We start from the raw sequence: 72,089 nt of genomic DNA on the forward strand, positions 1-72,089 counted from the left end.
TTTTGGGTTTGCTGGACTGATAGACTTTTAATAATTTTGTTTTTGTTTTTATTTTTATTTTTTATATATTTTTTTGTTTATTTATTTAATTTGGGCCGGGCAAAATTAGGGTATTACAATAATGTCGAGGTTAATTTGGGTATTGCACACTATTAATTATTATTATGATGGGTACAAGAGAGTTAGAGAATGAAATCTAATGAATTTTTTTTAGTAAGCATCCAATTGAATCAAGTTCACTTGATAAAAAAATTCAAGTTATTTAAGTTGATGAGACATATTTTATTATCTTAATTCGACTTGAATATTTTTCTAATCAAATAGAGTAAAATGAAATTCGAGTTGAATCGAATGAATTTATTTGAGTTAAATCAAAAAAATTAAACAAGTCAATTTGAAATTTTGTTGGCAATGTGGCTAAATTCCTAGCTAGCACATAAATTTGTTGACAAGTCAAGTTTACTCATTTTCAAAATTAACAGAGATTGAATGGGTGTCTAAACCATTTTATTGTTCAAGTTATTCGAATTGTTCGAGCTGCAAAATTCAAGTTGACTTGAACTCAAAAAATTGAATTACTTATTTAAGTTGATTCAAAAACCTAATAGCCCGATTCGATTAATTCAAAATTTGAGCTTTTTTAGTTAAATTGAGCTTTGTTTACCACTATTTCTCCCTCTATGTAAAAAAAAATACAAAAGAAAATTTAGGTGATGATGTGGCATAACTTTAGAGTGACAAAATTATAAAAAGAAATTATCAAATCTTAAAATTAAGGTAAACAAAAAAAATGAAGATCCAATATGAAAAGAAATGGGTAAAATTAAGAAGTAAATATTAGTTGATGATAAATAAATATGTAATTTAGAGCGAAGCGCAAGCATGTTAGTAGTTGAATAAAGACAAATTACAAAGTCATAAAATGTGTTATAATCAAACTAAACCTTAAATTAGATTTAAAACTAATATCTCCTCAACACCCAACATTCTAAAACTTACCACAATGCCTAAATTTTTCTACTTGCTTCTTGTTTAAGAAATGTTCAATGTTTGGATGGTGGCTACATAAAACTTTGGCCCAATCTTTTGGGCCCATCTCATTCTTAGATTTCCTTACCCCAAACAAGCGCAACCGCTAATGAAATTATAAAAACATCATGTGTTCTATTTATTTATTTTTTAATTATTAATTAAAGATAATATGATGTTTTTTTTTTTAAACTTTTTTCACTCTTAACGTATCAAATAATTATTTTTACAAGCATATTATTATTTTTCTTTTAATTAATGATATTTTCAATAATTATTTAGTTTTATAAATAAAATATCATCAAAATAATAATCAAACTCTAATTTATTAAAATAATTAAAAGTATATAAAAATTATGAAAATTATAAAACTTACAAAAAAAATGAAACTCTAATTGAGTGGGAAAAGATGTAAACATTTAAAAACTAATAAAAATAGTCTAACTAAATTATTTTTGAAAGTTTTTAAGTGTTCTGACTTGTGCACTAATTTAGTCCTTATTTATTTTTTAAAACCACAATCAAATGATTCAATACAACGAGGAATCCTCATATTTTATTTTTTATTTTTTCTTTGTGACAGAAAAGAAAAGATACAACTAATTAAGTTATACTAAAGGGATTATCTGTATACACATGCAACCTTTCTTCCCTATTAAAGGTTGTTTTAGCTATTCGAATTCCTTCAGTGTTTTCTTCTCTAGGGATGAATTTAAGTTCCCATTTTTTTTATATCCTTCAAGAGATGGAAATAATTCAACATCATGTATTGAACATCTCCCTACCTGTCAACAAAACCCGATGGTCCAATCTTCGTGGTTGTCTCTCAAAGTCCCTCCTATAGCAGCATGGCCTGAATTTGTTTTGACAGAACCATCAATTCTTAGTTTCATCCAACTGTCTGTCGAAATAGTCTCTGCTCTCATCTTTTGTTTCACATTATAATTTTCTTTGGGCATGGAAGTGTATTGTTTTGCCCAGCTGTACAAAACTCTGAAGATCTCTTCAATGCTCCATGACACTCCCTGAAAAATAATAATATTCCTATTCTTCCAAATGCACCACATGACAAGGTTGAATAAAGTTGACCAAACTACCTCATCGGAGGCGAGTTTTTGGTTATTTTGCAAATTAGACATGAGCCACTCCTACAGAGTCCAGGGAAAAAACCAGGCTTACTTCTCTGTTGGAACAATAAGCGCCCAGACCGCTTTTGCTGCCCTACAGTCTCTAATCGCATGGATGGTATCCTCCGGAATTGCTCTACAGATCATGTAATGATCATCGTTTGTTAAACTGCGCTTAAGCCTCTCCACTTGCGTGAGTAAACAATGCTTAAGAACTAACCAAATAAACATCCGAACCCTCAGCAGCCCTTGATACTTCCACGGTATATTCCAAGTTTCATCTCTCAAATTCCACAAGTTTCCTTTAATCTGCTTATAAGCACTCTTGATAGTGAAAGATCCTGTTGAAGTTCCTATCCAAGTGACTTTATCCAACCCAATGCAAGGGTGTGGGGGAGGAATGCTAATAATAAGGCTTATAATCTCATTTGACAACCTAACCCAGAATAAATCTAAGTTCCACAAGCCCTCCTCAATTACCATATTGTGGAGGAAACAATCTTCATCAAGGTTATTTCGTGACGGAATAAGATTTATCCAAGGTCCAACTTCACGAATTCAATTGTCCTTCCAACACTTTATGGTATTACCATTACCTACAGACGAGAGAGTGTTCTCACAGAGGAAGGGACAAATTTTCGAGAGTGCTCTCCAAAGAAAGGAGCAGTTTAGTTCTTAGAAAAAAGTCAAGATTTTTTTCATGCATAGTTTAATGAAATTCTCATAAAGGTTTTATTATTTATTGGTTTTTTTTTTATTTTTAAAAGTTTTTCATTTTTATTTTAGAATTTTTAGAACATTTTGGAATTTTCTTCGCATTTGAAAAATTAGAATGTTTTGAAAATTTTCACAATTTTTTAGAAATTAGTGTAATTTTTATAATATTAAAAAATTGATATATAGCTTAAATTTAAAATAATTTTATATTTTTAAATAATTTTATTATTGGAAATCATCCATATTTATGGAAAGTCAAAGATATGGGTATCAAATAAAGTCAAAGATATGGGTATCAAATATTGGAAAGTCAAAGATATGGGTATCGAGATACTGGCATAAGAAATCTAAGATATTTGCAATATTTGGTCCCTAATTGTAAAGTGACTTTGCAAGTTGATTCCTAAACCTCAACTATAAATAGGTATAACCATCTCTCATTCTATATCTCATATTTACCATTCTCTACTTAAGGCATTGTTCTCTCTCTCTCTCTCTCTCTTTGTAAATTCGCGCTTGTATTTTGGAATGAAATATATTTGGTAGTGCCCGAGGACGTAGGCAAAATTTGTTGAACCTCGTTAAATTCTTGTGTTCTTTATTATATTATTCTGCATGAATTGTGAGTGTGATTGTAGTGATTTATTGTGCTATTAAATTACGATTGAGGAATATTCTGGCTAGGAAAGACTTGGTACTTAAGCGATCCTTGTGATCCACCTCTCTTTCCTGGGAATTAAACTTAGTGTGATTTTTTAGTATAATAATTTTACTCTTTTACACGCTTTCGCACAACAATTGGCATCAGAGCTAGATTCGTACTTGGGAATACAATCGTTCACGGCACTGTTCACGTACAGTAGTTGGGATTGAGGAGAAAAATGGAAAAGGTATTGTCATCAGCAAAGACTAGTGTGACCAATGCAAAATTTGAAGTAGAGAAATTTTATGGTACCAATAATTTTGGTATGTGGCATGTGAGATCTTGGATGTCTTATGTCAACAAGAGCTGGATATAGCCCTTGAAGAAAAACCTGACAAGATGGATGATAATGAGTGGGCTAAGATCAATAGACAGGCATGTGGAACAATTCGCCTATATTTGGCCAAAGAGCAGAAGTACTCTGTCACGAGGGAGACATCAGCGAAGAAGTTGTGGGATACACTAGAAGAAAAGTTTCTAACAAAAAGTCTTGAAAATAGGATTTATATGAAAAAGAAACTTTATCGATTCACGTACGCACCCGGTATGTCGATGAATGACCATGTGAACTCATTCAATAAAATTTTAGCAGACTTGCTAAATTTGGATGAGAAATTTGAATATAAAGACAAGGCATTACTGTTGTTGAATTCTCTTCCTGATAAATATGATCATCTTACCACTACATTGCTTCATGGGAAGGATACGATCACATATGATGCAGTCTGTAGTGCGTTGTATAGTCTGAGACTCGAAAGAAAGATAAAAAAAGATCATAGAGATACAACTACAGAAGTCTTAACAGTAAAAGGTCGTTCGCACAGCAACAAATCTGGTAGAAAGAGTAAGTCCAAAGGGAGACCTGCCAAAGATGAATGTGCTTTTTGTCATGAGAAAAGGGCATTGGAAAAAGAATTGTCCTAAGTTACGAAAGGCAAGGCTATTTCTGATGCATGGGTAGCGAAGCATGATGAGGAGTCAGACTTTAGCTTGGTTGGCATGGCAATGGCATGTCATACAGATGAGTGGATTTTGGATTCAGGATGTACTTATCATATGTGTCCTAACAAGGACTGGTTTTCTAGTCTTAAAGAACTAGAATACGGAGTTGTTTTTATGGGCAATGACAGCGCTTGTAAGACAATGGGAGTAGGTACAATCCAATTGAAGAATCACGATGGCTCAATTCTAGTCTTGACAGATGTTCGCTACATACCTAGCTTGAAGAAAAATCTCATCTCATTAGGGGTCCTAGAATCTAAAGGGCTCACAATCACTTTGAGAGATGGATTACTAAAGGTAGTAACTAGGGTATTGACGGTGATGAAATGCACAAGAAGGACTAATTTGTACTATTTAAATGGAAGTACAGTTATTGGATCAACATCAACAGCTTCTGCGAAAGATGCAGATTCAGAGGCTACTAGGTTATGGCAATGCGATTGGGACATGCTGGTGAAAAAGCTTTACAGAGTTTGGCGAAGCAAGGCTTGTTGAAAGGTACAAATTCTTGCAAATTGGAATTCTGTGAACATTGTGTTCTGGGCAAGCAGACGAGGATAAAATTTGGTTCAGCAATTCACAATACAAAAGGAATTATAGACTACGTTCACAGTGATGTATGGGGACCTACTAAAGTGGCTTCTTTGGGAGGTATGCACTATTTTGTTACTTTTCTTGATGATTATTCAAGAAAAGTATGGATGTATCAAATGAAAAGGAAAAATGAAGTTTTGGATGCATTTCTGAAATGGAAAAAGATGGTGGAGACTCAGACAGGTAGAAAGGTCAAACGACTTCGATCAGACAATGGTACTAAGTACAAGAATGATCCATTTCTACAAGTATGTTAAGATAAGGGCATTGTGTGACACTTCACTGTTCGAGATACACCACAACAGAATGGGGTGGCAGAACGTATGAATCGGACTATACTGGAGAAAGTTCGATGTATGTTGTCCAATGCTGGATTGGGCAAGAAATTTTGGGCTGAGGCAGTTACATATGCGTGCCATCTAATTAACCGGTTGCCATCAGCTGTAATAAATGGAAAAACTCCTATGGAGAGGTGGGCTAGTAAACCTGCTACTGATTATGATTCTTTACATGTTTTTGGTTCCACTGCATATTATCATGTAAAAGAATCTAAGTTAGACCCAAGAGCAAAGAAAGCATTATTCATAGGTATAACCGGTGAAGTAAAATGATACCGTCTCTCGTGTCCTGATACAAGGAAGATTGTTTTCAGTAGAGATGTGACTTTTGATGAATTAACCATGATGAAGAACAAGGATTCACAAAAGGATAACAAAACCAGTGGCACTTTGCAGCAGGTGGAGCTTGAAAAGGTTAATGATGATCCAGCTAATATTGAAGGAACAAATGATGATGAAGTTTCGACCCAAGAACTTCTACAGCAACATGATTCAATTGCATATAGAAGGCCAAGAAGAGAGATTCGTATGCCTGCTCGCTTTGATGATATGGTGGCCTATGCACTTCCAATTGCAGATGATGATGTTCCTTCTACTTACACAGAAGCAAGAAGTAACCCTGATGGTATAAAGTGGAAGCAAGCTATGAATGAAGAAACGCAGTCTCTTCATAAAAATAGGACTTGGGTGTTGATGACACTACCCAAAGGAAAGAAGGCAATTGGAGGCAAATGGGTATATGCAAAGAATGAAGGATTTCCTGGTAAAAATGAAGTTCGATACAAGGCTAGATTGATAGCAAATGGTTACGCTCAGAAAGAAGGAATAGACTACAATGAAGTGTTTTCTCCAGTTGTGAAGTATTCGTCTATTCGGATTTTGCTAGCCTTGGTTGCGCAATATGATCTTAAACTAGTTTAGCTCGATGTGAAGACCGTATTTTTACACGGTGATTTGGAAGAGGAAATCTATATGACTCGGCCAGATGGATTCAAGGTTGCTGATAAAGAAAATTGGGTTTGCAAATTGACAAAGTCGCTTTATGGATTGAAACAATCTCCGAGGCAGTGGTACAAGCGATTTGATCAGTTCATGAAAGGGCAAAAGTACACAAGAAGTAAATTTGATCATTGCGCGTATTTTCAGAAGCTACAAGAAGGATTTTTCGTATACTTGCTCTTATATGTTGATGATATGTTGATAGCATCTAAGAGTAAAGTTGAAATTGAGAGATTGAAGACTCAACTCAACCTTGAGTTTAAGATGAAAGATCTAGGTGAAGCTAATAAGATTCTTGGCATGGAAATATGTAGGGATAGAGCTCATGGCAGAGTTAGTTTGTCTCAGAAGAAATATTTGAATAAGGTACTACAGAAGTTTGGCATGAACGAGCAGACAAAAGCTGTAAGTACCCTGTTGGCTTCTCATTTTAAGCTTTCTGCACAACTATCTCCTTCGACAAATACAGAACAAGAATACATGTTACAAGTTTCGTATTCTAATGCAGTAGGTAGCTTGATGTATGCAATGGTGTGTACAAGGTCTGACATTTCACAGTGACTAGTATAGTGAGCGGTATATGCATAATCTCGAAAAGGACATTGGCAAGTCGTGAAATGGATTCTACGGTATATTCGAATACCATGGATGTCGGACATTGTTCAAGCAGGATACTACACTTGGTAAAGGTGTTATTGGGCACGTTGATTACGATTATGCGGTGATTTTGACAAACGAAGATCAACCATGGTTATGTGTTTACACTTGCCGGAGAACCAATAAGTTGGAAGTCTACATTGCGATCTCTGATTGCATTGTCAACCACGAAGTTGAATACATGGTCAGTAATAAGGTAGGTAAAGGAAGCTATTTGGTTACAAGGTATGGTTAAAACCTTGGGATTGGTTCAGGAGCATATTAACGTGTATTGTGATAGTCAAAGTGCTATTCATTTAGCAAAGAATCAAGTCTATCATGCACGTACAAAGCATATTGACGTACGTTTCCATTTTGTGCAGGAAATTATTGATAAGGGGAAAATTCACCTTTAGAAGATTAAGACTGCAGATAATCCCGCAGATATGATGACCAAGGTGGTAACAACAATCAAGTTCGAACATTGTTTGAACTTGATCAATATTCTGCATGTTTAATAGTTGAAGAAGGCACTATCAAGTGTTGTTGACAAAGGCAGAGAGAATTGTATGAAGATAAGATTATTCGAATCAAATCTTGAAGGTGGATATTATTGGAAATCATCCATATTTATGGAAAGTCAAATATATGGGTATCAAATAAAGTCAAAGATATGGGTATCAAATATTGGAAAGTCAAAGATATGGGTATCGAGATATTGGCATAAGAAATCTAAGATATTTGCAATATTTGGTCCCTAATTGTAAAGTGACTTTGCAAGTTGATCCCTGAACCTCAACTATAAATAGGCATAACCATCTCTCATTCTATATCTCATATTTGTCATTCTCTACTTAAGGCATTGTTCTCTCTCTCTCTCTCTCTTTGTAAATTCTCACTTGTATTTTGGAATGAAATATATTTGGTAGTGCCCGAGGACGTAAGCAAAATTTGCTGAAACTCGTTAAATTCTTGTGTTCTTTATTATATTATTCTGCATGAATTGTGAGTGTGATTGTAGTGATTTATTGTGCTATTAAATTACGATTGAGGAATATTTTGGCTAGGAAAGACTTGGTACTTAAGCGATCCTTGTGATCCACCTCTCTTTCCTGGGAATTAAACTTAGTTTGATTTTTTAGTACAATAATTTTACTCTTTTACACGTTTCCGCGCAACATTTTTAACTTAGATATTTTAAAAAAAAAACCTCATAAAATAATTGAAAAGTCAATTAAGTCCCCAATAAAAAGTCATCCTCATCTGCCATGTATCTTTTGTTGGAGCTTCAATGGTAACGTACGTTTAAAGGCTTAATTGATTGTTAGTTTTCAATTAAAACACCGCAAATGAGTGTGATCTTATATTAGAAACTTAATTATTTTAATTGTTTTAAGAGAGTTTTTAATATTTAAGTTTTTTTATATAATAATGTTTTGTTTTCATAATTTTACAAATGAAATTACAATATTATTGCATACAACTTTTTTTATCACTTAAAAGTTAAATTTGTATTTGAATTTGGATTTTAAAATTTTAAAATTTATTAACTTAAAGTTATTTATTCTGAAAAATATTTTTCATTTAAATTTTTTATTTGAATAATTAAAATTTAGATTTAAGCTTTAACATTTATAAATCAATATGGATTGAAGATCAAAAGGGGAGAGATGGGGGAATTGTTATACCCCATACCTTAACACCCTACACTATAATAGACATCACTATAATGCCATCAAGGACAACTGTTAGTAGGGGCGAAGTCAAAAACAATTTTAGGGGATCAGAATTAAATTATATATTTTTATGATAGTAAAAAATGTAATTTCACCATTTCAATAGTATATATCTTTATAATTGTAAAAGGATTAATTAAATTTTTACCATTTTTGGAGGGGTCTAAGTGCAATTCTACCACTATCAATTTAAAATTTTATAAATCATAAAGGGGCTTAAATGAAAAAATTTTCATTTTAGGGGAGACTAGACCCCTACCAGCCCCCTTGGCTCTGCCCATGATGTTAGATCCAATTTCATTAATTTTTTCCAACTTGCCAAGCACACCAACTTTATATCGCGATGCATTTAGATCATACTCTAATCTAAGTCTAAATTGAACTCTACTAAAGAAGCACTCATGTAACGAGGAACACACTCCAAACCCTTATTCTTATATAAATATAAAGAGAAATAATGAGAAATACGGAATAAAAGAAATCAACCATAGCCATCACTACATTCCTAAACCTCCATTTTAATAGCTTTCAACTATGTAAATCACCACCAAAGTCTATCCCCAAATTTGTATAACTTAATTGTTTTATAGCAAATATATTATAAGGAGATGTATTAGTGGTTTATTATTATGTGTTGTTTTTTTTTATTATGAAAAAATGGTGACCTCGTCTTTGGTTCTAAGTTAGAAGAAGCAATCAAGGTATTTTATTCGATTTGCATTTGAAACATCCACCTAACTTTAACTGAAAGTTCTTGAATTCTTCCTTTTTTTCACTCTAATTCCAACTTTTGTTCCTAAAAGTCCAAACTATCCTACTCTCTTTCTTTCGACATTTCAAACCAAAACTACACATTTTAAATCTTTGCTGATCCATTTGCAATAGGATATTATATACACATCAATCAAATCCAGATTCATGGCCACTCTTTATGTTTACGAATGTTTTATAAAAAGTTTACATCTTGATTAACTCTTCTATTTTTGGTGAATTACAATAGGATCAAGCTTGAACAACAAACGTGATTAATATGATTCAAATTCAAGTAGCATCTAGAGTAATGAATATTTTTAACCATCAAACTATCATATGGAGTTTAAATTTATATTTATAAGGGAAACAAAATCAAATTTTGATACTAAAATATAATAGAATTAAGAATTGTGTGGATGAGAAAGTCAAGAAATTAGGCAGGTGAAAGGAGCACGCCTTCTCTTTGGCTTTGGTCGATGCTGCCTTTCCGTCTTTGACTTTTGGCAGTCGGCTCTGCTTCATGGAAGCCGCACTCCTGTTCTTTGTCTATATATCCCCACGTGCCTCTGTTCAACCTCAATTATATTTTCTTCAATCACGGACACAAACTTCCCATATCTAATCATAATTTTATTTCCCATTTCTATTTAAAATAATATTATTAAATAAGTTTGAATATGCGTAATTCAAGGATTGGAGGTTATAGATAATAGACAATTTATAGATTAGAGAGGATTTATAGGTAGACCGATCATGGATTAGGTTGTCCACTCCGATTTGAAAAATTAGAAAGTTTAGATAAATTTAAAAACTAGGTTTAAACAAAAAATAATATCCATTTTCTAAATGGGTCAGGCCTTGGATAAAAAAATTTTTAGCTCGGGCCTAAATAAAATAACTATTTTTAATAAAAAAATTTATATCATGCTGTTTTTGGTGCTACTTTTGTTTTTATTTTTGTTGTTTTTTGTTGTTTGGGTGTTGTTTTTTGTGCGTTTTTACTATTGTTACGTTGTTGTTTTTAATTTCATTTCGGTGTCGTTTTTAATATCATTTGAATATTGTAGGACTTATGTTGTATTGGTAATCTTGCTACTATTTCTATTACAACTATCTTAGTATAAATATTTTTTATGTATTTTCAATTTGTTTGTTGTTTTAATATTTGTTTTAAATTTTTAAGTATATTTGATATATTATATATTTTTTAAAATTTGTTGTATATAATAAAATAATTTAAAAAAATTAATACGGGCTAAGGTTTGGCTTCTATAATTCGGGTCGGGCCTGGACAAAGTTTTAAGTCTATTTTTTGGGTCGGACCGAGTCCAGGCCAAAAAATAACCCTAAAATTTGGTTGAGACCTGACTCGGCCCAAAATCAGTTGTAGCTATGAATAGTTTTAAACATTGCATCAAAAATAATAGATATGAATTAGCTCTAGCTATGAGTAGTGCTAAACATTGCATCTTATATAATATAAATAATTTTTTATATATTTTTGTTTCTTTCGTATTAAATAAAACTTTTTATAAAAGATAAAGTCAAATATAAATATTTTTTGATGTTGAATCCAACATACCAAGCAGAATGGAATAAATTGGTAGAAAGCTATACACATGGTGAAATTGATGTGATTGAATGAATGTAAGGATCAAATCTATTTATTAAAAATTGATGAGATAATAATTTTCACTTGTAATTTGTTAAATAAATGTTGTACTCATCCTAACCAATTGAATATAAAAGAATGATTTGTTTTTATTATTTAAACCCCACTAAAATGATCAATTGAGCAGTGTTAGTGTATCTCTTCCTTACAATGAAAATATGCCCGGAATATCTCTTCACTTACATGTTGGGCTTTTCTTCCAACATTTATATAAATTTGTTGGTATAGGTATTATGGAGATTTGATTACATTTTGTCTTTTTAATTCAAAAAATCGATATATCATCATGTGTCATTGTCTAGTTATTCCGTCAATCATACTAATTTTTAACTGAAACAATCGATTTATTTTTTTATTAAACATATAGAGATTAATTTACCTCTTTTTTAAATAGAAGATAAAATAGAGACCTTGATAATATTTTTCCTATTTCTGTATTATATTTATCATCATTTATCTTTTTCTAGTCAAATTCAAGTGTAAACTAGCTTGGTCGACCTATTGGTGCATGTGAAGTGCTTACAAGTGCAACTACTACTTTTATTTCTTAGTTGGCTTTGAAATTAGATTTATATTTATATTTATATTAAATTAAACCCCCCGACCACCGTCCCCCGTGTTTATTGGCAAGGAAAGAAGCATGCAGCAAGAAAAACACATGATATGATGCTGAACGTTCTAGTGAGTTTGATTCATTCCGTGTGGCAATCTTCTTATGGTAGTCTCAGCCCATCAAGCAGTCTAGCACTTTCTGCAATTACATGGTTAGCCAGTCAATTGCAGTATACCATAAAGATATGAACAAACCAAAAACAAAAGAACTGAACAAAATTAAAATTATCCAAAATTATTATTTAAAATTAAAATATATACAAAATGTATATATTAAAATTAAAATTATCCAAAATGTGAGAGATGGAGGCGGAGGGGGTTTGGGTTTTTTAAAATAAAAATAATTATTTTATTTAATTTTAATATAAAATTCAAAATTATTGTTTTTAAAAATTATTTGTGTGTTTTTATATTTTAAAATTTTATATATTATTTTTTCAACAATATTTTTATTTTTATATTTTCTAAAATTCATCATTGTTGTTTTGAAAATATTTATGTATTTTATATATTTCTTTAAATTTTTAGAATTAGGATCAAATTAAGATCATTTGTAAATTTCTTAAGGTTAACTTTTAAAACAATTGACTAAATCAATATAATATGTAAAAATTAAGGGATAAATTTATTACATTAAAGTTTCAAGCGCCATGTCACCTCTCGTTAATGCAATTAATGGAAATGGATAAAAATAATAATCTCAATTAATTAGGTGATCAATGTTAGTTATATAGTTTTAAATTAATTTCTTGTTTGTCAGTTAGTAGTTATCTTTCTGTTATTTTCTGTTGCTTCAGTTTCCTACTTGTATATAACAATACGTTAGCATCCAATATACTCAAGCAGTTTTCTTTTATCATTCTACCTGGTATCAGATGTTATTTCTTTCTTACTTTCCACATAGTCTGCATTCTTGATTCTCTTTTCTCAAAATGGCACTTCATGATCCTATGCTGCCTTCTAGTCCATACTATCTGCATACAAATGAAAACCCAACTTTGGTTCTTGTTTCTCCTGTCTTATCAAGCTCGAACTATCACTCTTGGTCTCGAGCAATGACAATGGCATTTTTATCCAAGAACAAGCTCTAGTTTGTTGACGGCACCATCACGGTTCCACCTCGAACAGATCCTCTTTATTCTGCCTGGGAACGATGTAACACTATGGTGCTTTCTTGGTTGCACCATTCCATCTCGCCCTCGATCATGAACAGTGTTCTTTGGCTCGATTTTGCTTATGATGTTTGGCGCGATCTCCGTGAATGTTTTTCTCAAGGAGATGTTTTCCGCATTTCTGCTCTTCAAGAAGAGATCAATGCTTTCAAGCAAGATGATCGCTCCGTCACTGATTACTTTACTGAGTTAAAAATTCTCTGGGATAAGTTGATGAATTTTCGACCAATTCCAGTTTGTTCTTGTTCACCATCTTGCTTTTGCGGTGTTTTTGTCACTCTCCAGAAATATCATGATAACGACTACGTTATTTGTTTTCTTAAGGGTCTTCATGATCGGTTTGCTGCTGTTCGTTCTCAAATCATGCTCATTGATCCGTTGCCTCCAATCAACAAAGCATTTTCCCTGGTTATTCAATAAGAACGTCACCCTCCTGTTGGCTCATCTCAGTTGTTTGTTAGCAACACATTGCGCCACCATACTTCTTCAAAGAAATCTCAGGCCAAATCATTTACTGATTCACGGTAATGTACCTTCCATGGCAAATCCAGGCATACTGTTGATACTTGTTATGAGAAGCATGGCTATCCACCTGGTTATAAGTCTCGAGGTCGGGCTTCTCGTGCACACACCCTTAATGATTGTGCTTCACAACCTTTGGACTCTTCGCGAGATGTTGACATTTTGCCATCCGATCCTTCATTACTTTGACACAATATCGGTTAACACTACTTGCATTGCTTCCAAGATCTACCTCCCCACCTCATGTTACCAATACTGCTTCTTCCTTACAACCAAACCCTTCCCCATCCTCAGGTAACCTTTTTTCTCTTCAATCCCATCATTGGATCATTGACACAGGTGCCACTGATCATATTACTCATTCTTTATCCCTTTTTGCTTCTTTTCATTCCATTAAACCTATATACATCAACCTTTCAAATGGCACTAAAGTTTGTGCTCGAATTTCTGGTACAGTCATTTTCAATAATAGCTTTTACATTACTAATGTTCTTTATGTTCCTCAATTCACTTTTAATCTTTTATCTGTCACTAAACTCACTACTACATTACCTTGTTCCTTTATTTTTCATAAAACATATTGTTCTATACAGGCTCTTCCTTCTTTGAAGATGATTGGTACAACTAGAGTGCTCCATGGTCTTTATATTTTGGACTCCCCAACTCAAACATTTTCCATTTCTACTCCCATTGCCTTGTCCGCCAACACAACTTCATGTTCCCTTTGGCATCATCGTCTCAGTCATCTTTCCGATTCTTGACTAAAACTACTTTTCCCTTACATTCCTTCTTTGTCTATGTCAAATAATGCAACTTGTAAAGCTTGCCATTTGGCCAAACAGAAGAAAATATCTTTTCTTGTAAGCACTTTCGTTTCCAATAAAATTTTTGAACTTGTTCATGTTGATATTTGGGGCCCAATTGATGTTATTTCTATTACTAGTCATCGTTATTTTTTAACCATTGTTGATGATTTTAGTCATTTTACTTGGATCATTTATTGAAAGCAAAGTCTGAAGTTCGTACTCACATTCAGAATGTTTTCACGCTTGTTGAAACTCAATTTTCATCCAAAATTAAAGTCATTCAATCTGACAATGGTTGTGAGTTTGCTATTCCAACCTTTTATGCTTCTAAAGGCGTAATTCATCAAAGTACATGTGTTGAAACGCCACAACAAAATGGTCTTGTAGAACGCAAGCACCAACATATTCTTAATGTTGCACGGGCTCTCTTATTTCATTCTCATCTACCTAAGTATTTTTGGGGGCATGCTGTTCTTCATGCTGTTTTTCTTATCAACCGTACCCCTACTCCCCTTTTGGCTAACCTTACTCCTTTTGACAAATTATACCAAACTAATCCATTTTTTCAGCACCTCCGAGTCTTTGGTTGTCTTTGCTTTGCAACCACTCTTACTGCTCATCGTCATAAGTTGGATCCTCGAGCACGTGAGTGTGTCTTTCTTGGTTTTCCACCCCATGTCAAAGGCTATATTCTTTTTGACCTATCAACCCATGCTATTTTTATCTCCAGAAATGTCCATTTTCATGAGTCTGTTTTTCATTTTTCTCATCAACCATCTTCTTCCTCTTCCATCCCACAGTTAACCTTTGACCCCACCATTACCTATGATTTGCCACTTCAATCACAAGCTTCACCTCCTGTTCCTTTACAACCCTCTAGGCCACTTCGTCTTAGGAAACCTCTTTCATATTTAGACTGGTATCACTGCTTTTCCAGCAAAGCTGTTGCCAATCATCTTCAATACTCCACACCTTTTACTCTTGCTATCAATGCTTCTCCCATACCTACAACATATTTACAAGCTAGCAAAATTCCTCATTTGCAAGAAGCAATGCAAGCTGAAATTTCTACTCTTGAACAAAATAACACCTGGATCATTATGGACTTACCTCTAGGCAAGATTGCCATCGGTTGCAAATGGGTCTATCGTGTGAAATATCGAGTCGATGGTTCTATTAAGCGTTACAAGGCTCGTTTGGTTGCAAAAGGGTTCACACAAATTGAGGGTGTTGATTATTTTGATACCTTTTCCCCTGTGGCTAAGATTACTACTGTTCGATTATTGCTTGCTATTGCTACTTCCAAAAACTGGTTTTTGCACCAGCTTGATGTTAACAATGCGTTTTTGCATGGAGATTTGACTGAAGAGCTTTACATGCTTTTGCCTCTTGGTTTTGCTTCCTCTACTTCCCATAAGGTTTGTAAGTTGCAAAAATCATTATATGGTCTCAAGCAAGCAAGTCGACAGTGGTTTGCCAAACTCACTGCAGCTCTTACTTCAATTGGTTACGTTTAATCTAGTTCAGATTTTTCCTTGTTTGTTAAAAAGGATGAAATTTCCTTTACTGCCTTATTGGTTTATGTTGATGATGTTATTCTAGTTGGTGATCTTTTGGAATAAATAACACGAGTAAAAGCCTTCTTGCATTCTGCCTTTAGAATCAAAGACTTGGGGGGATCTCAAATATTTTCTTGGCCTTGAAGTTGCTCGTAGTTCTGCTGGTATTCATCTTTGTCAGCAGAAATATGCTCTCGATCTACTGACTGACTTTGGTTTCTCAGACTGCAAGCCTATTAAAACTCCTATGGTTACCAAAATCCCTCGTGATGCTTCTGTCGAATTGCTTCCTGATAACACTGTTTTCAGAAAACTTATTGGACGTCTATTGTATTTGGTATCTACTAGACCTGATCTTGCTTTTGCTGTTCAATAGTTAAGTCAATTCTTGGACCGACCTACAGTCATTCACCTTCAAGCTGCCCATCGCATTCTTCGCTACCTGAAAGGCTGCTTTGACTTTGATCTTTTCTTTTCTGCTTCTTCCTCGCCTACACTGAAGGCATTTAGTGACTCTGATTGGGCTGGTTGTCCTCTCACACGTCACTCTGTGACTGGTTACTGCCTCTTTTATGGAGATTCCCTTGTTAGTTGGAAAGTCAAGAAGCAAAGCACCGTGCCTCGCTCTTCCTCAGAAGCAGAATATAGGGCTCTTGCATCTACTGTTTCTGAAATTCAGTGGCTTCGATTTCTTCTGTCTGATTTGCATCTGTCTATTTCTGGGCCTACTACTTTGTTTTGCGACAACAATTCTGCTCTTCAAATTGCTGCAAACCCTACGTTTCATGAACGTACTAAACATATTGAGATCGACCATCATCTTGTTCGTGAAAAAGTGTTGTCCGGTGTTGTTAAATTGCTTCCTTGTTCTTCCAAGGATCAGCTTGCTGACATTTTCACCAAAGCTTTGGCTGCTGTTCCTTTCCAGCTTATTTTGTCCAAGCTGGGATTGTTTCGCATTCACTCTCCAGCTTGAGGGGGGCTGTTAGTTATATAGTTTTAAATTAATTTCTTGTTTGTCAGTTAGTAGTTATCTTTTTGTTATTTTCTGTTGCTTCATTTTCCTACTTGTATATAACAATACGCTAGCATCCAATATACTCAAGCAGTTTTCTTTTATCATTCTACAATCAATTTTAAAAAAATCATAATTAAGTGACTAAAAAAGAAAATGACCCAGAGTTGAGTGATGTCTAGTAAATTTACCCTACATTCTTAGCATTTAGAGTGTGCTTAGCGTTCACTTTATATATATACTAGAATATCACGGAAATTATATCAAAGTTTTCTCTATATTAATTTGTAATAATTTAACTTTAAAATTTATATAAAAATTTAAAATTGAATAACGTAATAAAATACTCAAAATTTGAGATAATTTATATAACATGAGAAAATAATTGAAGTTGTGGATTAAGTTTGATCACACTTGACATTCTTCCACTAAAAGGAACTAAAGTTATAAGTAATTTAAGATTTGTGTAAAAAATACATGAAAAATCACAATCTATATAAAACAAATTATTAACATCATGTTAAATCTATAATATTATGATCATACAAAAAAAAACAAAACAAAACAATCGAATAACTAAAATTTTCTCTAAATTGAATATTTTTAATATTCAAAACTTAATAATAAAATACAATATTATTCCACTACCAATATGGTAGTATAATAAAAGCATTATCGTGACGAGGTGGCATCGCATCATCGGGACAATAGTCTTCTTCTTGTCATGACATCTGTAGCTCATCGGGACAAGCAGCTCCTCTTCATTGCAACACGACTCTCTGATTGTGTCTTAATTTGATTGAAATGCGAGGCATACTCCACAGGTCCCTATACTCTTTTGAAATTTATAATTTAGTGCCTATACTTTAATTTTGAGACATTGAGTTCCTATACTTTTTTTTAATTTAAAAATATTAGTCCCTCCATCTAATTTTTCTATTAAAGTTAACACTGTCAAAAGTAAAATAACTTTTTTAGCCTTTAGCATTTATATTTTTTTTGTCAATTTTATCATTATCCTTTAAACGTACATAAAAAATTTTAAAAAAATATTTTTTTTCATATTTTAAATAAAAGATAAGAATTAAAATAATTTAAATAAAAGATAAACAACTCTTTAAAATTCAAAAAATAAAATATAAAAATGATTTTAAAGATATATATTTTTTCCAAAATTCAGTGTTATCCAAGCTAGATCGAACTAGCAAGCTGGACTTGGAACTGATTGGGGAATCGATTTAGAGAGAGGTAAAAAGCGATTGACTTGCGAACAAATATGGATTGGTTTAATCGAGCTAAAAATCGGTTGAACCGACAATTAAACCGATTTTTATAATTTATATATTTTTTTATTGTTGATTTTATAATTATATATATATATGTATATATATATATATATAATATATTGCTTTGAATTGGTTATGATCAATCGTTCTGCGAACCAATTGGTCAAACTAGTTTGAAATCGATTTAACTGAATTTTTAGATCAATTCAACCAGTCCATACTGGTTCACGGGTCAATTAATTTTTTACCTCTCACTAGATCAATACCCCAATCGATTCTTAATCTGACTGATTGGTTTGATTTAGATAACATTGAATTTTAATTTTTTTATATTTTTAATTTTTAATTGTTGAATTATAAAGATTTATTTTTTTCATAATTTTTTATTTTTATGTTTTATTTAAAATATGAAAAAAAACTTATTTTTTAAACTTTTATGTACTTTTAAGAGTAAGGACCAAATTGATAAAAAATATAAATGTTGAGGGCTAAAAATTATTTTACCTTTGACATTGTTAACTTTAATAGAAAATTTAAATGGAGGGACCAATAAAAATACAAGGACTTAATGTCTCAAAGTTAAAGAATAGGAACTAAATTTTAAATTTCGAAAGAATATATAGAGTTTTGGCATATTTAAACCTATAATAAACAATAAGTAGGTATTTTTATTTGTTCAATATTTTCTCCAAACTTATATATTAATTAGAGATTATATCTAAGAATAATTATTTTATCCAACATTACTAAAATAAAATAAAAAAACCTCACAAGCAAGTATAATATGTTACCAAGTGGCTTTATTTTACTGAACTTAAAAGAAACATGGCATCGTCCTAAATTTGTTTGTAGATATTTTTTTTACATCATTGGATAGGAATAATCTTATAATACATAAAACTAATAAAATTATTAATTTAACAGAAAATATTATTTTAAATAATAATTCAAAGAAAAATATTTGATACATTATAATCCACAAATAAAGTTGAGAGATAAATGATTTGATATACGATTTGTAAAGTTTTTAGACTCCACAAAAATTTAGAGTGTAACAAATTTTCAATTAATTTTATTTTTAGTTTTTTAATAAACCCTATAAAATACATGTGACATTCTCAATCCATTTGTAAAATTCGTGAGATGATTTTCCAAAATTGAAACACATCACAATTTTAATCTGTTAATGATTTTTTTTGAGTAATTTCATTATAAGTTTTGATCATATCTGTTATCTTTGACATAAGTCATAGAACTACCCGTAGCCCTTCTTTAACTCATAAATAGGAGAATAATATGTTTTAACGCACTCGAACTCACGTCCTATTATATATATCAATCGAGTTAAGACTCAATTAACATTATGTCACACACCAGCCGATTATTTAATTAATTTTAATAGAAAATATTAGTAACACACATGAATAATTGAAACTTTACTAATATTGGATGTGGACCAGACTGGTTAAGACATGGTTTTGACTGCATCATCCGCGTGTCCCAAGCTTCCTTAGACCAAGTTGATCTGCATGGACCCCACTGATCAGGTCTAGAATAGACATTTAAGTCAGTTAACCAAAATCTAGTTAGAAATTTTGAAGACAAAAAATAGTAAAGTTGAGCAAAAATTATTAAATTATTCGTTAAAAAATAATTATTAATTAATTTATTAAAATTATTGTTGTATTGCACCAACTGAAATTCTAATTTCTCTTCTCTCTTATAGTTTAATTATTTTATAAAACAACTTTAAACGTTACAAATTTTTGAACCATAATTCAAAATTTCTTCTATAATTGTTGGGTTAACTTAGATATGAGGTATGTTCTTTTATTTGAGGTATGGAATTATCGTTTGGAGTTTACTAGACGGACTTTTAAAAATCAACAAGATAATAACGTAAATAAAACTTTCATAAAATTTAGTAATCATTTTAAAATTAAGTGACCAAAACATAAACTTATGAATAATTTAATAAACTTTGATATAAATTTTTTAACAAATATACAATTTATTTTTAATAAAATAAGAAATATGAAACCGTCTAATTTACTTTTTGAGAAGAAACCGTCAATTTGGTTTAGGTTAAACTTTGCCGTCTAAAGTAAATTACTTACAACCCTATTATTATACGTATCTAGTGCTAAAGTAGAATCTCTAATTTTGTTGAAGAACAGATGAAGTAAACAAAATTATAAGAAGAAGAAGAAGAATGCATTAATAGTACAAGTAATTTAATTTAAAGAAAAACTAAAAAATATTTTCTCATATTTTATAATCTAATTCATTTTAACAGCAAAAAATGTCTTGAAAACCATTAAATAAAAAAGTAATATGTTTCAACATATTTGAATTTATATATTCTTATATTAATAATAATACTTATGCTAATTGAGCTATCACATTATAAAAGTTAGAATCTAATAATAATGATTAATAAAGTTAAAATCTCATTGGTTGTTTTTATTTAACTAATAATGAAGTGAAATGTAATGAATATTAAGTTATAAAATAATGAAATGGTTGGATGTTCATGAAAAAAGGACTTATATGGTTGGAGTTGGATGTTATTAGTACCCATATAGGAGGGCAAATGTTAAAGTAACAGGTCAGTGACCTAATTGAGCAATAGGGTTCCATAGCCGATGGCACCCTGTTGACCAAATTAGTCCAGTGCTCCCTTTATCAACAACCCTCTCTACGTTTTCTTTTCACTTTTTTTTTTTTTGTCCTCCCTCTCTTCTTTTTCCTCCTTTGAATGGTGTTGTTGCAGACATGGCCGTTGAACTCATGATGAGTTGCAGGAACGGTGACAGCTTCGCAGCCAAAATGGAAGAAAACGCCGTCAAAGAAGCCGCGTCCGGGCTCGAAAGTGTTGAGAAACTCATCAGATTACTTTCTCAAACTCAACAGCAGCAGCAAAGTAACAGTAATAATCAAGAGAAATACCAGGCTTCCTCTATCTCAACAACATCTAATTCCCTGGATTTGGAAATGGACTGCAAAGCTGAGGCTGATGCCGCCGTTTCAAGGTTCAAGAGAGTTATCTCTCTTCTGGATCGAACCAGGACCGGACATGCTCGTTTCAGACGAGCCCCTGTTCAACCCAATCAAGAGCAAGAAACCAAGGTTTATTACGCAACACCGATCCAGCAGATTCCGCCACCAGTGACTACTGCTTATCCTCTTCCTCCTCCTCCTCCTCCTCCTCCTCATCATCATGATTTTATGACGGTGAAAACAGGGGGTTTAGAGAGGATTGATTCGTCGAAAACCATTAATTTTTCGTATTCTTCTGCTGGGAATTCGTTTATGTCATCCTTAACGGGAGATACTGATAGTAAGCAGCCATGTTCATCGTCATCTGCGTTTCAAATTACTAATTTTTCTCAGGTTTCCTCGTCTGGGAAGCCTCCTTTGTCTTCTTCTTCTTCTTTCAAGAGGAAGTGTAGCTCCGACAACTTGGGTTCTGGCAAGTGTACTAGTGGGTCTTCCGGTCGCTGCCATTGCTCTAAGAAAAGGTACTATTACTCAATCCATCGATTTCTTTTTCAACTTTCTTATCATGTTGTGTATTTAAAATTTTTGGACTTTTGACAGAAAACTGAGATCGAAAAGGGTGGTGAGGGTTCCGGCAATAAGCCTGAAGATGGCCGATATTCCACCAGATGATTACTCATGGAGGAAGTACGGTCAAAAACCGATCAAGGGATCCCCACACCCAAGGTATGTGGATTAGAAAAAGGTTTTGCACAAATTTCTGCACATTGTTTTTCTGACTAGAAATTCCAACATGCAACAGGGGTTACTATAAGTGCAGCAGTGTAAGAGGATGTCCAGCTCGCAAACATGTTGAAAGAGCCTTAGATGATCCATCGATGCTAGTAGTTACCTATGAAGGCGAGCACAACCATTCCCTATCTGTTGCTGAGACCACTAATCTCATCCTGGAATCTTCGTAAAAAATCCCCCCAAGTTTCAAATTTCATTTTCTCTTACATTATGTGTAGGATGGAACAATTTTAAATGTGTTCTCAAGTTAAAAGAAAAAAGAGAAGAAAATCAATCTCGAAGGAGATATTTCCTCTGTAAAATATATCTATATGCAGAAGCTTTGTTTAATTAAAAGGGAAGATGGTGGATTTGGTATTAGATTTTTATCTAAAAGAAGGGAAATTGGGTTTAGTTTTATATAATTCGTTTGCTTTCTTTAATCTCGTTTCTAGATGCCGACTGACTACTTTTTTCCTTCTTACACAAGTGAAGCAAATTTTCTACGTATAAATAGTAATAAAAGGCAAAAAAGAAAAGGACTGAGTCAAAGAATTGGATAGATGTGGACCAATCTGTCGTGTTAGGGGGGTTGTTGACTATAACACAAATGAGGACGGCGAATTAACTATGGGTTGGTGTTGGGTAGCGATTTTATACAATTTCTATTACAACTTGTGATGCTTGTTTGCTTCAACTTTTTGTTCTTTTTTATATTATAGCATAATTAGTATAATATTTCTATGTTTAGTTGGTAAAAAGTAAAAATAACCTTAAGTTTTCTCGATGATGTTAAGATTATGAATATAAGTGGTAATGGAAGCTTTCGAAATAACTTTCATTTTTATGACATTTTTGTTTTTTTATTATAAATTTGAGGAATTTTATCCCTTCATTTTATTATTTTTCTTATGTATATTTATATTTAAAATAACTATAATATAATCTTTTAAATGTAAGATTTTGATTTTGTAAAAGAATATACACACAAATAATTATTAAAATAATTTTATATTTTATCACCTAAACGATGAACCTAGCATAACATACCTAATAATACCTTCAACTTATATTTTGATAATTCTATTACTACAGATTATATTATACTCAAATGACGCAAATAACTCTAAAAAAGGGCAAAACTTGAGAGAAGTTAAAATGGGTGGGTGGGGAATTGATTAGTTTCTTCTTTTAGGACATAAATCCCAAAATTGTGTGTTTTTGGTTGCTACAACTTTCCTCAACTTCAACCTTCAAAAGTGGAAAAAATGTACCTTCATTATTATTCATCAATTTTATCTTTCATATCCGAATACACTTTGTATTTTAATCCAATTTTATTTACATACGACATTTTGAAATTTTCTTCTAAAAAATTATCTGGGCAAATGTTCACCTTTTGAGGCAAAATTTTGGGGTATTCTGGACAGACTTCTCATCTTATTAAATAAGGGATACAAGAGAGCCACACTCCAGACGGATAATCTAGAGGTGGTTAATGCATTAACCATGAAAGGGACGATGGACTCAGGTATTACCTTGCTCGGAAAGATTTAAAGTCTTATGCGTTCTGAAGGACAATGGGAGGTCAGATATGTTCATAGGGATTGTAATTTAATTGCAGGTCATCTGGCAAAGATTAGCCTTACTCGGCAGGCAAGCTTACAAATATTTGAAGTGCCACCTGAAATTGTATCTATGACTCTTCAACAATACAAAGCAATTAGTGTTGCTTAGTAGTTGACTTGATGTAATTTTGTTTTACTTTTCACAAAAAAAAAATTCTTCAAAAAAAATCGATTCCTCTCAACAAACACGATTCTGATTTTTTTTTATTCGATGAAAATTTACTATATGAATTCTATTGTAAGTTTACGAGAATTGTTTTTGTTATAAAAACCATTTATCCATAAAGAGAAAGTTGATTGTAATTTAAAGATGGGTAATAGTAATTGACATTGATACCATAACCTTCCTACAAAAATCAAAAGGTAAAACAAGACAAAAATATCACTATCCCAATACTGGATTTGTTTGACTCTCTTAATTATTGGAACCGAATGATGAATTAGACAAACATCCCATATGTTTGAGAAGAATCGTATGCTTTTTCCCAGCAATTTCTTTCTTGTTACATCCACTTTTGTGTTCAGATTACTACATTTTCTTTTTCTTCATTTTTAAAAACGGTTAGTAAATTCAGGAGTGAAATTTTATTATTTTTTAAGGGATTAGATAGATTCTTTTATTTTAAAAATAAAATATAATTTTCTCATTAAATTTTAAATACTTTAATTTTTGTGACAAGGTCCTTACCTACTCCTGAATTTGCGTAAATCAAGTATTCACTTCCTTGTTCTTAAATTAGAGTAAAAGCTAATTTCATAAGGAGATAAGAATATGGTTTGAAAATAAGTATGGAATAATAGATGTTGACGTTTCACTTTTAAATCTATTAAATATTAGGGTCATCAAATGAATCAATAAATCAAGTCGCAAGTTTATAAATTAAGTAAATTATATTGGTATTCGGGCAAATTACCATTAAAAGTCTTTTTTTTAAATAATTACCCAAATGGGCCCGGTAAATGATTATTTACCGGAATGGACCCATTTCCCAGAAAGCGCGTCCACGTCAGCGCGATGTCAGGGTACGTGACAGGAAAACGCGTCCCTGAGGGAGCGTTTTTCCCGATGCATTGCTTTTAGGGTTAAAAATTAAATAAATAAGGGATTAGAGTTTAGGGTAGAGGTATTCATGGGCCGGGTAGGGTCTGGTTCGGGCGGGGCCCAAAAAAAATTTTAGCCCGCTTACTAGGCCCGAGGCCGACCCGGCGCAAAATATGTGACTGAAATTTTGTCCAGGCTCGGCGGGGGAAAAAATTTATAAGCCCGAGTCCGGCCTGGCCGGACCTATTTTTTAATAAACACCAAAAAAAATATTTTAAAAATAAAAAGAATAAAAAAGTATTTTAAAATATTTTAAAATTAAAGAATAAAAATATTTATTTATTATATATTCGGGCCGGGCCATGCCGGGCTCTAGCCAAAAAAGTGGCGCCCGAGGCCCGAACCGTTTTCTAAACGGGCCTCGCTTTTTTGCTCAAACCCATAATTGGGGCCTATATTGTTACCCGAACCCTCCCATATTTTTTGCCCGGCCCATGAACACCTCCAGTTTAAGGTTTGTCAATTAAATTATTTTTAAATTTTTCAAAATTGGATTAGTTTTCGTGTTTATTATTTTTTAAGAAAAATTCAATGAAATAATATAGAAATATTCAACATATTGCCTTATTTAAAAGAATTTCTATTATATTAAAAGTGTAAAAGTAAATTTCTATTTTAGTACATGAAATAAATGTCGTTACACTGCTCCAAAACCCAAACGCCAACACTGCCCAAAACACTAAAAATGTCGCTCCTCGAAATCCTAAAAAGGCACCGTGAATCGCCGTAACAAATGCCTTCATTTGCTTCTCAACCCAAACACTGACCATGGTTCGTACTAGAAATCAAACGATCGACGGTTTCTCAGTTTCTCGTAATCGAGGTCGCAAACGATTTTTAGCACCATCTGTTATCAACATTAATGACGAAGATTCAGAATCGTCTCCACCACCACCGATACAAGCTGTTGGACCAAGTCAACACCGCCGTTGAAGGAGCTCAACACTGGATGAGGTAGAAAATCCACAAATTAGTTTAGATACTTCCGACGGGGTAAGGTACGACGTCTCAAATCTCCAACAGATTTTTTCATTGATAACATATCCAACAGGATATTCAGACGGAACTAGCACCTTTGATTATCATGGCGCAAAACCTTTGAACAAACACAAGCAACCTCCTATGTGCCAAACAAGGGTAGCCACCGCACGTGCTCGATAGCAATTGTCACACCAATTAAGTGAAGAGCCTGTATCAACACCAGACATTAGTACTAAAACTGTTAGTATACCCAGTCCACCAAATAGACTGGTCGAAGAAAAGTATCAACCACTTAGAGATAATAGGCGCGACCAGTGAGGGCATACCTATACAATGTCGTTAGAGGCAAGACTTCGGGGATTTCTGAATTTTACATCCTTAGAACACCACACGAGATACAACGAAATCCAACATTGCTCAATCTTAGTCTGTAAGAGTATCTCTCTTTTTACCCTTGATATACTTGATTTATGAGAATATATATTTAATTATTTCAATGCTATTGGTGTTGGAAAATGAGTTTAGAAAACACAACGAAAAATAAATTTAGGGAAAAACTAGAGTTAAATTTTTTTTCAAAACAAAATCTTGGTTGTGACATCTACAGTAATAAACACTTAATCAAAATTGTACCTTTTCGATTCTTTTAGGATGAGCACTTTGCCCAAGTAGTCTTTTCCTTTATCCTCGAGCTCACGTTTGCCGAGTGTGGGCTCGCTTCGAATTAGAAAATTTTTCACAAAAATTATCAGTGGTGTAATTTTGAAATTTCTCTAAACTTTTGAATTAAGTTGTAAATCAAAAAAATCTCTAGAAATTTTCTGGAATAATCTCTTCAGAAAATTTTCTCCCTACAACTTTCTCTTAAATTCAAATTCAAGTGTGTGAAAATAATAACCCAAGGCTCTCTTTATATAGGGAGAGTTTAGAGAGTTCAACTGTGATTAAACTTAATCACCTTAATATTAAATTAATATAAATAAATATTATACTAATTTAATATTAAATCTTATTAAAATAATAGAATGTTTATCTTGTAGATAAATATTAAATTAAATTTAATATTAAGATAATCACTTTAATATTAAATTAATAAAATACTATTAAATCTTATAGAATGTTTATCTTGTAGATAAACATTAAATTAAATTTAATATTAAGATAATCACTTTAATATTAAATTAATAAAATACTATTAAGATAAGTATTATATTAAATTTAATATTAAACTATTAAAATAATATTACTTTTTGGAAGAATTAATCTGAAATCAAATTCTCTGGTAGAGTCCCAATACGAGTGTAACTCTTCCACTGCTCAACCACCGATTATCAACCACCGCCGGCCACTGGTGTCGCCGTGTCCAGTGATGCAGATACGACACCCTTACGACACCTTGAGTCGGTTTAACTGCTGCCAGTTCAATCCGAGGTAATGACGACCCGACTGGTCCAGTTTAGCCATCGGTTGGACCGTCGGTCCTGTTTCGCATACCAGGCCCGGTTCGACCAATTTTTGGGTCTTGGTCTCGGTTTTGGGCTCTTAGGCCCAATTTACGATCTCAACTCCAATTATCAAGTTTAATTACCCATTGGGCCAATTGTTTGACTTGAAAATTAACTTCTAAAAATATCATATTAATTGTAATTGATTTGATTAATTTAATTTTACTTTATCAAAAATTTCCAAAAATCACTTAAATTTTTTAAATTAATTTTTCAAGAAAATTCTTTAATCAAATTATCTAGTTGAACAATTCTTACGATTACGACCACCTAATTTAATTCCACATCGAATAAATCAACTCAATTAAATTATTCCCAAAGTCGTAAAATTTTCTTTGATTCAAATGCAGTCCGATCAAGCTTTTGTTGAGCTAACGGATGAACCAATCAAACATATACAATTAGGTTCTAGTGATTGCAATTATATCCAAAAGTATCGTTATGATAATTCAGAATTACTAAGTCACGAAGTCAGTTCACAATAAGTACCATGATTGAAAACTCCTTATTGTATACTCTTTTTGAAAGCAATTCATCTAACTGCTCTGCCCAGTGACCTCGTGTGTTATCTGATAAGTTCCTTAAGCTACAAGTCAGTGAGTTACACAGCCTAACACACGGCTTGACACAAGTTCCTTATTGTATACTCTTTTGTTGAGCTTTTGTTTACTTTTCTTGGTGCCATTGTTGTTGTATCCAAGCTTTTGCAATAAAGCTGGAGTTTTTATTAATTTTCTTGTTGATTTCTTGCTGATTATGGGTTTTAATATGAGTATGAGTACCTAAATATTTAGGGGTTGGTTGATGGAAATGTTGGGTAATTGATTTCTGGGTTCGGGGACTAAATTGCAAAAATGGGCTAAATCGAATAGACTTAAAAACTTAGGATTGACTCCCCTAAAGGAAAATCAAGATAAGTGAGACTGAGAGGAAATCTTATTGGGCACCAATTTGTTGAGGTCGAGAGATTAATCGAACTAATTTGTCTAATTTGGTAAAATTAAGGTCGAGATGTAAAATGGAGTCAATTTAGGAGTAATAATAATTTAGATCCCTAATTCGGAATTCAATTGATCGCTCTTTGTTATCGTCTTTGCTCGTATTTGATAATTGTGTAATCTTTTTCTTTACAATTTAGTCATTTGCGAATTCTAGTTAAGTACTAATTAAAACTGTTGAATGGATTATCGTACTATAGTATATAGCGAGTAATTGTTTGGATTCTTTAATTGCATGTTTTTAGCTAAAATTCATTTAATCGCCAACTCCTTTAAATTTGATCATCGGAGTACTCCTATACAAATATATTATAGTCACGTAATTATTGATTATTTGATTATTATTTTGAGTGTAAATTTCTCTCGTAATCTGCGAAGACGAGGGAGGCGGTCACAGACAAAGCCAAAACCCCGAGGAAACAAGAAGCAATCAAAACCAAGGGAGTAGCGACTAGTACCACAAACTCATGCAGACAGGCAGACGAAAACCATGCACTTAGGCAGACAAAATTCTGTTTTGATTTAATTATTTTTAATAGAGAATCTCTATTTAATTGTTATAGTAATATGAAAACGTATGCACTATTTTATTTAATATTTATTTTTGGTAGAACTATTTTATTAATAATTAAACAAAAAAATACTATTATTACTTTTACAAATAAGCACATATAATTTTTCAAAAAATATTTTTATTTTAAACCCTTGATATTTTACAGCTTTATTTTCATGCATATTTTAAGCCCTTTAAGAACAAATTCAATATTCTCAACCATTATTAAATCATTAATAAATACAATCAATACAAAAATTATTCTATAAAATAACATATAGTAAACACAATTCTCATTAAATTCCAATAATCTTTTATCAAAATCTTAAAAACTTTTTAAATTCCAATATTAAAATTTAATGTCTAACAAAATTATTGGATTATTCAATGAATTGATCACTAACTAATTTTCTTAACAAATATCAACATTAATTATTGAAACAATGTTTAGATTGTCATTGTAATCACTGAATTTTGTCCGCTCGATTTTGTGTTTTTTAAAAAAAAATCAAAAAATACAAAAAAAAATAAAAAATTGCATTTTGACCCCTAAACTTTTTGAAATTACATTTTGACCCATAAACTTTTTGAAATTACATTTTAACCCCTAAACTTTATAAAAATTACATTTTGACCTCTAAACTTTCTCAAAATTATGTTTCGGCCCCAAGACTTTTCCTGAGTTTGCAGTTTAGTCCTTATGGCAGCAACTTGCACACCTACCCCCGTAATTTCCGGCCACCGGCCTAGGGCATGGCCTCCCTCTCCCCTAGCCACCTACCACCTGCAAAATGAAGCAAAAATCATCTATAAAAGGGGCTTTTAACCCCAAAATTTGGGGGGCCGAATGATCAAAAAAATTCAAAAAAGAGAGAGAAAAAGCTTCGAGAAAAAGAAAAGAAGAGAGAAAGAAAAGAGGAAGGAGAAGAAGGAGGAGTCGGCGGCGGCACCGTGGCGTCGACGGCTGAGCAAGCAACGGTGGAGGCTAGACTTTGAAGAAGAAGAAGGTAGAAGAAGGAAGAAGAAAGAAAAAAAAAAGAAAAATCCTTTTTTTAAAATCGGGTTGACCCGACCCGAACCGGTCGACCCGACTGATGACCCGACCCAGCAGCCCAAGAAAAAAACAACAAAAACAAAAACAAAAACAAAAACAAAAACAAAAACAAAAAGCAAAAACAAAAAAAAGAAACAAGCCCAAAAAAAAAAAGAAGAGAAGGCCATTTCTTAGCAGACCAGCAGCAGCCCAAGCCCAGGCCCAGCGCAGCCTAGCAGGCCAGCACCAGCAGGCCAGGCCCGCACGCACCAGCCCAGCAGAAGCAGGTCCAACGGGTTGGCCCAGCAGAGAAAAAAAAAAGAAAAGAAAAAGAAGAAAAAGAGAAGGAAAAAAGAAGGAAAAAAAGAAAAAAGAAAAAAGAGAAAAAAGAAAAAAGAGGTTCAATTCGTGTAACCCGTTCGACGAAGCTCGTGTTTCGGGAGTTTTTCGGTAATTTCGTTTATTTCATTTTTAATTTAATGCTCGTATTTTTATGTTATTTCGTTTTAATATTATTAGCATTTTATGCATTTTTATATTTTTATATTTATATTTTTAATTTAATTTGATTTTTATTTAAATTTATTTTAAATAATTTTAATAAATAAGGCAACGAATCGATTTAACATAAAACCGTTGATTTCATCGCTATGTTGGGTGAATATCACCGGTTTGCGTTAAACTCGATACGCCCTTTTAAAAATAAAAAAATATTCAAAAAAATTGTATTTTCAAAAAAAAATCCTCGGGTTTCGAAATTTTCGTGTCTTCAAAAATAAGGTAACAAATCGATTTGACACTAATTCGTTTATTTCATTGCTATGTTGAGTGAATATCATCGATTAGTGTTAAATACGATACGTGCTTAATAAAAAAATCGGAAAATTTTTCGTGTTTTCAAAAATTCCAGTGTTGCAAAAATTTTCATGTTTTTCAAAAATTCTCGTGTTTTCAAAAAAAATCCAATTTTCAAAATTTTTCGTGTTTTCTAAAAACTTCTGTGTTTCAAAAATTTTCGTGTTTCTAAAATTTTCGTATTTTAAAAATTTTCTTGTTTTCAAATTTTTCGTATTTAAAAAATCCTCGTGTTTTCAAAAATTTCGATGTTTTGAAAATTTTCGTGTTTTCAAAAAAATCTCGTGTTTCATAAATTTTCGTTTTTTAAAAAAAATTGTGTCCAAAATTCTCGTGTTTTTTAAAAAAATTCTCGTGTTTTAATCGGATCACGATTAAATATTAAATCGAACTCGTATTTTTGAAAGTGAAGACAATGCGCATTTAACGAGATACCAATTTTGGGCGTCGCGAGGGTGCTAATACCTTCCTCACAGAATCGACTCCAAACCCTAATTTTCTCGGATTTTCACGCAGACCTAAAATTACCTCTTTTTAGGAAAATTTAAAATAATTTTTCTTTTAAAAGAGAATTTATTAGGTGTCCGATCACACCTAGAAAAAAAAGATCGGTGGCGACTCCTTTTCAAATAAAATCGAGACACTGTTTTAAATTTTCAATAATCACTTGACTAGCGCCTCACGCCAAAAATTTTAGGTCGCCATATTGGCGACTCACTGGGACCTTTTGTGAGAGTCGAGTCGATGTTAAACGCGTGTTGTCAAAATTTTCAAATTTTCTTGTTCAAATTAATTTTAATCGTGATCCTTGAATTTTGTTTTAAAAGTCATGCATTTGCATTCGGTTTTAAATTAATATTTTCTAATGTGTTTTATTTTTCTGTTTTTGTCAGCTCTAAGTTTTACGTTTTTTGTTTTAGTAATTAAAAAATAAAAGGTTTGTGAGTTTCTCCCCACACATCGTGCACTTGCATTCTTGCATAACATGAGCTCTCTACCCGGGCTCCGTCCGTTTAAGTGGAAGTAAACGCTACGCCTTCGTGAGTTAACTCGTCCCTCCAAGACAAAGCTAGTGAAATACTTCCGGGTTACATATGACTTATGCTTTCGTGAGTTAACTCGTCCCTCCGCATAGGCATAAGTAAATGTAATCCCTCGAATTTAGCTCGTGAGCCTGTGATGGGTGATGACCGAGGCTCCGTACTAACCTTAGTAGGTGACAGTATGGGCAATTCGAGTACCTGTCTAGAACCGAAACCACATATAGTAAACCGTACGAGCCACCCAATTAGAGCCGTGCCGAACCTTCGTCCGTTGAATAGTCACCAAAATAAGTACACGGGAGAAATGCCTCTTACCTTTTATTTCTTTTACATTTACACTTATTTGCAAATGAATTGAGTCTGTTTAATAAATTGGGTTGGATAGATTGTCTGATGGTTTGTGGGGTAGGTTTTTGTAAAGCATGTTGGGGCAAAAAAAAAATGTGGGTCTGTTCCACCAAATTGTATGACTGAATAACTTAATTTGTTAATTTTTTCATAGTCTTTATTTTTCTTTTTTTTCTTCTGTTTATATTTGTTGTGATCTCTAACCAAGGTTATTTGTTCTTCATTTTATTTTTCATCATGCATCGTAGACATCGTTAGGAAGGTGTTGATTAGAGATTGGTTGCCAAAAACGGGTTTCTGATAGAGGAGTCAATTACACGAGTAACCGAGAAAAATACTGTAGTCCGAGATTGGTCTTTGAGAACTCAAAAAGCGAAAGGGGGACAGTTTGAAGGAAGGATACACCTCTGATCTTCCCGAGCGTGTGACTTCGAATACTCGTCAGAATAATCTCGAAGACTTGACTGTGATTTAGAGGCAGTAGGACTCAGATACTGGAGGCATCTTCACTGAAAAGTTCGGAGATATAGCTCACTTGATAGCAATCGATGTGAATAAGCAGTTGATCCAAGCCATGGTTCGATTCGGGACCCAACCTATCGCTTTTCACTTTCAATCGGAAGATATGACTCGACCATAGAAGAGCATGTCGCCTTACTGCGATCGACAATGTGCAACTCAATAAGATATATGTGAATGAGTCTAAACCGATGACCTAAAAAAAACCTAATGAAGTTGATGGGGATGGTGATACATGGGCTGAAGTTTAGTCAATGAAATTGCTAGGCGGCTATGCAAATTGTGCAATTATCAGATGAGGCCGAAGCTTTCGGTTGCCAATTATCTCTAAGCCAAAGATCAAGTATGTCGAGTTCCTAGAACGAGTGAAGAAACAAGGCGACATGGCTAGGAAATTTGTGTAATCATTAAATGAAATGGCAAAACATTTTGTAATTGGCTCTTTTGATTAATGAAACGCCAAAATATGGGGCTATCTTGAAATCAACACCATTTTTTGCATATTTATCCATGACTGACATTCATTCATTCATTGCATGTGCATATCACCCTAACCATTCACTAAGGCTAGAACCGCATAATCCACAGTTGTGACACTACAAGTCTGGAATCACGCCATTCTTATAGAACGCATTTAAGAGTTAGAACTATGGATGCTGAGCTCAACGAGAGTGATACAATTGAGGATGTTTCAATGATGCACCCCTGTCTTCCATGATATGTTTTGAACAATTGGACTGCTGTGGACCTTCTTGTAGTTTTTAAGTCCTCTCCAGAGTAATGCCCAATGTTACTTCTCCATTTATTTTGTGTGCCCCTAAATAGTGGGATTCCTTTTGTAAGAGCTTATGTTTGCTCTTTATCATTTCAATGAACATTAATGAAGATGCATTTTGTCATGATCTTTTCATTTCTATCAGTTTCATGATTACCCCCATCGCTTCATATCCTTTCTCTCCATGTATCTCATTCCATAACATTGTGTGTGTTGATTCTAATACTTTGATGCTCCTCTATAGTTTTCTTTCCCATTTACCTTTCATATGCTCAGATATCCATGGCATGAACAATCCCGTTACGAGTCCTGAAATCGATTTCGAGAAGACTGTTTGTTTAGGAGAATTTGAAGCTGACAAAAATGTTGAAGATTGTGTCTCGCCTCGACTTCATCGAGAATGGTAGAACAAGAAGAGAAATAGATCTTACCCTATCAAGAATCTGTTGAAGTAGTGAACTTGGAGAGTGAAGAAAAGAAACAAGAAGTGAAGATTGAGACTTCTATTGCAGAAAATACCAAGCAGGACTTGATCGCTTTGCTCCATGAGTACAAGGATGTGTTTGCCTAGTCTTATCAGGATATGTCAGGGTTGAACACAGATATTGTGGTCCATAAGCTCCCACTAAAACCAGAATGCAAACCTGTCCAACAGAAGCTAAGAAGGATGAGACCTGAAATGCTATTGAAGATAAAAGAAGAAGTCAAGAAACAATTTGACGCTGGCTTTCTACAAGTCTCCAAATATCCAGAGTGGGTGGCTAACATAGTCCCGATACCGAAGAAAGACGGTAAGGTTATAATTAGATAAAGATGGCTCCCGAAGATATGGAGAAAACCACATTCGTGACAATATGGGGGACCTTCTGCTACAAAGTAATGCCGTTCGGATTAAAGAATGCTGGGGTAACATATCAGAGAGCAATGGTGACGTTGTTCTATGATATGATGCACAAAGAAATAGAAGTTTACGTCGATGATATGATTGCCAAATCTCGGGAAGAAAAAGAGCATGTTGGAAATCTCAAGAAGCTGTTCAAAAGGCTAAGAAAGTTTCAATTGAAGCTAAACCCGGCCAAATGTACGTTTGGGACTACTTCAGGAAAACTGCTAGGTTTCATTGTTAGTGAAAGAGGTATCGAGGTTGATCCAGATAAGATAAAAGCTATACAAGAATTGCCTCCCCCGCGCACACAAAAAGAAGTCAGAGGATTTTTAGGAAGGTTGAATTACAATACTCGATTCATTGCCCAACTTACGAATCAGTGTGATCCAATTTTTCGACTCCTTCGAAAGCATAACCTGGGAGAATGGAACGAGGAGTGTCAAGTGGCCTTCGATAAGATAAAACGATATTTGTCTAATCCTCCTGTGCTAGTACCGCCGACCCTTGGAAAACCATTAATATTGTACCTGACCGTGTTTGAGAATTCAATGGGTTGCGTACTGGGGCAACATGATGAGTCAGGGAGAAGAGAGAAGGCAATTTACTACCTCAGCAAGAAGTTCACAGAATATGAGGCAAAGTACCCTTCAATTGAGAAGTTTTGTTGTGCATTGATTTGGACGGTTCGAAGGCTCAGGCAATACATGATGTATCACACGACATGGTTAATTTCAAAGCTGGACCCAATGAAGTACATGATGGAGTCACCTGCACTCTTAGGGAGAATGGCCCGATGGCAGATCCTATTGACTGAGTATGACATTGTATATGTGAGCCAAAAGTCGATAAAAGGAAGCGCAATGGCTGACTTCTTGGCAAGTTAAACAACGGAGGAATACGAGCCTTTGAGATTTGAGTTCCCAGATGAAGATTTGATGTGCATTTCAGAAAAAGAGGGCGAGTCATCAAAAGGAAAGTCATGGAAGATGAGCTTTGATGGTGCATCAAATGCATTAGGGCATGTGATAGGAGCAGTCTTAGTGTCACCTGAAGGGGACCATTACCCGCTTACTACCAGATTGAATTTCTTCTGTACAAATAATATAGCGGAATATGAGGCTTGCATCACGGGACTTCGTGCAGCTATCAAGAGGAAAATCAAAATTTTAGAGGTACACGGGACTCCAAGATTAGTCATTTATCAAATTCGTGGAGATTGGGAAGTGAGAGATCCAAAATTAGTCAAATATCATGATCTCGTTGCAGAGCTGATCAAGGAGTTCTATAAAGTAACTTTTAACTACTTTCCACGAGAGGAGAGTCAACTGGCTGATGCCCTAGCCACCTTGGCTTTGATGTTTAAGGCAAACAGAGAAACTGAGATAATGCCCATCCAAATGAGTATATACGAGACCCCTGCACACTGTTTTAGTATTGAGGAGGAGTCAGATGGACGACCATGGTTCCATGATATCTTGGAGTATATCAAGAGTCAAAGGTACCCCGAGCAAGCAAACGAGAATGACAAAAGAACAATCAGGAGAATAGCGATTGGATTTGTTCTTGACGGGGATATTATATACAAAAGGGGAAAAGATCAAGTGCTCCTGAGGTGCGTGGACGCTGTTGAAGCTGGAAAGATACTTGAGGAGGTTCATGAAGGAATTTGTGGAACGCATGCTAGTGGTTTCACCATGGCCAGACAGATTATGAAACTTGATTATTATTGGCTGACGATGGAAAGGGATTGCATTGGCTACGCACGAAAGTGCCACAAATGTCAAATTTATGGCGACAAAATTCATGCAGCTCCATCACCCCTTCATGTCATGACTTCTCCGTGGCCTTTTTCTATGTGGGGCATGGATGTTATAGGGTCAATTTCCCCGAAAGCTTTCAATGGACATCGATTCATCTTTGTGGTTATAGACTACTTCACAAAATGGGTAGAAGCCACTTCGTTTGCTAATGTGACCAAGGCTGCAGTCTGTAGGTTCTTAAAAAAGGAGATCATATGTCGATATGGTCTGCCCGAAAGAATCATTTCAGATAATGCTCTAAATTTGAACAACAAGATGATAAAAAAAGTATGTGAGCAATTTCAGATAAAGCATCATAATTCTTCGCCCTATCGCCCGAAGATGAACGGAGCAGTAGAAGCGGCTAATAAGAACATTAAGAGGATTATTGGGAAGATGACTGAGACATATAAAGACTGACACGAGAAGCTACCATTCGCCTTGTACGCATATCGCACCTCGGTACGGACGTCTACGGGGGCAACTCCTTTTTCTCTGGTCTATGGAATGGAAGCCGTTACGCTTTATCAAGTAGAGATCCCATCCTGCGGCGTCTTAATGGAGACACAGTTAGAGGAATCAGAGTGGGTTCGAGCTCGATATGATCAGCTAAACCTTATTGAAGGGAAACGCTTGAAGGCAATTTGTCATGGACAGATGTACCAGAAGAGAATGATTACGGCCCATGATAAAAAGGTGCGGCCAAGAGAATTTCGCGAAGGAGAGCTCGTACTGAGAAAGATTCTCCTGATACAGAAGGACTTTCGAGGAAAATGGTCACCAAATTGGGAAGGGCCATACGTTGTAAAAAGGGCATTCTCAGGAGGGGCTCTGATTCTCACTGAGATGGACGGGAAAGAATTACCTAATCCAGTGAACTCAGATGCTGTGAACAAATATTATGCCTGAAAAAAAAAATAGACAAAAAAACAAAAAAAAAACAACAAAAAAAACAAGAAAAAAGGAAAAAAAAGAAAAAAGAAAGAAAAATCAAGATGAAAACCCGAAAAGGGCGTCTTGATAAACAAAAAAAGATTAGGATGAAAACCCGAAAGGGCGTCCTAATGAAGTGGTATCAGGCTTGAAGAAGCCAATTGGCTTGAACGGGGAGTCGAATGACGAGGTTACAATATTTGAAGCATTCTCAGAAGCTCAAAATCTTCTACACAAGAAGCCGTGCTCGAAAAGATCCAGGATGAAGAAACGTGGAAAGTTCATGCATTGGATATCTAGAGCATTTCTGGCCATTGAACTCGCTTTCTTTTTTTTTTTATGGCAATTTATTTGTTAAACTTTCCTTGTCAATTTCCTTCGATTGTTGCTTTTTAAAAAAAAAATGAATGTGAGGTATTTCTTTCATGCCTACTTTGTCTTTTGTATGCATCTCGTGTTTGATTCATTTAAATGATAAATAGTAAGATGACATACTTTAAAAAAAGAGAATGTTGAGCATTACCTGAATGAGAACTTGATAAATACAAGGACCCTAAAGTAAGAAAAGGTTCAACAGGGGGCAAGAGGGTGATATACGAAGAAATGTGGGTTACTCACCAAACTTGAGGATGAGTACAAAACTAGAGAGAAAAGTCAAGAATTGAGGAAATGAATGCGGACCCTCACAAAAAACAAAAGTGGGGCACGTGACAAACAGCCCACGGTGCATTGCATGATCATGTAGACACAAAAGCATTTAGGACAAACATGTGCATATCATAATAACATCATACATGACATATACAGGTATACCAATAGAGCAGGGAATATTAGGAGAAAGCTGCACAGAATCAATGAGGAAGAAGGCTTTTAGTTTCACCTGATGTTTTTTTGAAACCCTGTTTCTTTCAAGAAATATTTTTAAAATTCTGTTTTTCAAAAATCAACTCATAATACAGAGGTGAGTTGAGCCTCAGGTCACGCTGAGGTATTTTTTAAATTTCCGCTTTTTTCAAAAAATCAACTCATAATACAGAGGTGAGTTGAGCCTCGGGTCCACTGAGGTATTTTTTTAAAATTTCCTTTTTCAAAAATCAACTCATAATACAGAGGTGAGTTGAGCCTCGGGTCACGCTGAGGTATTTTTTAATTTCTGCTTTTTCAAAAAATCAACTCATAATACAGAGGTGAGTTGAGCCTCGGGTCACGCTGAGGTATTTTTTTAAATTTCTGCTTTTTCAAAAAATCAACTCATAATACAGAGGTGAGTTGAGCCTCGGGTCACGCTGAGGTATTTTTTAATTTCGCTTTTTCAAAAAAATCAACTCATAATACAGAGGTGAGTTGAGCCTCGGGTCACTGTTGAGGTATTTTTTAAATTTCGCTTTTTCAAAAATCAACTCATAATACAGAGGTGAGTTGAGCCTCGGGTCACGCTGAGGTATTTTTTAAATTTCTGTTTTTTTTCAAAAAATCAACTCATAATATAGAGGTGAGTTGAGCCTCGGGTCACGCTGAGGTATTTTTTTAAATTTCTGCTTTTTTCAAAAAATCAACTCATAATACAGAGGTGAGTTGAGCCTTGGGTCACGCTGAGGTATTTTTAATTTATGTCTTTTTTTTAAAATCAACTCATAATACAGAGGTGAGTTGAGCCTCGGGTCACGCTGAGGTATTTTTTAATTTCTTTTTTAAAAAATCAACTCATAATCTGAGGTGAGTTGAGCCTCGGGTCACTGTTGATGTATTTTTTTAAATTTCTGCTTTTTCCAAAAAATCAACTCATAATACAGAGGTGAGTTGAGCCTCGGGTCACGCTGAGGTATTTTTTTAAATTTCTGCTTTTTTCAAAAATCAACTCATATTGCGAGAGGTGAGTTAAGCCTCGGGTCGCACGCTGAGGTATTTTAAATTTCTGTTTTTTCAAAAAAATCAACTCATATTGCGAGAGGTGAGTTGAGCCTCGGGTTGCACGCTGAGGTATTTCTTTTAAATTTCTGTTGTTTAAAAAAAAATCAACTCATATTGCGAGAGGTGAGTTGAGCCTCGGACCATGCCGAGGTATTTCTTTTAAATTTCTATTTTAAAAAAAAATCAACTCATATTGCGAGAGGTGAGTTGAGCCTCGGACCATGCCGAGGTATTTCTTTTAAATTTCTGTTTTCAAAAAAAAAATCAATCAACTCATATTGCGAGAGGTGAGTTGAGCCTCGGACACATGCCGAGGTATTTCTTTTAAATTTCTGCTCTTCAAAAATCAACTCATAATGCGAGAGGTGAGTTGAGCCTCGGACACATGCCGAGGTATTTCATTTAAATTTCTGTTTTTCAAAAAATCAACTCATAATGCGAGAGGTGAGTTGAGCCTCGGGTCACATGCCGAGGTATTTCTTTTAAATTTCGTATTTTCAAAAAAAATCAACTCATATTGCGAGAGGTGAGTTGAGCCTTGAGTCACGCCGAAGTATTTCGTTTAAATTTCTGTTTTTCAAAAAATCAACTCATAATGCAAGAGGTGAGTTGAGCCTCGGGTCACATGCTGAGGTATTTCTTTTAAATTTTGTATTTTCAAAAAAAAAATCAACTCTTATTGCGAGAGGTGAGTTGAGCCTTGAGTCACGTCGAGGTATTTTTCAATTTTTGTTTTTCAAAAATCAACTCATATTGCGAGAGGTGAGTTGAGCCTTGAGTCACGTCGAGGTATTTTTCAATTTCTGTATTTCAAAAATCAACTCATATTGTGAGAGGTGAGTTGAGCCTCGGGTCACACGCCGAAGCATTTTCGATTTCTATTTTTCAAATAAAAAGAAAATTTTGGATAGTCGAACAAAATTCAGTGCTTTTAAGTCTTTGCTCTATCCCTGTTTCACAACGATGAGCAAAGAGGGGCAGCTGTAATCACTGAATTTTGTCCGGCTCGATTTTGTGTTTTTTTAAAAAAAATCAAAAATACAAAAAAATAAAAATTGCATTTTGACCCTAAACTTTTGAAATTACATTTTGACCCATAAACTTTTGAAATTACATTTTAACCCTAAACTTTCTAAAATTACATTTTGACCTCTAAACTTTCTCAAAATTATGTTTCGCCCCAAGACTTTTCCTGCGTTTGCAGTTTAGTCCTTCTGGCAGCAACTTGCACACCTACCCCGTGATTTCCGGCCCACCGCCTAGGGCATGGCCTCCTCTCCCTAGCCACCTACCACCGCAAAATGAAGCAAAAATCATCTATAAAGGGCTTTAACCCCAAAATTTAAAGAATGATAAAAAATTCAAAAAAGAGAGAAAAGCTTCAAAAAAGAAAAGAAGAGAGAAAGAAAAGAGGAAGGAGAAGAAGGAGGAGTCGGCATGGCAGACTGCGTGGCGCGTGCAAGTGATCGACCATGAGCAAGCAACAGTGGAGGCTAGACTTTGAAGAAGAAGAAGGTAGAAGAAGGAAGAAGAAAGAAAAAAAAGAAAAATCCTTTTTAAAATCGGGTTGACCGACCCAACCGGTCGACCGACTGATGACCCGACCCAGCAGCCCAAGAAAAAAACAACAAAAACAAAAACAAAAACAAAAAGCAAAAAGCAAAAACAAAAAAAAAGAAACAAGCCCAAAAAAAAAAGAAGAGAAGGCCATTTCTTAGCAGACCAGCAGCAGCCCAAGCCCAGGCCCAGCGCAGCCTAGCAGGCCAGCACCAGCAGGCCAGGCCCGCACGCACCAGCCCAGCAGAAGCAGGTCCAACGGGTTGGCCCAGCAGAGAAAAAAAAAAAGAAAAGAAAAAGAAGAAAAAGAGAAGGAAAAAAGAAGGAAAAAAAGAAAAAAGAAAAAAGAGAAAAAAGAAAAAAGAAAAAAGAGGTTCAATTCGTGCAACCCGTTCGACGAAGCTCGTGTTTCGGGAGCTTTTCGGTAATTTCGTTTATTTCATTTTTAATTTAATGCTCGTATTTTTATGTTATTTCGTTTTAATATTATTAGCATTTTATGCATTTTATGCATTTTTATATTTATATTTTTAATTTAATTTGATTTTTATTTTATTTTATTTTAAATAATTTTAATAAATAAGGCAACGAATCGATTTAACATAAAATCGTTGATTTCATCGCTATGTTGGGTGAATATCACCGGTTTGCGTTAAACTCGATACGCCCTTTTAAAAATAAAAATATTCAAAAAATTGTATTTTCAAAAAAATCCTCGGTTTCAAATTTTCGTGTCTTCAAAAAATTTCGTGTTTTCAAAAATAAGGTAACAAATCGATTTGACACTAATTCGTTTATTTCATTGCTATGTTGAGTGAATATCATCGATTAGTGTTAAATACGATACGCTTAATAAAAAATCGGAAAATTTTTCGTGTTTTCAAAATTCCGTGTTGCAAAAATTTTCATGTTTTTCAAAAATTCTCGTGTTTTCAAAAAAATTCCAATTTTCAAAATTTTTCGTGTTTTCTAAAAACTTCTGTGTTTCAAAAATTTTCGTGTTTCTAAAATTTTCGTATTTCAAAAATTTTCTTGTTTTCAAATTTTTCGTATTTAAAAAATCCTCGTGTTTTCAAAAATTTCGATGTTTTGAAAATTTTCGTGTTTTCAAAAAAATCTCGTGTTTCATAAATTTTCGTTTTTTAAAAAAAATTGTGTCCAAAATTCTCGTGTTTTTTAAAAAAATTCTCGTGTTTTAATCGGATCACGATTAAATATTAAATTGAACTCGTATTTTTGAAAGTGAAGACAATGCGCATTTAACGAGATACCAATTTTGGGCGTCGTGAAGGTGCTAATACATTCCTCGCGCGTAACTGACTCCCGACCCCTAATTTTCTCTGGATTTTCACGTAGACCTAAAATTACCTCTTTTTTAGGAAAATTTAAAAATAATTTTTTTCTTCTAAAAAGAGAATTTATTAGGTGTCCGATCACACCTAAAAAAAAAAAGATCGGTGGCGACTCCTTTTCAAATAAAATCGAGACACTGTTTTTAAATTTTCAATAATCACTTCGACTAGCGCCCTACGCCAAAATTTTTAGGTCGCTACAGTCATTATTTTAAATACATTATTCTTTTAAGTTTTACATATTTAAATTAAATTATTTTTCTTCATTATAAATTAATTACTTTACACCATTTATTTTAAAAATAATTTTGTTCATTTGAAATAGGGTTTCCAAGAGAGGAAAACAGCTAAAGGAGGCATTGGATGGGTGAGACCATAGTGTGTAGAGGTAAAATCACTCTTTATATTATGGTATGGACTGCAGAAGTTAATTGATAATATTTTTAACTTACGGTCACACTTTTCTCCCGTAAGATATATTCAATTTTTTAATAAAATAAGAAACATATCTTAATTAAAACATCACACATAACATTATAATTTTCTTTTATAAAATAAAATAATTGTCTATTTTAATATTACAATTTTGGTTTACATATACAACTTTATTTATGATATTTAAAATTATTTTATTTTATTATGAGAACTTTAATATCTTTATATACAATTTCTTTATCGTTGGATTTAAATCAAGCTTGGATAACAAAGAAATTTACTTATCCAAATCGCAAGCTACCCTTGAAGCTTTAAAAATTTAATAATTTTAATTATTAAAATAAAATATAAAAACATTTTTATAAGTAATATATGTTACTCCTCCCACCCTACAACATTTTTGCCTTCATTCGCGATTTAATGATGACCCAATAACACAAAAGAAAAATTAAAATATGAATACCAATTTCTTATAAATAAAAAGGATTTAACTTCTAAATTTTTATAAAGCAAAAAGATGGAAATTCATAATTAAACTTTCTTTTAAGCCTATTTTTTTTAAAATTTACCTTTGGAAGCATGATTAATTAAAACTTTCGCGTTATTAAAAATTGCATCACAGCGTATGTATATGAAAACTACATATTTAAAATACTGATATTAGTTTAAAATAATACATTATAAGTAATGAAATTAATGGTTTGAAACTAATTAATGATAACACATGAAATATGTACGATGTTAAAAATAAAAAATGATTAAATTATAAGTAAAATGAAATTTAAGCAGATGAATACATCGATTAAGAAAAATAAATAAATACAATTATTTGTCATACGTTATTATCAATCCTAAGTTGGTATCGAGTTAATTTGTGATACCATCTTAATTAACAACATTATTAATATATACAATTGATGGAGTTAATAAAGTGTGTATAATAAAATTAAAGTAAAAGATTGAGAAAGTTTTTCCAATGTAATTGATATCGGTTCAAATATCATAATATGTATATTTTATTTTTTTAAATTAAAAAAAGTAAGGTATTCTCAAATGATATAACTTAATTTAAATACGAAGAGTCATTTTTGTAATTTTTCTAATTAAGTTTGATATTGTTCATACCTATCGAACAATCTAATATGAATAACTCGCTATTCGCTCGGGGTATCGGCCATAATAATTATGTGGGAGAGATGGTCGAGTGGTTCAAGGCGTAGCATTGGAACTGCTATGTAGACTCTTGTTTACCGAGGGTTATTAATCCCTCTTTTTTCATACCTTCACCTAATTCGTTTATGCAATTGACTACAATGTATCAAATCAAATAAGAACATATATTAAAGAATTAGACGTTTTTTAGTATAGGTACTCAATTGACTCGTAACATCAACTCAATTATAAATTTGATTAATACTATAGATAAACGTGCTAAAAGATAACAAAGAAGTAGGTAAATAAAAGATGAATATAGTTGTGGACAAACGCAAGAAGTGGATGGGATCCTACAAAACATAGTTGGTCTTGAGCTTGTTTATCAAGTGCTCTCCATAAACAGCTCTCTCATTTATCTGTTTTCCACCACATCTCCGGTGGCTCCACAACCGCATCTAAATCTCCCTGGACTTGATTTCTGTTGATCAGCGAATAATTAAAAACAAAAACAAAAACAAAAGTTGTAATTACCTCATAAAAATAACCCACCGAGACTCGATATTTTGGAAAATTGTTTATTACTCGGTACAGGGTTGCCTCGTATATGCCATTGGACCATATCTACAACAACATGCACGTCTCTTCGTAAAAAAAGGGTTAATTGAATTGAATTGATTTGATTAGAAGAAGTACCTTCAACATGTCACCGATGTTGCAAACAAATGTTCCGGCAATTGGAGTAGCAGGTATCCACTCACCTGATGAGGTTTTTTTATCTTCAAAACATAATTGTATATAGTTACAATTATAAAGGTGGTAATAAGGATTATATATATATATATATATATATATGTACCTCAAGTGCAGTAATATCATCATCTTGATTAATCAAAGATAACAATGCTGTTAAAAGCATATACAGAATATTTTATTAGGAAATCTTCTAAATAATAAATTAAAAAACTGAAAGCTTACCGTAGTCGGCGTGAATCCCACTGATGATATTAGTTCCCCGCAAGACAGATAATTAATTTATTTATACCAGCCAATCTGATTTTGTAGGGAGTGTTGGTAATCAGCTAGGGTTAGATCAGGGTAACCATTGAGACGAACCATCCAAAATGCCTTCGGATTCATCCCGCGATACACCCAATGCCGAACTTATCCCTCCCCCTATTTTCCTGGAAACATCTAACCATCCGAACACCAACCCACAACCAATTAAATTAATCATTAAGTACGTTATTTGCAGATTAAAGAAAATCAGTGGCATGCCTGTGCCAAGTCTGAAATACTCTTCCATCCTCGTTTTGAAGTTTGGTGGATCCTTTGGCCTGCAGATACACATCATATTTCATATCATCCAACATATGTATAGATAGGATGGATTTGATCAACTTACCATTGGTTATATCCTGCCATGGCTTCACCAAACTTTCCGTAACTCCCCTTCTCTATTCCTTTATAGAACTGTGATTCAAAAATGACGTTATTACAAACAGTAAGGATTAGAGATTAATTGTAACGTAAAAGCATTTGCAGTTTGTAGTTAAATTAAATTATAACATATTATATATATATATATGTTGTGTGACACTAGCTACTTACATCAACAGCTTCCAGCAAGTCAGGCACACCGTTGGTTATATTTTGCTTCAGTTTTTCGTATCCCCTGCTTCCAATTTATAGGGTTAGTTCAATAATTCCATCAACGAAAACTTTTTGTCACAAGTAGTAAACTACTTTTTTCTCCAAGTTAGTATCTTGTTATTCAAATCACTAGTCAAACTACTACGTCTATTAAAAAAAAAAAAAGCTTAACCCACAAATTGGTAGCTAAATAATACTCATTTTTTCAAGTTGGTACTTAAACAGTTTTATGCTAATTTTCTCAAGTTGGTACTTAAACTATTTTTTTATCACAAGTGATACCAAACAGTGGTGGATCTTGGGACTAAGTTTTGGGGGCCTGTAAAATTTTCAAAAAGTTTAGGAGTTAAATGAGAATTTTTTAAAAAAAATTGAGGGTCTAATTAAATTTTTTGTGAGATTAATGAGAAATTTCAAAAATTTGAGGGGCCTAACTAAAATTTTTTAAAATTTTCAAGAAAAAAATAAAAAAAATTCAAAATTTTGTAGGGGGCAAGGACACCTAGGCACAAATAAGGATCCGTCTCTAGTACCTAAACTATTTTTTTCACTCATTATACACTAAAATATTATCTTCGTTAAAAAAATTTCAACCTATAATAGACGGTCACGTCATATAAACTTTTAAAATTAACTTTTTAATCTTTTATTTTCTACTTTACAAAAAGTCTTTGATTTTCCTTTACATTTTTTCTTTCTTCTTTTTCATAATGTCCAGACATGTTAGTAAAGTTTAAAATTGGCCCCCTCGAGGTCGAGACATTGGCGATTAATTCTATTTTCAAACTTTACTGCCTACTTGCTCAACTTAATGGGATCGAAAAAGTTCTTTCGCTAAACAAAACCAATATTTTTAGAATCAGATTGGATCAACCGGTTGGGCCGAAAATTGGTCCAAAGATAGGAGTTGAACCGATTGACTCACAATTCAATACAAATAAGTTGAACTAAGCTAAAAAATTGTTGAACCAGTTCAACCAATTATTTCAATTTTTTTAAAATTTTTATTTTTACGGTTTTTTAAATAATTTTAAAAAAAATATAAAGAACAAAATACTTTTTGTCTTTTTTGTTACATGACACTTTTTTATTGGTTATCTATTTTTAAATGAACTTAACGGTTTGACTAACGAGAGAGGTATCAACTTGGAAAAAAATAGTTTAGGTACCATTTGTAACAAAAGAAAATATATATGTACCAAAATGAAAAAAAATGACATAACTTAGGTACCAATTTTGTGGGTTTAGCCTTTTTCTAAAAATAGACGTAATGGTTTGATTAATGTAAGTACCAACTTGGGAAAAAAAGTAGTTTAGATGTTACTTGTGACAAAAAAAAATTATGTACCAAAATGAAAAAAAAGTATAGTTTAAATACTAATTTATAAGTTAAGCCAATTTTATATATAGGCAACTTAGCAGTTTTTAATGTTACATTACAATATTAAATATTGGAAACTTATTTAGTACACTATCAGAGAGTTTTTAGACTCTACAAATAAGATCAAGATCCTATAGAGATATAATAAAATATTAAAAATAAATATATTAAAAATACATGTTAATGAAAATTACTTATAAAATAAAAATATACACTATCAATATACGAAATACTCACTCTTATATCTTATTATATATTTAATTTTTATTATAAATTACATAATATAATATATTATAAAAGTAAAAAAAAAGAGCCGAACTGCGCCTTGAAAGATAACAAAGATGGATTAATTGAAAGATAATGGAGATTAATTACATACCGATTGCCATGCTTTAATTCTCTACCCTTACTTTTAATAAAAAATCAAATTTTTATATTTTTAATTTTAAAATAGATTGTGATAAAAATCAGAAGATAATTGAAGTAATTAAGCAAACAAATAAGCTAACACATATATAAAATATTAATAAATAAATTATGAGGGAATAAAAGTTAATAACAAATTTGATTACGGTATATGACAATGGCTAAAAGGACCCAAAGTCATTCTTTTAATTTAATTCGAATAGGTTTGATTCGATTCGAATTCCATCTCACTCGACTCAATTCCAGAAAATTTTAAATCAAATGAAGATGATAAAATATGATTCATCAACTCAAAATTTTTTCATTCAATTCGATTCGATTGAACACTCACTCTCAAACAGAGAGTCAACCTATCAATGAAATTAATTATCAATAAATAAATATGAACTTATATTTACTATATTAATCGTACTATATTATTAATGAATTAAGTAATATTTTGGCAAAAAAAATGTCAATGAATTTATAATATGGTAACTTTGTTGGATTCATTGGGTATCAAATATAGATATTTTGCAACAACTTATTAAAAGATGAGGTGACATCACATTAAATACAACTTTATATTTGCTATACCAGATATAAATTCTATGATGATAATACTTTTATAAACATAATTTATTAGTACTGCCAATAACCTGTTCATATATATTCTTTTCGGTCTAAAAGCCATAATTTTTAAAAAATTAATTTTTCACTCAATTGGGTATTTAAACTTTTAAAATATATCAAAAAACCTTTAAACTTTTTCAGAAAAAATAATTAAGTCACTATTTTCTTTTTTACTCAACTGGGTACTTGAACTGTTAAAATGCATCAAAATAGCTCTCAAAATTTTTTCAAAAAAAGCAATTAAGCCCCTTTTTTTTGCACTCAATTGGGTACTTTAATAGTTGATCATTAAAGTTAATTGCCCCCAATTTTTTCAGTTAAAACTATCCCGTGTCACAACCACGGCGTGGCATGTGACAAAAAATTATAAAAATTATTAAATTTTAATAAAAATATTAAAAAATATAAAAAATATAAAAATTGTAAAAAATATAAAAACTGTAAAATTTTATAAAAATCATAAAAAAATATAAAATGCATAAAAAAGACTATTTAGCCATTAACTTTAACAGTTGACCGTTAAAGCTAACAACTGCCAGTTTTTTTTTTCAGTTGAAGTCATCACGTGTTGCAACATAGTGTGACATGTAGTGAGAAATGATAAAAAATAAAAATTATAGAAAAATTATAATATGCTTCTTTTGGTACAATAATTTTTATATATTTTTTATAATTTTCTTTTGACCTTATAAAAAATTATAAATTTATTTTCTATATTTCTATATATTTTATAATATTTTATGATTTTTATAAAATTTTACACTTTTTATATTTTTATGATTTTTCTAATTTTATTTCCAATTTTATATTTTTATTAAAATTTAATAATTTTTATAAAATTTAATAATATTTATTTATTATAATTTTTTGTCATGTGTCACATCGTGATTGTGACACGCGGTAGCTTTAACTGAAAAAATTAGAGACAATTAACTTTAACAGTCAACTGTTAAATACCCAATTGAGTGGAAAAAAACAATTGTTTAATTGTGTTTTTTTAAAAAGTTTGAGGACCTTTTTGATACATTTTAGCAATTCAAGTATTCAATTGAGTGCAAAAAAAAGTAGGGGCTTAATTGTTTTTTTTTTAAATTTTAGGGCTTTTTGATGTATTTTAAAAGTTTAAATACTTAATTGAGTGTAAAAAGGACTTAATTATTTTTTTAATTGAAGACTTTTACACCCTTAAACTTATATTAAAAAAAAGAATTTACGGATCACTTAATTAAATATATTAGTAACTATATATTAAAACAAGAAACATTGCCGTAATATGTTTTAAAAAAAAGGAGCTAATTTAGCCATATAAAAAAAAGTTTATTGGCTAAATATGTCGTTTTTTCTTAAAATATAGGGAACTAGGGCGTTTTTTGAGAGAGAGTATGAAAGCGCATGCACTTTCTGTACAATTAATGGCAGAAAAATTCTTTTAATTAGATGATTAAATGCTAGTAATTTTATTATTGAGTCCTAAGTTCGATTCCTCTCTCACTCACACAAAATTAAATTTTTTTATTTCATGTTGTTTCAAATTTTTTATTTTTAATTAATAAATATATATTTGTAATTTTTATTTTATGTTGTTTCAAGCTTTTTTATTTTTAATTAATAAATATATTGTTTTCAATTTTTTATTTTAATTCATCTCTTTAATCTTTTAATTAATAACTTTGTTATTCATAAAATCAAATAATAAATATGTAATTATATAATAAATATATATATTTTACATATATCATTTTGTTAAAAATATTTGAAATTAATAACTCATTTATATATAATATAAACATCAACTAATTTTTGATTTATTTTTGATATATAATATTTATATGTCAAATATTTATTTTCTCCATGTGTATTGTGGGCATGGTGATTTCTAATATTATAAAATGAAAAATTATTTCAAATATAATTATTATTTTTATATGTAAAATATTTAAAATGTCATTGTTTTTATCTACATTATGGGTATGATATTTCAAATATTTCTATTCTATAAGTGAAATATTTCAATTAGTTATTTCAAATATCATTATGTTCATATGTGAAATATTTTAAATACACATACAAAAATATATATAATACTAAAATTTAAATTTTGATATTGAAAAAAATTAATTGATTTTGATGTTTTGAAATTTAAATTTTCAGTATTGGAAAAAGAAAAAAATTTAGAACTTTTGGCAAGGGGTAAGTAAGTACAATTTGACAGGTTTTAAAACATTATTTTAGTTTATACCACTTTTTACTTTAATCTTTAATGTTTTTATTCCAATCAATACTTAAAAAATGTTTTTGGATGACTAAAATGAAAAAACCTAGAAGTTGGGTGAATAAAACGAAAGTATAAACATAATGTATTTAATAGTTGGGTGATTAAAATGAAAGCAACCTAAAACTTAAGTGACAAAATTACAAAAATTTTATTTTGAGTGACCAAAATAAAAGCAACTTAAAAGTTGAATGACCAACAAGATAATTTATTAATTTTAATTTGAATTACATCGGTTGCATGAACTTATATTTATACTTTAATTATATTATATTATATTTGTTACACTTTAAAAAAATTCAATTTTTAACAGGATATTTTTAAACATTTTATTTTCTCTCATAACTTCTCACAATTTCAAACCATAATTTTTCATAGTAAGTTTTCATCGTACATTATCCATCCTGGTGTTCTTTTTTTCACCTTTTATCATCGCCATACTATACCAATATACAAAGCCTAATTATGAAAGTCTCTTTTTTTTCTTTTTGGTAAGTTCTGGATCTTCTGATTCTATGAGCTTACAATTTTCATTGCCAAATACAAAATTATTTTTTGCACGAACACCATCCCCAACAAAGAAAAGATCCATCTATAAAATGTTTCCAAATGATGATAAATAATCCGTATTCACCTCCCTTTATACCATTTTTGACACCTTGGCTTGGGACTGTTATATATATATGATCATCACATTCATGAACTAAGATGAAGATGAAGCTTTCCTTGATGTATTGATGTTCTTGTTGCGACAGTATTGGTAGCTATTCTCTTCCATTCTTTCCACCACGAAATGTGCTAGCACTCCGTTCAATTCCACCAAGTTTTCCTTGCACAAAAACTCATCCCCAGACATCTTCTCCACATCTCTATAATAATCATGAACAAATATATGCGTCTTGGGATTGCCCCCTTTCTTGCTTCTTGCAAGCACCCCCGACGTGAAGATCGGTTGCATCCTTCCAGGGCCTTCGTCTCCTTCGCCTCTTGGCCCATCGATCAATATCAAGTCCCAATCCACTTCGTAAACATGGTTCGGCAAGTCATTGATTCCCAGCTTACAATCTGAGAACAGCAGGTTTTGGACCGGCCTACATTCGTTCCGGATCTGTGCTTTAGCAGATGCTATGAGCTCTCTCGTTTCGCTTGCCTTGGTCGTGTATTGGACGTCGTAAGCGTCGATTTCGGGGTGCAACTCTTCGAAATAGGCCGCGTAGTACCGGTTTTCGTCGATGAAAACGGTGCGGCCATTGTGGTTCAGTGCTTTCCACAGGAGGGTTTCTTGTGTTAGACCGAAAACGAGGAAGTTGCATGGGGAGGAACATTTACGTAGGACATCAGAGATCGGCTTCAGCTCCGCATATGTCATGTGGAAACTGTCGTTGGATCTCGAAGCATAATGGAGAAGAGTGTTGATGACGGTGGTGGGCAATAGTGCACCACCACCACCACCAAAGGCGGACACAGATGAGCCGGGGCCTCTCACGGTTGTCCTTACGGCTGCTGTAGTTCTACCGGAAACAGACTCTCGGGTGTATATGAGAGTTAAAAGGAAGGCAATAGTGAAAAAGGAAATGAAGGCAAGAAGCCATAATCTGCTAGAGCTGCCTTGTTTTTGGATATAAGGATGGAGGAGGATTAGCTTGGTATTACTGTTACTGTTCTTCATTTTTTTTTTTGCTTTTGCAATCGTGGAGAACAATGTTTTGACTGGTGAGAGAATCAGAGAAAATGGGGTTTGATTTAAAGAAGGTTGAAACAATATAGGATTAGGCAAACATGAAGTGACATTACGTTAAATTACATTAAAGACAACCTAATAATATTCTAGAAAACCAAATTAAACCACATGGAAAACCATTGAAGTATTTCCTTTTTATGCTTTTGGGGTTTTGAAAAGTAGGTTGGCTTTGTTTTCACTGCAAAACTAACATGGAAGTGATGATTAATTGGGGTGAAAGAATGGTGAAAAGGGGTTATCCAAAATTAGAAGTGGTATGAAAGAAACAGAGGAGAAGAGGGGTTGTTGAAGACCGGGGGCTGGTGAGGGGCAAAAGGAAAGTAGATGGGGAATATGATATTGTAGTGACCCGATAACTAATTACAAGCCAAATGTCTCTTTTCCTTCATCAATTTCAGGTTTTATTCTCAAGTAACCTTTTTTTTTTATACATTTATATATACCATTTCTTAAATAATGAGTTTCCATCTGAAGGTGACAATTCACCAGCTTCAAATTTCCCATTTGCAGAAACCAGGGTTTGGGATGAACAGAGTCACAGACTAAGTATGCAGGTTCTTTTATATTCCTTTAAATTAACTGATAGTCTGGTTTATAGTTATATTTGAACAAAGTATAACCCAAAAACCCATATTTTTCATAACAAGTTCAACTGATCTAAGGAATCATGTTCATTAGGAATTTGTATTTGCAGGAAAGTTGTGTAAGTCCCTTTTTTTATTGGAGAGGCATGGGATTGTGCAATTATACATGTGAATCAGTGATCTCAGTGGCTCAACAGCTATGAACAGAATAGATTAACAAATGACTTGAACAGCAAGGTAATATAATCAATAGCATTACTCGTTGCAAATAGAGGTGATCATGAGCCGAGTTGGGCCGGTTCAAGACAAAATTTTAGGCCCATTTCTAAGCTCGGGTCCGGTCCGAAATATGAGTCTAAAATTTTGTCTAAACCTGAACCGAGAAAAAATTGCTAAGCTTAATATATAATTCGTGCTGGGCCTGGGCTAAAAAAATTTTACCCAAGGCATCGAGCCTCTTTTTTTGCCAAAACTTATATTTCGTGCCTATATTTTTACCCAAATCCTCTTATTTTTCAGGCAGGTCTTGGGGCCGGAACGAATAACGTTACTCATGATTACATCTAGTTGCAAACAAGGTTTATTACGGTACAAGGAAATGATGACAATCCTTACATTGGCCCAAAAAAAGGTAATGTCAGACCATCTTACTTTATGCTTCTAAACTTGTCGGTCAAAGCTTAGCCCTCTATAAAATTTTATTTTAGTCGCATTGGATTTTGCACATTAGTTTGTTTGTTGTTGATAGAATGATAGTATTAGATTAAATGGTTGTTTAAGTTTTTTTTTTTAAATTTAATGCTATGTTAGTTATCATTCAAAATTAAGGTGCAAGAACTAAAATATTATATTTTCAACAGTAAACTCATCTTTTATCATTTGGATTGCAAATACAAAAAATGAAGCCCTAAAAAAATTAAGTAGGGTATGGGCCTCCTGGGTTTCACCAGGCTCTTTTCTCATATGCCAGTGGTTAAACTAACATAAAGCTTCACACCATCGTTTTCAAGTGACAAAACTGAACAGATTTCTAAAAAGAAAAATCAACAAAGATAAAATCCCCTCTCTTGTGCTTTTTTAGCCAAAGGGGCGGCTTTAATACTTTAGTTCTATGGTCCAATTAACAGTTATAATTTACATTAAAGAAAACCTTTGTGGATTGGTAACGTTCTGTTTGGTCAATAAAGCATCCGTGTTTTTTCCTCGTTGAAATGGAGCACAATGCATGAAAGATTAAAGGGAAAAAAAGGGCACATGTTTAAGTGCATTTGGCTTCAAAGATGGGACATAAAGTTTGGGGCTTTCAACATGGGGAGGATATTCTATGAATGATGAACACTAAGGAAGTAATTAAATTAAATAAAAAAAGTTGTCAAATTACCCCATCTTTAATCATAACAAGATGGAGGTTGAAGAAGCATGGATTTTTTAAAGAATCTTGATTAAGTATTTAGTAATGCAACTAAAAGTGATATTTTAAAATATTTAATTAGTAATTATTATTACTATAATAATATTGAAAAGAAAAAATGATACCATTACTATAAACAAAATTTGATAAAAATTCGGTAACATTGATGCATTAAATAAAAATTAAATGAGTACTTACTAACATCAACTAGATGGATTATGTTTTAATACAGAAAATGGATATCATTTTATAATGGCAGTTTTGTCTTCTATCATTAAATATGATTGAAGACAAATTTTCTTGAGAACATGCAGACTTAGTTCTTCACCTTTTTACTCACTGGCTTGCTATTTACTTTACTGCCATTCGATTGAAGTACATTTAATTGCTTTTGTGATAAAAGAAAACTTAAAAAGAAGCCCAAGCCCTTGGTATGAATTGACACCTTTTAATAGGTAATTTTGCACTTACAATGTCAGTCCAAAGTTGCAAACGTGAATCTATATGGTTCCTCCTCAAACGGATTTCCTGTGGCCCGAAATTTCCAACACTCACTTGCATGATTTGCTGCCACATCTATCTAACTAACCTATAAAAAGCTAAAGCAGCATGGTCCTAAAGCCTAGAAAGATTCCGGATCCGGATGGATTACGCCCATTTTTCTTTCAATGTTGTTGGCCATAGGTAAGATTCAATACATTAATTGCCATTATTCCCAAGTGTCAAGAAGTACCTTCAATCACTCAATTTCGGTCCATTAGTTTAAGTAACATGACCTATAAAATTATCACAAAAATAATGGCTGCTAGGATCAAACCATTAATCCTCCAAAATATTTTTTCTCCAATGGAAGATTTCTACCTAGCTGCTAAACTTCAGATAATGCTATTATTGTTCAAGAGATTATACATTTATTAAATCAAATGTAAAACAAGGTAGGAGCTATGATGATCAAACTTGATCTCGAGAAGGCATACGACAAGTTAATTAGAGTGGTCTTTCATGCGGAAGGTTTTATTTGTACTTTAATTTTCCACTTAGTTGGGTTAAGCTATTATGGCCTGCATCTTGTCTACCATGACTACAGTTCTCTTCAATGGATCTAGACTATAGAGCTTTAAACCCTTACGTGACATTAGGCAAGGTAACCCTTTATCTCTCTATATGTTCATCCCCTGTATGGAATACTTGAACCTTCAAATCTCTAAAGAAGTGGAGGAAGGACAGTGGAGCCACATCCAAGTATCAAGAAATGGTCCATTACTTTCCCATCTATTCTTTGCAAATGATGTCATTCGCTTTGCCAAATCCATTCTTAAGACGATTAATTCCATTAAGAGAGTGCTTCAAGTCTTTATGGAGGAATTGGGACAAAGTGTAAACCTTTCTAGGGTGGTTTTCTCCCCTAACTACCATGCACATAGAAAGAAAGAAATTGCCAACTCCTAGAATATTAAAGAATCTTTAGATTTAGGGTGATATTTAGGCTTTCCTATTCATTCCAAAAGAATCTCGAAACGGGACTATGAGGTCATTGTTGACAAAGCTTGAGGAAAGCTTAACGCTTGGAAAGTAAATACATTATCACAAGCAGGACAAATTGTGCTCATCCAATCTACGATGGCTTTGATTCCGAGATACTTCATGCAATGATGTTCCTTTCCATCGAGTATGTTGAAGGAACTTGATTGAATTAATAATGACTTCTCATGGGGGAGACATAAACTCAAAGAAGATGCACCTTGTCAATTAGGCTAAGGTCACCCAACCGAAATCCCAAGGCGGCCTAGGATCATGATGACCAAAGCTAGAAACCAAGCCCAATTAGTTAAGTTGGGTGGCATGTTATTTAGGAAAAAGATAAATTATGGGCAAAGGTCCTTACCTCCAAGTACACTCCCAACAATAGAATTGTGAGAAAAAATATGGATGTCTTGCCTACATGGAGCGCTCTAAAAAAGATTAGTCCCTTCCTTGAAAAGGGCTTGCATTGGGTTATTCAGAATAAAAACTCTACTAACTTTTAGAATGATAACTAAATGGGTAGGGGTCCTATAAGAAAATTAGTAGAAAGATCGTTAAAGGAGGAAGAAAGCTTGTTGACTTTTAGTCAAGTACAAAATTTTTAATAGAATGACAAGTTTACTATTTGATCTAACGGATAAGGACTACTTTGCCCTTTTTTATTAAAAGGGGCAAAATGCAATTTGACTTTTAGTATAGACGCCTCTATGGTACTTTTACCATATTTGCTTTTGATTGTACATAATTAAGGTTGAAGCTTGATTTGAATATTAAAGGTTGATTTATCTATATTATAATTTAAGCTCCTGATTGAGTTGGTGTCACCTTCAACTAGGTCATCGACTCGGTTAGAAAAATTATGAAAATGCCCTTTCTTAATTAAAATAAGTTATATTATTCAAGGTTACTTTAGTCTTTTTTAATTTAAAAACCAATAAAAACATGCATAAGATGGGATTTGCACCCAAACCAATTGTATTAGTAAAACCTTTAATATACCACTCAACTAAAGGTTTATGTAATAGCCCGATTTTTAATAGTGCTGGAAAAGGCGATTTCGAAATCCCATTTTCGTAAATCGGGTCTGTAGATATTAAATAATATTTAATATGAATAATATGAATATTTTATGGAGTTTTATAAAATAATATTATTGTTTGGCTCATAAATTTTGTCTATTATTAATTTAATTTAGGTGTAGGGACTAAATTATAAAAGTCCAACCACTATAGGTTTTAATTGGCCAAAGACTTAGGGACTTAAATTACAACTAGCTAAAGGTATAAAATGGTAATTAAACCATTTTATAATATGAATTAGTGGATGATGATGGAAGATCCCACTAATTTTTTAATGATAAATTAAGTTAATTAAAGCATGATTAATTTAATTAATTAAGTTAATTAGTCTCTAATCCTACTATATAAATTAAAATAAGGTAAAAGATGTCATCTTTTCACTCATCTTCATCTTCTTGTCAAATTTGAAAGAAAGAAAACCATTTGAAGTTTTTAACATTCGACCATCTAATTGGTAAGCATTTTCAAGTCATTTTCTTGTAATTTTATGTTTTTGAGGTAATTGAAGCTTGATTTAGCTAACCCATGTACCAAATTATAAAATTGGTAAAGTTTCTGAAAGTTTTCGTTGTTGATTTCTTTAAGAAATTGGTGTGGAATTGATAGATTTTAAGCTTAGATTGTGAAAAAGGACTAGATTGTAAAGTTTAATTGCTAGTTTTGTACATAAGGACTAAAGTGAATAAAATGTAAAATTTATTGTGAAATTTTAGTATGAATAAAAGTAGAGGGTCTCTAATGAATGTAATTGAAGTCTTTTTTTAAACCGAGAATCAAAATTTAAAGATATGGTTATTTTGAATTTAAGGACTAGATTGAATAAAATGTAAAAATTTAAAGGTTTGGAAAAATAAGATTATATAGGTTCATTCATGTCATGGCATAATTTATAAATGTTTAGTATTGATGGATTGAATGGAATAATTGTATAGATCAAGAATTAGATCAAACCGGAGGTAATCAAGGAAAAGTCAAAATTGTTGATTAGTGTCACACCCCGAACCTGGATGATCTAAATTGAAGATATATAGACGTAAAGTAGCCTATTCTGATAGACTCCGGTGGTTATTTCGCAAAATTGTAAACTTCTGGTGAACTAATGTTTTGGCGAATTGAGTATCCGCTTATAGAAGTATATCGGGATTTAGTTTTTTGACGTGTTCTTCAATAAAAGAAATAATTTGATAAAAGAAAAGTAAGCTCTGTGTATGTCATCGCCAAAGGTATAGTTCACCTAGCTAGTTTGTTCAGGCATTATAAAGAGCAAGTCTTGGTAACTAGAACTGGTTATAAACTAATTAAATTGATTGGTCAAAAAGTTTTTGGACAAGACTCTCATTTATGTTTCTTCCGGATTCTGTAGGCCATTAGGAAGGGCATATTCTGAAGTTTCTTGACACTTGTCAAACTCCACTAAACGAAAGTGGATTATATATGTAAGTAGGGTTTGTGAGAAAGTTTCTTCTTCCTTCAAAATGATTCTTAAATTCTTAAATATCAAATGTTAATTGTTGATTGCTATTCTTATGTAAACTGGAAGCTAAGGATTCTTTAGAATAAACAGAAGATGTTCTATCTCTTACTAAGTTTGACAACTTTACATGTTAAGAGTAAGGGTACTATTATATATATATGTAACAAGTTATGATTAAAAGGTCATGCATGGGGGTTATTTGTAGATGAGATGTTAGCTGTAACATCCCTAACCCGTCTTCGTTGTCGAATTAGGGTTACAGAGCATTACCATACTATCGAAACCATTTTTTATAAAAAAACAAAAATTTAGTTATCGACTTATTAAAAAAAGAAAATTGGAGTCGCCACCGATCTTTAATGAGGCGTGATCGGATCACCTTGAAAATGATTTTAGGTCTACGAAATTTGAGAAAACAGGTTCGGGAGTCGGTTACGCACGAGGAAGGGTTAGCACCCTCATGGCGCCCAAAATTGGTACCGAATTGATTGTTTAATGTCTTAATGTCGAAATTTTGAAAAGATTTTAAAATACGATCCTTTTATCTTGAATAAAATGAATTGGGTGATAAGGCTCACTTATTTCAAAGAAATTAATCGTCACACTCAGTAAGTTAGAGTGCGACATTTTAAATCCTCAAAATTAAGTTTATCTCGACTTTTAAAACCTATGCATTTTGAGAAGGATATCCGATTATTTGGGTCCAACGGAAAATTAAGACCCAGTAAGTTAGGGTTTAATTTCCCGAAATTCCTAAACATCGAATATTGCCTTTATAAAAAATCCTTAATTCAGAGTAGCAAAATTATCGGATCCAGTGAGTTAGGGTCCAACATTTTGAAATCCCGAAGAACTTTATTTGAGATCCGTACGATTTTATTTAAAAGATACTAGGCCATCCAAATTCAACGAGAAAATTTGAAGCTCGGTAGGTTAGGGCACTATTTTCTCGAGAATCATTAGATGCCGGATATTTTGGGAACTTAAAACTATTTCGATACTTTAATAAAATGCGATCTTTTAAGCGATGCACTATGGGTGAATGTTTTCGTACAACATAAAGGATGATTTGTAAATAACATACACTAATGGATAACAAATAATCAATATATAAATACAAACAAGCATAGTAACAATAATCTCAATTACGCCAATAGCAACACCAACATTTGAAATACATATTATAAAAAGATAAATTAAAGTACATTAAATAATATACATATATTAATTTAAAATAAGTAATATGTAAAATAACTTAAAAATAAAAATAATATATAAAGTAACTTAAAATATTTAGACTTACAAGTTAGGTTAAGATAATAAATAAAAGGTTTAATATAATCTATAAAAGAGGAAATTGGAATTGACATAATTTGAAAATAAACCAAATTTTAAAATAACATATATAAAGTGATGTATATATATAAACATATATTATATATAAAAGTTTAAAATGGATAAATAATAGCAAATAAAAACAGAATTATGAAATAATTTAAAGCATGCCATATAAAATATAAATTACATACAATATATATATTTAAAATAAGGGTATTTACAAAGAAAAATAAATAAATAAATAAATGAGGTGACACAAAATAAAAATAAAAAATAAGACGAAGTATATATAAAATAAGTAAAAGGAGAACCACAATAGTGCTAATAATAATAATAGTAATGACAATAAATTAATTAATAAGCTGACTAATAAAAGGATTAAATCATAATTAAAATCGAATTATTAGGAAACAAAAGAAATTAAAAATAAAATGCGGGTCAAAATGTGATTAAAATAAAATTAAAAACCAAAAACAGAATTAAAATAAATAACAAGGACTAAATTACAACGCGCGAATGCCACGAGGGACTAAAAGAGAAATAATCCCAACACCTCGAAGCGCTGCGTTTTGAGGATGACTAAAGTGAAACAAAACCGAAATAAGAGATTAAATTTAAAAAGAAATAAAAGAACTGGATTGTAGCGCGCAATAAAAGCGAGGGACTGGTGGCGCAAATAAGTAATTTAACCAATAACGCGCGGATCCTTCCCTAGGTCGGGTCACCGTGCGGGTTGCTCAGACCAAGTGGCTTAAACGACACCTTTTTAAGTTGTTTATAAACTAAAAAAAAATCTAAACTATCAGCAACCCTAAAGCCTTCCCTTCTGCGCCGCATCAAAAATCGAAAGCCCCTCCCCCCATCCATTCAACTCCAATCCTAACGGAGAAGGGATTCGGCGACGCACCAATCCCAGGTATGAGTTCTTCCCTTCCCTTTTTATTGTATCAAAGAAAGAAAGAAGAAAAATAAGAAAGTGCAGTAGAAAGACGCAAAAAAAATGGTAAATCACCTTCTTTGATCTTTTTTTGTATTCAGTATCCGTAAAAAAATTACAATGCCTTTGTCCTCTGTTTTTATAGGCCGAAAGTAAAAAGAAAAACCAAAATAAGAAATACAATTTTTTTTTATCTTTTCTTTGCTGTGTTGTTTGCGTCCCATTTGCAGGTGTACGAGGGCAGAGGTCGACGTGGAGGTACGAAGGCAGAGGCGCAAGCGTACGAGGAGATGCACGCGCGCAGAGGCGCAGCACGCACGGGGGAGCCTTGGGTTCAACTGCGGCGCTGGAGGCTCACCATTGCTGCTAGGGTTTCGGGTTGTGGTCTTTGGGGCTTAGGTGATTTGGGCCATTGTAATTGGGTTTAGTTTTTGTTGTAATTAGGTCTCTGTAATTGGACTGATGTTATTGTTTTTTGGACTTTAAATTTGGTATTTATTTGTGCCTGGGCCCGGGTCAAAATTGGGCATTACACATACAATTCGAAACATTTAACTTTAAAGCAGAAACAATTATGTAACTTAATATCAACAACTAACAACTCAATATAACAATAGTAAAAATACACTTTCAAACCTTAAACCGAGCATTCAATGCCTTAAAAATAACTTGGAAACAATCAGGGATCAATTTGAAACAAAATAACAAATTTTGGAAAAACATAAAAATTTGGGAAACAGGGGTTACACGACCGTGTGACATAGCCCAGACCATGTGGACATTCGAAGTCTAGACACACGGTCGTGTCCTAACTCGTGTGTTCGCCCGTGTGGGTATTTGAAATAGGGCCACAGAGCCATGTCGCAGGCCGTGTGCCATACCGTGTGTGCATTCGATGTTGGGTCACACGGTAGTGTCATAGACCGTGTGCCAAATCGTGTTACATATTGACTTGAGATACACGACTGTGTCTTAGACCGTGTAAAACCTATACCTAAAACAATAACGACACATGGCCGTGTAGGGTGGCCATGTGACAGCCCGTGTCCCAGGCCGCGTGCTTCTCAAAATGACCCTAAAACAAGCCAAAGGATTGAACTTTTCTTGCATAACAAACCATACCAGTCTAATCATATTCATATGACCAAAACACTTTAAAACATACCAAAACCAACTAGCTTAGGTGCCTAACCAATATGCCATCAATTGACACCACAATTCAACACATCAACTTGACTCAATTCAACATTTCAGATTCATTCATTAAGCATAATTCATATATATCAAATAATCATTTCAAAGCATACTATTCAACCATATTTCACCTACTTTCATATGAGCATACATAAGTGTCACATACCATATTTTTACACTTTCATTTGCAATCTATCAACTAAGGACATTAAGACACATATAAGCTTGGCACAAACTCAAAACAAAACAAGTTATCAAATAAACATTCAAGCCCTATTACATTCCAAAACACATTTATATCATTTAATCTAAATATCTATCCAATATTGTAACAGCCCGGTTTAGACCCTAGTCAGACAGTGGTTTCGGGACCACAAATCTGAGTTAAAAAATATTTTAATATTATTTTTGGTGTTTATAGCATGTTAATTTATATTTGTGAAAATTTTGTGTGAAAATTTTATCGTTTGTGCGCTCGATTTTATAAAAAGGATCTAATCGCGTAAAATGCAAAAATGGCTTGCTATATGTTAAAGTGCTTATTTGCTATGGTTTCTTAATTTTGAAGCACTTGAAGTGAAATTTGGCCATTGAATAATAGTATGGATGGTAATGGACAACCATTATAAAGTTTACATATTAATTTACAAAGGTTAAAAAGGTAAATGATATATTATTAGGTAATTAAATAAAACATAAAGTAAAAAAAAAAGCATGTTCATCTTCCTTGTTGGCCGAATGTATAGATGAAAAGAAGCCATTTTCTTGTTTGAAGGTTCGGCTATCTCCAAGCTAGATTGAGGTATGTTTTGAGCTCTGTTTTCGATAATTTTTACGTTTTTGAGATCGTTGCTTCGAATATGACCTAGCCCATGCTTTAATTTTTGGGATTGATGATGAATTTAAGATTTTCCATTGTTGATAATGTGATGAATTTGTTGTTTGATGATGAAAAATAAATCTTTGATGTTTGGCTATCATGTTTAATTAAGTGATTTTTTGATAAAAATCTAAATTAGGGATTTATTTGTGAAAATTGAAAATTTAGGGGCTTAAATGTGAAATAAAAGAAATATATGGATTGCAAGGGACCATAGGAAGATTCGGCTAAGGCATGGTGTTGATGAATTTTTTGTTTTGTGAAATAGGGACTAAATTGAGAAAAATACAAATTTTTGGGGATAAAGTGTAAATTACCCTAATTATGTGTTTATGGTTTGAATTGAATAAAATGTGTTATTAAATAGCTACATTTGAATTTATTTAGATCAAGAACAAAAGAAAACGAAATTAAATCAGGGGAAGTCAAAAGTGGTCGAGTAGTCGATTTCATCTATTCGTCTTCGTTCGGGGTAAGTTTGTTAGTGAATAATTGATGTTAAATTTAATGTATTTATTTTATACATGGATGAATCGAAATGTGTGTATGTACACTACAATGTCGAATTGTATTTAACATAGGATAATTAATTACGAGTTTAATTCGATTAATTTACGACATCCGAAAGACATACGAACCATAGGAATGCTGAAATGTGATATTGTGTAAGACCACATTTGGTACATTGGCATTGATTTGAGATTTACGTGTAAGACCATGTTTGACACATTGGCGTCGTATATGATTACGTGTAAGACCCTGTCTAGGATAATGACATCGTTAATTGATTACATGTAAGACCACGTCTGGGACATTGGCGTTGTACGAGCTTTTTGAGCCATCCGAGTATCTTTTCTTTGAATCTGAATGGTATAATGGGAAATTATATGGCAAAGCTGAATGTGAGTTTGAATTAAGCAAATTTAGGCATGTTTGAGTTATACGAAGTTGAAAGTAAAGGTAAGTATTATGTATAACATGAAAAGATGAATTAATCATTTAAATATGAGTATATATGTATGTGTACAAGAATAGTAGAATTCGGTCTACTTGTATAATTTATATGTGTTCTTTGAAAACTATTTACTTATAACTTACTAAGCTATTTAAGCTTACTGTGTGTTTGTTTATTCATTGTTTTATAGATTTTGGAGGCTAGTTACGAGCTCGGGGATTGTCTAGGAAGTCCGTCACACTATCGATCTTTATCTCGGTATTTTGAAAGCTCGAAACTTTGAACGTATGGCATGTATAGGCTAGAACTTGTCTTGTTTAGTCATGAAGTGTGTATAAATTTAGCCATGCGAAAATGACTTAATCTCGATATTAATACATATGTGTGGTATTCGGTTATAATGTTAAAGTTTGTGTATATATATATGGCTAGAATTTGAACCTATTTTGAAAGTATGTTATTAGTATATATGTTTGGGATGTTGGTTATAATTTGGCAAAAAGAAATGGTAACTAGGTTCAATAGTTGGTTTGATAGTTAGCAATTTTAAAAAATATAAGATGTGGAACAATTTTTGAATGGTGGATAATCGATTGCATACATATAAACAAGTATATGATAGGTTGTATATGTTTTGGATATTGATGGTCTATTTGGTTAGTTAAAGGTTGGATTTTATTTAGGTGTATAATGCTATATACAAATTGTAGTAGTATGGCCACATTAATTTGATTATTTATTAGTGATAATTTGCTTGGTTTAGGTAAGTATTCGGTTTAGCAAATAGGTTAATTTGGTTGATCACATGATTATGTTATAAGCATGTCTATATTCAACTATTAATAGGTAAGATCAATAATTATATACCTATGGTATCATTGGTTGTGGATTGATCTTTCTATTAATGTTAGGAAATGGCATAATTTAGTTTATGAATGAATGACATATAGTTTTATATTGTAACTTGATAGCCGAATAGAGGATAAAACGAATGGCGAAGTGTGCACATGATCATGCTTAAATGATTTATTTCAATGTGGTTAATTGTGCAATAGGTTTTAATGTTTAATGAAATATGCTTGAACATTACAGAGTGGTTAATGCCGCATTTGTCTATGGACATTAAGCCGTGTATAAGTATGTACAGAACTATGAAATAAAGTATTTAATTTATGATAGATATTCGAATACTATTGATGTGTTGTGCTTATAATTCGAGTACTATGTTTTGTAAAGCATGTATATATATTGTATAGCTTTGAGATATGACTAATCATTTGAAAATGTGGTTATATTCATGGTATAGATTCGGGTAAATTTTCTGATATGTTGATCTGTATTTGTAATATGAGTAATAACGAATGTTTAACCTTTAATTAGCTATATGCTTTATATATATATGAATATGACTTGCATAAATGTTCGAATTTGTGCTTGGGTTCGGTAATACGTCGTGACCTTAATCCGGCAACGGATATGGGTTAGGGTGTTACAAATATACTCTCATTGGTACCACAATTTAACATCCAAATCAATTCAAATCCAATGCCATAAATTCATACCTTAAACTTACATCACACATCTACCATTTAACCATTTCTTTCACACTTTAATGAACCAAAAGCCATCTAAATCTCAAGGCATTCACAAGTGACCAAAACATATACTTACATATATACATTTATAAGCCAACATCAAGGCATATATGCAAATAAACTTAAACCACATCACATTGATAAATAACATAAAAACTCCTAGTACATGCCATTTATAACCGTTATCCAAAACAACTAAAACTACCAATATGATGAATGGATAGTGTGATCGTGCTCCTATGTGATTCCAACCGGTCGAGCTTTCCGATGATCTATAGGAAAAAAAACAACTAACGTAAGCAAATAGTGCTTAGTAAGCTCGTACAAATCTTAAACGTAAACTTACCGAATAGGTTCAATTTATGTAATTCATAAATGATTCCTTTGACATTCTTAGGAGATTATCCATTTCCATTACAACACCAACCTCACAAGTTAGGGAGTTCAATAATGAAACATCAAACATTCATCCATATCAAGGAACATATAATGGAAGCAAATCCATATACATAACACTCATCACATCTTTGATATGTAACATTCATACCTTCAAAGCTTTTATGTCAAAACTTTCCATTCCATCTAGTATAGTTTCATAACCTTTTATATAATTAAGTTCATTCATTTAAGCCTTTATTACCCGTTCATATCATGGAAAGAATTTCATTATATAAATCATTCATTCACATAATTCAAATGTTACCTTTTCAATTCAAATACTTACGTTACATTTTTCCTTCCGTATTCTCAATAACATAGTTCATTTATATATGAACCTTTTCATTTTAAACCTTAATTGCCTGTTGAACCACATAGAATAACATCGAATACTCGGGAAATACTCACACAAAGTGTGCCTTTACATGTAACTGTAGCTATCTCTATAATGCTCGCACGAGCTGTGAAATGGGCTTACTTACACGACTTGTGGATCGGGATGTTAGCTACACGATGCTGCTCGCACGAGCTGTGGAGAATCCACAACAAAAGCAAGACCTCAGCCATCAGTAGGACATCCAGGACCAGCACCCAAAACCGTATAATCCCTAATGACATGTCATTTGTATCCTAAGAATTCTTAATGTTCAAACGAGAAACTTTCATATATCAAATTTTTAATTTCTTCCCTTTATAACATTTCAATTATATATATCCATGCAACTCACATTTTTCACAAATATCCACCAATTGAATAAACATTACACATCAATCCAAATCACTAATTAACACGTATATATTCAATAATAATTAAAAAAAACATATCATTATCTAATTTCATTCAAATTATAAATTAACCATTTTACCATTATACGAACTTACCTCGATAAAAACAGTTGTAAAAACGAAGCCGGTGACTTATCTGACACTTCAGCTTTTCCTTAGTTTAGATCCGTTTGATTCGTTTCTTGATCTAAATTTAATGACCCAAAATTCACGGACATTGGAAAAGTACATTATTGGGCCTCCGTCTTAGCAAACCGAATCTGTAAATAATTATTAGGAGTAATTGTAGGCTTTAATTAAGTGAAATTAGCTCAACTTAGAGAAAATAGTAAAAATGACTAAATTGAATTAGGGGTAAAAGTTTAATTATAGATTAAAATAAAATAAAAGGGATTAAATAGGAAATTATGCCTATTTCATTAGGTAAGGCGGCAAATGGGAAGATTTTTTGATTATGTATTATATATATAAATATTATTATGGTTTTATATTAAAATAGTGACAAATGTATGGTAGTGATAATAAACATGTGTAAAATACATGAAAATACACTTGTAATATATTTGTATATTTTCTTAAATCATAAGTAAAAGATATTTATTAGTTATTATTATATTATAACATAAAATAAATAAAGACAAGTGTAAGGTGATGATTAGACCTGTCCATGGGTCGGGCCGGGCTGGGCACACAAAAAATTTCAGCCTGTTTACTAGGCCGGGCGCCCTACCAAATATGGGCTGAAATTTTGCCTGTGCCCGCCCGAAGAAAAAATATGGGGCCCGAGCCCGGCCCGGCCCGACCCGTTTTTAATTAAAATTAAAATTAAAATTATTTTTAATAAAATTAAAACTAATTGTTATTAAAATTAATTATTAGTAAAATTATCAAATTATTAATTGTTAATTGTATTAATTGTTGTAATAAAATCTAATATTTGATTAGTAAATTTATCAAATTATTAATTGTATTAATTGTATTAATTGTTGTAATAAAATCTAACATTTGATTAGTAAATTTATCAAATTATTAATTGTATTAATTGTATTAATTGTTGTAACAAAATCTAACATTTGATTAGTAAAACAAACTTGATGTTTTATTATTATTATTTTGTAACACTAGTCAAGGAAATGAAAGTAAATAAACTTAAAATAAAAAACTATTATATTTTAAAAATAAAAAATATATATTTAATATTTTTGGGCGGGCAGGCCCGGCCAAAAAATCTTAGAGGTCTGCCCATTTTTAAATGGGCCTAAAATTTTGCCCAAGCCCATATTTGGGCCTATATTTTACCCAAACCCTCCCATATTTGAGGCGGGCCGTCGGGCAGGCAGACGCCCGACCATGGACAGTCTAGTGATGATAAAATACAAGTGTGTTAATTAAAATATGTACATTTGTAATATATGTATTAAATTTACTTATTTTTAAGTAATAGATATTTTTATAATTATATATATATTATATTATTGTTAAATTAATAAACATATATTATACAAAGAAAGTAAAAAGGATTAAAAGGAAATTAAACCAAAAGCATAAGAATAATAAAGATATTTATTATGTAAAGTAAAGAAAGAAAACAGAGGAAATAGAAACAGAATAGGGGACGAAACATAAAGCAAAGAAAAGAGAAAAAAAAAAAAAGAAGTTTAGGGTTTTCAAGGTTCAATTCTAAAATGGTAAGTCAAATTAAGTATTTTTCTTGTAATTTTGAGTTTTTATGAACCTAGAACAAAATATTATTAAGTATATGCTGAAAATTTTGGAAGTTATTAGATTTTTAGACATTAATTTTGCTAGGTAAAAGTGTGAATTAGAAATTGAATTAATAAAATTTCTAATTAGAATTGGGAGATGTATTAAATTGTAAAATAAGTTATAAATTTTATATAATAAGGACCAAAATTGCAAGAATTTTGAAATTAGGAATTTATGATAAAAATTAGATAGTTAAGTTTAAGTTTAGTTGAAATTGAGTAGAAATGAGATATGAATTGAGATAGAAAAATAAATGAATCTATTTAGGGATTAAATTGAAATTGCGATGAAAGTAAAATAGAAATTCAAGTATTAGATGGAAAATTTATATTGTATTAATGATTATGAAAATTATCTTAATTTAGTAGCTAATATCGCACCCGAGGTAGCCACGAAGAAAGGAAAAGAAAAAGTGAATGAGGAGTAGACACGAGAAGCACGATTTGTATTACTATAATTCAAATTATTTATTATTAAATGCTTATTTAAATTTATATGTATGGTAAGTGAAATATAAGGTAAGTATTATTATTAAGTTGAAAGAAATTCAATTGAATGAAGAATATAAGTGTGGAATTGAAATGAATATTGACTTGAAAATGGAAATGTGAATTTTGAATTGAATTGTGATTGAAAGTGAAAAAGTGAAATTGAACTGAAATGTGAAATTGGAGACCCTATTAACTAATTGGGTTGAGTCGGATATAGTTGGCATGCCATAGGATTGGAAGAGTCCAGGGATACTTCGACCTCGAGTCGATGAGACACTGGGTGTCATTATATTTCTTCGGATAGATTCGATGAGCTGGATACCAACTTTCTTCAGCTTTGCCGATGAGACACTGGGTGTCAACTATTGCTTCGAACTATCCGATGAGGCACTGGGTGCCATATTGGAGTGTTTGGCTGGATTCGTGTATCCATCAAAGTCCGAGTTTTGTTAATAGGGTAAATAATGAAATGATAAACTGAATGAGTTGATCAATAAAGCTACTGAAATAAGAAGAAAAATTTAAATTGTGAATTGAAATGTGATATGAGATTGAGGAATGAACCTAAGGTTCATGATGTTCCAAGTTCAAATTGTGGATATATGATATTAATTGATGAATTGTTATTGTTGAAATATGAAATTTGAATTTAAATTTATATGTATGATTTTTTCATTACATGTTTATTATTGTTATAATTTGAATTAGAGTAATACCACTGAGTATAAAATACTCAGCGTACGATTGTTTCCGTGCGCAGGTCGGTAGAAGTCAAGAGTCCCGGTCCAGCATCTGAACGATCCCAACTCCAGCATAAAGATTTTGGTGATGTTTTCTTCCTTTAAATGAAAGTGGCATGTACAAAGGGATTATAATGGTTATTTTGGTATGTTATATAATTTTGTTGTAAAGAAAGATATTTGGTGTTTTGATGATTAAATTAGTACAATGGTAGAAATTGTTTATGGCATTGGTATTGAATTGGAATGGCTTGAATAGTTTATGAACTAATTAGAAATGATAATAGGGTTTTCATTAATTAAGTTGTTAAGTCAATATGTCAAGTATGATTTAAGTATATTTGAGTATATAAATGCATTGGTTGAAATACTGGAATTGGTTTGGTTGCGATTTGAAATTTGCAGGGAAGGTTCAATATTTATAAAGAAGTTATATTAATTTTTTTTTTGAAAAAAAAATGAATGAAGCCAATTAGTATAAATTTATATGAATTTATGATTCTTTTATATATATTCGTTATTTATCTAAGAATTATTTGTAAATTGTCCGAGATGTTTGGTAATGCCTCGTAACCCTGTTCCGACGACGGTTTGGGGTTACGGGGTGTTACACTAAATAATAATTTTTATTCAATTAAACCATTCAATTAACTTAAAATAATTAATTCAACCTATAAACCTTATTAATAGAAAATTGCAAAGTTACCCTTAAAGTTTTACCTTTTATGCAATTTAGTCCCTAGACCCGAATCTTGCAATTTAACCACTTTTAATTAAAATTCATGCTAGTCGATTTTCCCTTAGTCTTGTAACTGCCCATATTTTTCCTCATTTCACACAATTTACATTGAATTTTATTAAATCAACAATTCAATCACTATACATTAAAATCATCAAAAATCACTTAACAAAATGAGTTTATCCATCAATCAAGCTTAATATTCTAGCAACCAAAATCAAAATACATTCACATCATTCATTCTAGGTCCCTATAATTTTAACAATTTTACAAATTAACCCCCAGGCTAGCTAAATTAATCTAATATGATAACGAAAACATAAAAATTACTAAAAACTAACCTAAAAAATATAGCCATTCACTAGGGAGAGCTTGGTCGAACCTCTCACCTTCAACAATGGTGGTTTTTTGGCACAGATAATAAAAATAATAAAGGTTTTACCTTTTTGTTCTATTATAAAATTAACTTAACTTTATTATTATTAGCTTTAACATATAAAATTAGTCAAATTAAGGCACTAACCGTGCATAGCATGAAATTATGAAATAATAGCTAATAAAATCTTATAACTTTAGTAATTTAACAATTTAACCTGTTTAACTAATAGAATTTAACTTTCGTGACATTTATAAATTAGTTCTTTTTACTTAATTAACCATCTAAACGGTAAAATTTTTGGACCAACTTTCAAAATACCTATATAATTATCTCATAAATATTTTTATTAAATATTTACAGACTTGGTCTACTAAAACAAGGTCCCTATACCTCATTTTTGAAATAATTTGACTTTAGGAACAAACCACTTGTATTTAACATTTCATTCAATTAGCAAAAATTATCATATCAAAAGTCACAATTATCCTATATTTGCCTTGCAAATATTATTACTTTTTTCGTAGTTCCACAAGAGGTTTTGTTTTTTGTTGGAAGCCCTTATTTTTTTTAAGGAATTGCTTAGTCGTCTAGTAACAAGTAAGAGTAGTCGATAGTATTAGATATAGATAAAAAAGAGAGCAAGGAATTAAAAAATTCTACTAATCAATATTTGTGATGTGTCATTTCTTGTATTCTTGTATTAGATCCAAAGGTTTTTTTCTTAACCTAACTACAAAGATGATGAATCGATTTCATTTTCGTTTCTACTCTTGTCCTGCTACTCTATTTTTTTAAATACCATTTATAATGATTGATGAAGCAAAAAATATGGACTCACTCGTCAGATTTGTGGCCCCGAAACCACTGTTTCTAACACTCTTGAAAAACGGACTGTTACATTAGTAATCTATCTGTAAATGGGTTTTAATGGTGAATCCATGTCCTTTTAAGAAATTGATGTTGTGGGTTCATGAAAAAAGTTCAGAATTGAGGATTTTGACCTTCTGCGAGGTAATTCTCTAATATCGACTCATACAAGTTCATATAAGTAGATTGTTTGTGATTGATGTTCCTAAAAACAACGTGTGAGTACATGAATGATTGCTTGAAAATAAGTACGTATTTCTTGATAAAGGTCATTATGAGTTTGGAATATGATGAATTGTGTGTATGGGTGTGTGTGATACTGTGAAGCAACTATATTTGTTTGCCTGGAATGTATACTGTGTGATGTGTAAAAAGCGTGTATTGAGGTATGATCTAGTTAAGAAAATGAGTTAGGCTACCTGAATATATGTTTATATTGGATATGTGACGTGAGATTGAAAATGTTTTGGAATGGAGTGTATCTGAGTGTGGAAAGGTTGTGATATGAGTTTAGACACCTCGATGGTATTCGATAAAGTTCGTCAGGACAGTAAACACGAATTCTGATATGAAAATTCTAAAGAAAAGTCCATGGCCATTGCACAATATGAAAAGGACGGATGAACTACATTTATCGACTAGGGTTCTCTATGTGTCACAGGGCGATGATAGGCAAACCTCACGCGATGTGAGTTTCGGCAAACCAATATTATAAACACGGCAGTTTATGAGGTGCCTAGGTTGTAACACCCCTTACCCGAGACCGTCACCGGAATCGAGTAAGAGATGTTATCCAATTTAACTTACCGATTCGGAGCATAAAAATTTGCCTTTAAAATTAAATTCACTGTTCACAACAAAACTGTCTACCTGCGTGACTTTCACTAATTTAATTATAACTCGAGTTACAGAACTCAAAATTTAAATCCGTAAATTTTCCCTGAAACTAGACTCATATTACTACTTACCATAAAATTTTCAGAATTTTTGACTTGGCCAATTAGTACAGTTTATTCATTAAAGTATCCCCTGTTTCACAGCTCGACAGATCTGACCTCTCGGCACTAAAAATCAATTATCTATTTGTACAGAATACATATAAGGTTATCGTTTGTTTCTTTTGAAAATAGACTCACTAAGAAATCTACACATATAAATTATGACCCATACTTCTTTCTGTACAATTTATAATGATTTTTCAAAGTCAGAACAGGGGACTTCAAAAACCATTCTGACCCTGTCTCACTAAAATTAAAATATCTCAAAATACAGAATTCCTTTGCCTAAACCGTTTATTTCATATAAAAATAGACTTGATAAGATTTAATTCCATATATAATTCACTCTCTAATTCCATTTCTAGTATTTATGGTGATTTTTCACATTCACGTCACTGCTGCTGTCAAAGAAAC

General features: G+C 32.3%; 4 protein-coding genes, 1 long non-coding RNA gene and 1 pseudogene across 6 annotated transcripts; 4 read left to right on the top strand and 2 right to left on the bottom strand.

Annotated features, from left to right (window-relative positions):
* The first annotated feature begins 13,081 nt into the window (after positions 1-13,081).
* On the top strand, positions 13,082-14,373 carry LOC128034803 (uncharacterized). The gene is made up of 2 exons (XM_052623643.1): positions 13,082-13,498; positions 14,206-14,373. The coding sequence occupies exons 1-2, from the start codon at positions 13,082-13,084 to the stop codon at positions 14,371-14,373; spliced, it is 585 nt and encodes a 194-aa protein (XP_052479603.1).
* Positions 14,374-20,927: 6,554 nt separating this feature from the next.
* LOC105803950 (probable WRKY transcription factor 15) lies at positions 20,928-22,430 on the top strand. The gene is made up of 3 exons (XM_012636408.2): positions 20,928-21,799; positions 21,879-22,004; positions 22,081-22,430. Exons 1-3 carry the CDS (start codon positions 21,054-21,056, stop codon positions 22,238-22,240), a joined length of 1,032 nt encoding a protein of 343 aa, XP_012491862.1. The 5' UTR covers positions 20,928-21,053; the 3' UTR covers positions 22,241-22,430.
* Positions 22,431-34,370: 11,940 nt separating this feature from the next.
* LOC128034804 (uncharacterized) lies at positions 34,371-36,494 on the top strand. Its single transcript, XM_052623644.1, has 3 exons — positions 34,371-35,154; positions 35,224-35,961; positions 36,226-36,494. Exons 1-3 carry the CDS (start codon positions 34,371-34,373, stop codon positions 36,492-36,494), a joined length of 1,791 nt encoding a protein of 596 aa, XP_052479604.1.
* Positions 36,495-43,767: 7,273 nt separating this feature from the next.
* LOC105801070 (probable 2-oxoglutarate-dependent dioxygenase At3g50210) lies at positions 43,768-45,683 on the bottom strand (annotated as a pseudogene).
* A 4,421-nt stretch (positions 45,684-50,104) lies between these two features.
* Positions 50,105-51,592, bottom strand: LOC105803949 (protein IRX15-LIKE). The gene has a single exon (XM_012636407.2). It carries the CDS (start codon positions 51,425-51,427, stop codon positions 50,462-50,464), a length of 966 nt encoding a protein of 321 aa, XP_012491861.1. The 5' UTR covers positions 51,428-51,592; the 3' UTR covers positions 50,105-50,461.
* A 381-nt stretch (positions 51,593-51,973) lies between these two features.
* Positions 51,974-52,851, top strand: LOC105801539 (uncharacterized). Of its 2 annotated transcripts, none has more exons than XR_008190845.1 (3): positions 51,974-52,053; positions 52,194-52,320; positions 52,603-52,851. It is a non-coding gene; the product is annotated as an uncharacterized LOC105801539 (long non-coding RNA). The 2 variants fall into 2 exon arrangements; XR_001135979.2 differs by having other exon boundaries at positions 51,975-52,045.
* The last annotated feature ends 19,238 nt before the right edge of the window (positions 52,852-72,089 follow it).

This window comes from Gossypium raimondii, chromosome 11, assembly GCF_025698545.1.
Source record: "Gossypium raimondii isolate GPD5lz chromosome 11, ASM2569854v1, whole genome shotgun sequence".
Taxonomy (NCBI): Eukaryota; Viridiplantae; Streptophyta; class Magnoliopsida; order Malvales; family Malvaceae; genus Gossypium; species Gossypium raimondii.

Coding starts and splice junctions, on each gene's coding strand:
- LOC128034803 (XM_052623643.1), top strand. CDS start 13,082: ATGGTGCTTTCTTGGTTGCACCATTCCATCTCGCCCTCGATCATGAAC. Junction 13,499..14,205: donor TCAACAAAGCATTTTCCCTG/GTTATTCAATAA, acceptor TGTTCTATACAG/GCTCTTCCTTCTTTGAAGAT.
- LOC105803950 (XM_012636408.2), top strand. CDS start 21,054: ATGGCCGTTGAACTCATGATGAGTTGCAGGAACGGTGACAGCTTCGCA. Junction 21,800..21,878: donor TGCCATTGCTCTAAGAAAAG/GTACTATTACTC, acceptor GACTTTTGACAG/AAAACTGAGATCGAAAAGGG. Junction 22,005..22,080: donor AAGGGATCCCCACACCCAAG/GTATGTGGATTA, acceptor AACATGCAACAG/GGGTTACTATAAGTGCAGCA.
- LOC128034804 (XM_052623644.1), top strand. CDS start 34,371: ATGATTGCCAAATCTCGGGAAGAAAAAGAGCATGTTGGAAATCTCAAG. Junction 35,155..35,223: donor AATGGCTGACTTCTTGGCAA/GTTAAACAACGG, acceptor TGTGCATTTCAG/AAAAAGAGGGCGAGTCATCA. Junction 35,962..36,225: donor TTGTGGAACGCATGCTAGTG/GTTTCACCATGG, acceptor CAAAATGGGTAG/AAGCCACTTCGTTTGCTAAT.
- LOC105803949 (XM_012636407.2), bottom strand. CDS start 51,427: ATGAAGAACAGTAACAGTAATACCAAGCTAATCCTCCTCCATCCTTAT.